General features: G+C 67.4%; 1 protein-coding gene across 5 annotated transcripts; it reads left to right on the top strand.

Moving 5' to 3' along the window:
• The first annotated feature begins 28,876 nt into the window (after positions 1-28,876).
• On the top strand, positions 28,877-56,145 carry LOC149524466 (cell surface glycoprotein CD200 receptor 5-like). 5 transcript variants are annotated; one of them, XM_089778801.1, is made up of 6 exons: positions 28,889-29,204; positions 33,811-34,140; positions 36,162-36,446; positions 36,944-37,042; positions 52,124-52,589; positions 52,791-56,145. In XM_089778801.1, the coding sequence occupies exons 1-6, from the start codon at positions 29,141-29,143 to the stop codon at positions 52,876-52,878; spliced, it is 1,332 nt and encodes a 443-aa protein (XP_089634927.1). In that variant the 5' UTR covers positions 28,889-29,140; the 3' UTR covers positions 52,879-56,145. The 5 variants fall into 5 exon arrangements, with proteins under 5 accessions (XP_089634928.1, XP_089634927.1, XP_089634931.1 ...); XM_089778805.1 differs by having other exon boundaries at positions 28,890-29,091; positions 33,945-34,140; XM_089778804.1 differs by having other exon boundaries at positions 28,890-29,204; positions 33,945-34,140.
• Positions 56,146-61,307: the final 5,162 nt, after the last annotated feature.

Raw genomic sequence — 61,307 nt, 5'->3', positions numbered from 1 at the left:
CTGCGCGCTGAGGGGCGATGCCCACGCTGTGCTGTGCTGGGCGCTGGGCGCGGGCTGTGACTGACCCCTACTGGCCCAGCGGGGAGGCTGCCTGCTCTGTGCCCGGGGTCCCTGCGCGCTGAGGGGCGATGCCCACGCTGTGCTGTGCTGGGCGCTGGGCGCGGGCTGTGACTGACCCCTACTGGCCCAGCGGGGGAGGCTGCCTGCTCTGTGCCCGGGGTCCCTGCGCGCTGAGGGGCGATGCCCACGCTGTGCTGTGCTGGGCGCTGGGCGCGGGCTGTGACTGACCCCTACTGGCCCAGCGGGGGGGGCTGCCTGCTCTGTGCCCGGGGTCCCTGCGCGCTGAGGGGCGATGCCCACGCTGTGCTGGGCGCTGGGCGCGGGCTGTGACTGACCCCTACTGGCCCAGCGGGGGGGGCTGCCTGCTCTGTGCCCGGGGTCCCTGCGCTGAGGGGCGATGCCCACGCTGTGCTGGGCGCTGGGCGCGGGCTGTGACTGACCCCTACTGGCCCAGCGGGGGGGGCTGCCTGCTCTGTGCCCGGGGTCCCTGCGCGCTGAGGGGCGATGCCCACGCTGTGCTGGGCGCTGGGCGCGGGCTGTGACTGACCCCTACTGGCCCAGCGGGGGGGGCTGCCTGCTCTGTGCCCGGGGTCCCTGCGCGCTGAGGGGCGATGCCCACGCTGTGCTGGGCGCTGGGCGTGGGCTGTGACTGACCCCTACTGGCCCAGCGGGGGGGGCTGCCTGCTCTGTGCCCAGGGTCCCTGCGCTGAGGGGCGATGCCCACGCTGTGCTGTGCTGGGCGCTGGGCGCGGGCTGTGACTGACCCCTACTGGCCCAGCGGGGGGGGCTGCCTGCTCTGTGCCCGGGGTCCCTGCGCGCTGAGGGGCGATGCCCACGCTGTGCTGGGCGCTGGGCGCTGGGCGCGGGCTGTGACTGACCCCTACTGGCCCAGCGGGGGGGCTGCCTGCTCTGTGCCCGGGGTCCCTGCGCGCTGAGGGGCGATGCCCACGCTGTGCTGGGCGCTGGGCGCGGGCTGTGACTGACCCCTACTGGCCCAGCGGGGGGGCTGCCTGCTCTGTGCCCGGGGTCCCTGCGCGCTGAGGGGCGATGCCCACGCTGTGCTGGGCGCTGGGCGCTGGGCGCGGGCTGTGACTGACCCCTACTGGCCCAGCGGGGGGGGCTGCCTGCTCTGTGCCCGGGGTCCCTGCGCGCTGAGGGGCGATGCCCACGCTGTGCTGGGCGCTGGGTGCGGGCTGTGACTGACCCCTACTGGCCCAGCGGGGGGGGCTGCCTGCTCTGTGCCCGGGGTCCCTGCACGCTGAGGGGCGATGCCCACGCTGTGCTGTGCTGGGCGCTGGGCGCGGGCTGTGACTGACCCCTACTGGCCCAGCGGGGGGGCTGCCTGCTCTGTGCCCGGGGTCCCTGCGCGCTGAGGGGCGATGCCCACGCTGTGCTGGGCGCTGGGCGCGGGCTGTGACTGACCCCTACTGGCCCAGCGGGGGGGGCTGCCTGCTCTGTGCCCGGGGTCCCTGCGCGCTGAGGGGCGATGCCCACGCTGTGCTGGGCGCTGGGCGCTGGGCGCGGGCTGTGACTGACCCCTACTGGCCCAGCGGGGGGGGCTGCCTGCTCTGTGCCCGGGGTCCCTGCGCGCTGAGGGGCGATGCCCACGCTGTGCTGGGCGCTGGGCGCGGGCTGTGACTGACCCCTACTGGCCCAGCGGGGGAGGCTGCCTGCTCTGTGCCCGGGGTCCCTGCGCGCTGAGGGGCGATGCCCACGCTGTGCTGTGCTGGGCGCTGGGCGCGGGCTGTGACTGACCCCTACTGGCCCAGCGGGGGGCGCTGCCTGCTCTGTGCCCGGGGTCCCTGCGCGCTGAGGGGCGATGCCCACGCTGTGCTGGGCGCTGGGCGCTGGGCGCGGGCTGTGACTGACCCCTACTGGCCCAGCGGGGGGCTGCCTGCTCTGTGCCCGGGGTCCCTGCGCGCTGAGGGGCGATGCCCACGCTGTGCTGGGCGCTGGGCGCGGGCTGTGACTGACCCCTACTGGCCCAGCGGGGGGGCTGCCTGCTCTGTGCCCGGGGTCCCTGCACGCTGAGGGGCGATGCCCACGCTGTGCTGTGCTGGGCGCTGGGCGCGGGCTGTGACTGACCCCTACTGGCCCAGCGGGGGGGCTGCCTGCTCTGTGCCCGGGGTCCCTGCGCGCTGAGGGGCGATGCCCACGCTGTGCTGGGCGCTGGGCGCGGGCTGTGACTGACCCCTACTGGCCCAGCGGGGGGGGCTGCCTGCTCTGTGCCCGGGGTCCCTGCGCGCTGAGGGGCGATGCCCACGCTGTGCTGGGCGCTGGGCGCTGGGCGCGGGCTGTGACTGACCCCTACTGGCCCAGCGGGGGGGGCTGCCTGCTCTGTGCCCGGGGTCCCTGCGCGCTGAGGGGCGATGCCCACGCTGTGCTGGGCGCTGGGCGCTGGGTGCGGGCTGTGACTGACCCCTACTGGCCCAGCGGGGGGGCTGCCTGCTCTGTGCCCGGGGTCCCTGCGCGCTGAGGGGCGATGCCCACGCTGTGCTGGGCGCTGGGCGCTGGGCGCTGGGCGCGGGCTGTGACTGACCCCTACTGGCCCAGCGGGGGGGGCTGCCTGCTCTGTGCCCGGGGTCCCTGCGCGCTGAGGGGCGATGCCCACGCTGTGCTGGGCGCTGGGCGCGGGCTGTGACTGACCCCTACTGGCCCAGCGGGGGGGGCTGCCTGCTCTGTGCCGGGGTCCCTGCGCGCTGAGGGGCGATGCCCACGCTGTGCTGTGCTGGGCGCGGGCTGTGACTGACCCCTACTGGCCCAGCGGGGGGGGCTGCCTGCTCTGTGCCCGGGGTCCCTGCGCGCTGAGGGGCGATGCCCACGCTGTGCTGGGCGCTGGGCGTGGGCTGTGACTGACCCCTACTGGCCCAGCGGGGGGGGCTGCCTGCTCTGTGCCCGGGGTCCCTGCGCGCTGAGGGGCGATGCCCACGCTGTGCTGGGCGCTGGGCGCTGGGTGCGGGCTGTGACTGACCCCTACTGGCCCAGCGGGGGGGGCTGCCTGCTCTGTGCCCGGGGTCCCTGCGCGCTGAGGGGCGATGCCCATGCTGTGCTGTGCTGGGCGCTGGGCGCGGGCTGTGACTGACCCCTACTGGCCCAGCGGGGGGGGCTGCCTGCTCTGTGCCCGGGGTCCCTGCGCGCTGAGGGGCGATGCCCACGCTGTGCTGTGCTGGGCGCTGGGCGCGGGCTGTGACTGACCCCTACTGGCCCAGCGGGGGGGCTGCCTGCTCTGTGCCCGGGGTCCCTGCGCGCTGAGGGGCGATGCCCACGCTGTGCTGTGCTGGGCGCTGGGCGCGGGCTGTGACTGACCCCTACTGGCCCAGCGGGGGGGGCTGCCTGCTCTGTGCCCGGGGTCCCTGCGCGCTGAGGGGCGATGCCCACGCTGTGCTGTGCTGGGCGCTGGGCGCGGGCTGTGACTGACCCCTACTGGCCCAGCGGGGGGGGCTGCCTGCTCTGTGCCCGGGGTCCCTGCGCGCTGAGGGGCGATGCCCACGCTGTGCTGGGCGCTGGGCGCGGGCTGTGACTGACCCCTACTGGCCCAGCGGGGGGGCTGCCTGCTCTGTGCCCGGGGTCCCTGCGCGCTGAGGGGCGATGCCCACGCTGTGCTGTGCTGGGCGCTGGGCGCGGGCTGTGACTGACCCCTACTGGCCCAGCGGGGGGGGCTGCCTGCTCTGTGCCCGGGGTCCCTGCGCGCTGAGGGGCGATGCCCACGCTGTGCTGTGCTGGGCGCTGGGCGCGGGCTGTGACTGACCCCTACTGGCCCAGCGGGGGGGGCTGCCTGCTCTGTGCCCGGGGTCCCTGCGCGCTGAGGGGCGATGCCCACGCTGTGCTGTGCTGGGCGCTGGGCGCGGGCTGTGACTGACCCCTACTGGCCCAGCGGGGGGGGCTGCCTGCTCTGTGCCCGGGGTCCCTGCACGCTGAGGGGCGATGCCCACGCTGTGCTGTGCTGGGCGCTGGGCGCGGGCTGTGACTGACCCCTACTGGCCCAGCGGGGGGGCTGCCTGCTCTGTGCCCGGGGTCCCTGTGCGCTGAGGGGCGATGCCCACGCTGTGCTGGGCGCTGGGCGCGGGCTGTGACTGACCCCTACTGGCCCAGCGGGGGGGGGCTGCCTGCTCTGTGCCCGGGGTCCCTGCGCGCTGAGGGGCGATGCCCACGCTGTGCTGGGCGCTGGGCGCTGGGCGCGGGCTGTGACTGACCCCTACTGGCCCAGCGGGGGGGGCTGCCTGCTCTGTGCCCGGGGTCCCTGCGCGCTGAGGGGCGATGCCCACGCTGTGCTGTGCTGGGCGCTGGGTGCGGGCTGTGACTGACCCCTACTGGCCCAGCGGGGGGGGCTGCCTGCTCTGTGCCCGGGGTCCCTGCGCGCTGAGGGGCGATGCCCACGCTGTGCTGTGCTGGGCGCTGGGCGCGGGCTGTGACTGACCCCTACTGGCCCAGCGGGGGGGGGCTGCCTGCTCTGTGCCCGGGGTCCCTGCGCGCTGAGGGGCGATGCCCACGCTGTGCTGGGCGCTGGGCGCGGGCTGTGACTGACCCCTACTGGCCCAGCGGGGGGCTGCCTAAAGCACCTAGACAGACCCGCCAGTCAGAGGAGTGGGGGCAGGGAGTGTGCGGGGGAGGGGCGGTCTGGGGCTCGCAGCATGACGGGGACAGACTGAGGAGGGGGCTGGAATCCAGGGGCCCAGGGACCCATCCCAAGGGGGCTGAGGCATCCTGGCCCCGACTCCTGGAGCCTCCTCCCGTCTGTGCTGGGCTGTGTCCTGGAGGGGCAATTACCCCCGTTCTACGCCTGGGGGAGTCTGTTCTTGCTGCTACGGGGGGGGGGTGCAGTGTCGGGGGAACCCCGACGCGCCGTCACACTGGTGTCAGGAGTGGGATGCCCTGCACCCCGCGGATGGAGCGTCCCGCAGCGAGTGCCAAGGTGCAGTAGAGGGAAGGGGCTTAGAGCCAGGCGTGCTGGAGGCAGAGCGAAGCGGTTCCTGGGAATCGTGGGGGGCTGCAGCACTAGACGGGTGAGTCTGCACCGAGGGGACCAGCGGGCAGATGGCCTACGCCCGACTCCTGAGGGCAGAGCTGGTGAGTCTGCACCCAGGGCCCAGCGGGCAGATGGCCTGCGCCCGACTCCTGAGGGCAGAGCTGGTGAGTCTGCACCCAGGGCCCAGCGGGCAGATGGCCTGCGCCCGACTCCTGAGGGCAGAGCTGGTGAGTCTGCACCCAGGGGCCCAGCGGGGCGATGGCCCACGCCCGACTCCTGAGGGCAGAGCTGGTGAGTCTGCACCGAGGGGCCCAGCGGGCAGATGGCCTGCGCCCGACTCCTGAAGGAAGAGCTGGTGAGTCTGCACCGAGGGGCCCAGCGGGGCGATGGCCTGCGCCCGACTCCTGAGGGCAGAGCTGGTGAGTCTGCACCGAGGGGCCCAGCGGGGCGATGGCCTGCGCCCGACTCCTGAGGGCAGAGCTGGTGAGTCTGCACCGAGGGGCCCAGCGGGGCGATGGCCTGCGCCCGACTCCTGAGGGCAGAGCTGGTGAGTCTGCACCGAGGGGCCCAGCGGGGCGATGGCCTGCGCCCGACTCCTGAGGGCAGAGCTGGTGAGTCTGCACCGAGGGGACCAGCGGGGCGATGGCCTGCGCCCGACTCCTGAGGGCAGAGCTGGTGAGTCTGCACCCAGGGGCCCAGCGGGCAGATGGCCTGCGCCCGACTCCTGAAGGAAGAGCTGGTGAGTCTGCACCGAGGGGCCCAGCGGGGCGATGGCCTGCGCCCGACTCCTGAGGGCAGAGCTGGTGAGTCTGCACCGAGGGGCCCAGCGGGGCGATGGCCTGCGCCCGACTCCTGAGGGCAGAGCTAGTGAGTCTGCACCCAGGGGCCCAGCGGGCCGATGGCCTGCGCCCGACTTCTGAGGGCAGAGCTGGTGAGTCTGCACCGAGGGGCCCAGCGGGGCGATGGCCTGCGCCCGACTCCTGAGGGCAGAGCTGGTGAGTCTGCACCCAGGGGCCCAGCGGGCAGATGGCCTGCGCCCGACTCCTGAGGGCAGAGCTGGTGAGTCTGCACCCAGGGCCCAGCGGGGCGATGGCCTGCGCCCGACTCCTGAAGGAAGAGCTAGTGAGTCTGCACCCAGGGGCCCAGCGGGGCGATGGCCTGCGCCCGACTCCTGAGGGCAGAGCTGGTGAGTCTGCACCGAGGGGCCCAGCGGGGCGATGGCCTGCGCCCGACTCCTGAGGGCAGAGCTGGTGAGTCTGCACCCAGGGCCCAGCGGGCAGATGGCCTGCGCCCGACTCCTGAAGGAAGAGCTGGTGAGTCTGCACCCAGGGCCCAGCGGGCAGATGGCCTGCGCCCGACTCCTGAAGGAAGAGCTGGTGAGTCTGCACCCAGGGGCCCAGCGGGGCGATGGCCTGTGCCCGACTCCTGAGGGCAGAGCTGGTGAGTCTGCACCCAGGGGCCCAGCGGGGCGATGGCCTGCGCCCGACTCCTGAGGGCAGAGCTGGTGAGTCTGCACCGAGGGGCCCAGCGGGGCGATGGCCTGCGCCCGACTCCTGAGGGCAGAGCTGGTGAGTCTGCACCCAGGGCCCAGCGGGGCGATGGCCTGCGCCCGACTCCTGAGGGCAGAGCTGGTGAGTCTGCACCCAGGGGCCCAGCGGGGCGATGGCCTGCGCCCGACTCCTGAAGGAAGAGCTGGTGAGTCTGCACCCAGGGCCCAGCGGGCCGATGGCCTGCGCCCGACTCCTGAAGGAAGAGCTGGTGAGTCTGCACCGAGGGGCCCAGCGGGGCGATGGCCTGCGCCCGACTCCTGAGGGCAGAGCTGGTGAGTCTGCACCCAGGGCCCAGCGGGCCGATGGCCTGCGCCCGACTCCTGAGGGCAGAGCTGGTGAGTCTGCACCGAGGGGCCCAGCGGGGCGATGGCCTGCGCCCGACTCCTGAGGGCAGAGCTGGTGAGTCTGCACCCAGGGGCCCAGCGGGCCGATGGCCTGCGCCCGACTCCTGAGGGCAGAGCTGGTGAGTCTGCACCGAGGGGCCCAGCGGGCAGATGGCCTGCGCCCGACTCCTGAGGGCAGAGCTGGTGAGTCTGCACCCAGGGGCCCAGGGGGGCGATGGCCTGCGCCCGACTCCTGAAGGCAGAGCTGGTGAGTCTGCACCCAGGGGCCCAGCGGGGCGATGGCCTGCGCCCGACTCCTGAAGGAAGAGCTGGTGAGTCTGCACCGAGGGGCCCAGCGGGCAGATGGCCTGCGTCCGACTCCTGAAGGAAGAGCTGGTGAGTCTGCACCCAGCGGCCCAGCGGGCAGATGGCCTGCGCCCGACTCCTGAGGGCAGAGCTGGTGAGTCTGCACCCAGGGGCCCAGCGGGGCGATGGCCTGCGCCCGACTCCTGAAGGCAGAGCTGGAGAGTCTGCACCCAGGGGCCCAGCGGGGCGATGGCCTGCGCCCGACTCCTGAGGGCAGAGCTGGTGAGTCTGCACCGAGGGGCCCAGCGGGGCGATGGCCTGAGCCCGACTCCTGAGGGCAGAGCTGGTGAGTCTGCACCCAGGGGCCCAGCGGGCAGATGGCCTGTGCCCGACTCCTGAAGGAAGAGCTGGTGAGTCTGCACCCAGGGGCCCAGCGGGGCGATGGCCTGCGCCCGACTCCTGAGGGCAGAGCTGGTGAGTCTGCACCCAGGGGCCCAGCGGGGCGATGGCCTGCGCCCGACTCCTGAGGGCAGAGCTGGTGAGTCTGCACCCAGGGGCCCAGCGGGGCGATGGCCTGAGCCCGACTCCTGAGGGCAGAGCTGGTGAGTCTGCACCGAGGGGCCCAGCGGGGCGATGGCCTGCGCCCGACTCCTGAGGGCAGAGCTGGTGAGTCTGCACCCAGGGGCCCAGCGGGCAGATGGCCTGCGCCCGACTCCTGAGGGCAGAGCTGGTGAGTCTGCACCCAGGGGCCCAGCGGGCAGATGGCCTGCGTCCGACTCCTGAAGGAAGAGCTGGTGAGTCTGCACCCAGGGGCCCAGCGGGGCGATGGCCTGCGCCCGACTCCTGAAGGAAGAGCTGGTGAGTCTGCACCCAGGGGCCCAGCGGGCAGATGGCCTGCGCCCGACTCCTGAGGGCAGAGCTGGTGAGTCTGCACCCAGGGCCCAGCGGGGCGATGGCCTGCGCCCGACTCCTGAGGGCAGAGCTGGTGAGTCTGCACCCAGGGGCCCAGCGGGCAGATGGCCTGCGCCCGACTCCTGAAGGAAGAGCTAGTGAGTCTGCACCCAGGGGCCCAGCGGGGCGATGGCCTGCGCCCGACTCCTGAAGGCAGAGCTGGTGAGTCTGCACCCAGGGGCCCAGCGGGGCGATGGCCTGCGCCCGACTCCTGAAGGCAGAGCTGGTGAGTCTGCACCGAGGGGCCCAGCGGGGCGATGGCCTGCGCCCGACTCCTGAAGGCAGAGCTGGTGAGTCTGCACCCAGGGGCCCAGCGGGGCGATGGCCTGCGCCCGACTCCTGAGGGCAGAGCTGGTGAGTCTGCACCCAGGGGCCCAGCGGGGCGATGGCCTGCGCCCGACTCCTGAAGGCAGAGCTAGTGAGTCTGCACCCAGGGGCCCAGCGGGGCGATGGCCTGCGCCCGACTCCTGAAGGCAGAGCTGGTGAGTCTGCACCCAGGGGCCCAGCGGGGCGATGGCCTGCGCCCGACTCCTGAGGGCAGAGCTGGTGAGTCTGCACCCAGGGGCCCAGCGGGGCGATGGCCTGCGCCCGACTCCTGAGGGCAGAGCTGGTGAGTCTGCACCCAGGGGCCCAGCGGGGCGATGGCCTGCGCCCGACTCCTGAGGGCAGAGCTGGTGAGTCTGCACCCAGGGGCCCAGCGGGGCGATGGCCTGCGCCCGACTCCTGAAGGCAGAGCTGGTGAGTCTGCACCCAGGGGCCCAGCGGGCAGATGGCCTGCGCCCGACTCCTGAAGGCAGAGCTGGTGAGTCTGCACCCAGGGGCCCAGCGGGGCGATGGCCTGCGCCCGACTCCTGAGGGCAGAGCTGGTGAGTCTGCACCCAGGTGCCCAGCGGGGCGATGGCCTGCGCCCGACTCCTGAGGGCAGAGCTGGTGAGTCTGCACCCAGGGCCCAGCGGGGCGATGGCCTGCGCCCGACTCCTGAGGGCAGAGCTGGTGAGTCTGCACCCAGGGGCCCAGCGGGGCGATGGCCTGCGCCCGACTCCTGAAGGAAGAGCTGGTGAGTCTGCACCCAGGGGCCCAGCGGGGCGATGGCCTGCGCCCGACTCCTGAGGGCAGAGCTGGTGAGTCTGCACCGAGGGGCCCAGCGGGCAGATGGCCTGCGCCCGACTCCTGAGGGCAGAGCTGGTGAGTCTGCACCGAGGGGCCCAGCGGGGCGATGGCCTGCGCCCGACTCCCGAGGGCAGAGCTGGTGAGTCTGCACCCAGGGGCCCAGCGGGGCGATGGCCTGCGCCCGACTCCTGAGGGCAGAGCTGGTGAGTCTGCACCGAGGGGCCCAGCGGGGCGATGGCCTGCGCCCGACTCCTGAGGGCAGAGCTGGTGAATCTGCACCCAGGGGCCCAGCGGGCAGATGGCCTGCGCCCGACTCCTGAGGGCAGAGCTGGTGAGTCTGCACCCAGGGGCCCAGCGGGGCGATGGCCTGCGCCCGACTCCTGAGGGCAGAGCTGGTGAGTCTGCACCGAGGGGCCCAGCGGGGCGATGGCCTGCGCCCGACTCCTGAGGGCAGAGCTGGTGAGTCTGCACCGAGGGGCCCAGCGGGGCGATGGCCTGCGCCCGACTCCTGAAGGAAGAGCTAGTGAGTCTGCACCCAGGGCCCAGCGGGGCGATGGCCTGCGCCCGACTCCTGAAGGAAGAGCTAGTGAGTCTGCACCCAGGGCCCAGCGGGGCGATGGCCTGCGCCCGACTCCTGAAGGCAGAGCTGGTGAGTCTGCACCCAGGGGCCCAGCGGGGCGATGGCCTGTGCCCGACTCCTGAGGGCAGAGCTGGTGAGTCTGCACCCAGGGGCCCAGCGGGGCGATGGCCTGCGCCCGACTCCTGAGGGCAGAGCTGGTGAGTCTGCACCCAGGGGCCCAGCGGGGCGATGGCCTGCGCCCGACTCCTGAGGGCAGAGCTGGTGAGTCTGCACCCAGGGCCCAGCGGGCAGATGGCCTGCGCCCGACTCCTGAGGGCAGAGCTGGTGAGTCTGCACCGAGGGGCCCAGCGGGGCGATGGCCTGCGCCCGACTCCTGAGGGCAGAGCTGGTGAGTCTGCACCCAGGGCCCAGCGGGGCGATGGCCTGCGCCCGACTCCTGAGGGCAGAGCTGGTGAGTCTGCACCCAGGGCCCAGCGGGCAGATGGCCTGCGCCCGACTCCTGAGGGCAGAGCTGGTGAGTCTGCACCCAGGGGCCCAGCGGGGCGATGGCCTGCGCCCGACTCCTGAAGGAAGAGCTGGTGAGTCTGCACCCAGGGCCCAGCGGGCCGATGGCCTGCGCCCGACTCCTGAGGGCAGAGCTGGTGAGTCTGCACCGAGGGGCCCAGCGGGGCGATGGCCTGCGCCCGACTCCTGAGGGCAGAGCTGGTGAGTCTGCACCCAGGGCCCAGCGGGCAGATGGCCTGCGCCCGACTCCTGAGGGCAGAGCTGGTGAGTCTGCACCCAGGGGCCCAGCGGGGCGATGGCCTGCGCCCGACTCCTGAAGGAAGAGCTGGTGAGTCTGCACCCAGGGCCCAGCGGGCCGATGGCCTGCGCCCGACTCCTGAGGGCAGAGCTGGTGAGTCTGCACCGAGGGGCCCAGCGGGGCGATGGCCTGCGCCCGACTCCTGAGGGCAGAGCTGGTGAGTCTGCACCCAGGGGCCCAGCGGGGCGATGGCCTGCGCCCGACTCCTGAGGGCAGAGCTGGTGAGTCTGCACCGAGGGGCCCAGCGGGGCGATGGCCTGCGCCCGACTCCTGAGGGCAGAGCTGGTGAGTCTGCACCCAGGGCCCAGCGGGCAGATGGCCTGCGCCCGACTCCTGAGGGCAGAGCTGGTGAGTCTGCACCCAGGGGCCCAGCGGGGCGATGGCCTGCGCCCGACTCCTGAAGGAAGAGCTGGTGAGTCTGCACCCAGGGCCCAGCGGGCCGATGGCCTGCGCCCGACTCCCGAGGGCAGAGCTGGTGAGTCTGCACCGAGGGGCCCAGCGGGGCGATGGCCTGCGCCCGACTCCTGAGGGCAGAGCTGGTGAGTCTGCACCGAGGGGCCCAGCGGGGCGATGGCCTGCGCCCGACTCCTGAGGGCAGAGCTGGTGAGTCTGCACCGAGGGGCCCAGCGGGGCGATGGCCTGCGCCCGACTCCTGAGGGCAGAGCTGGTGAGTCTGCACCGAGGGGCCCAGCGGGGCGATGGCCTGCGCCCGACTCCTGAGGGCAGAGCTGGTGAGTCTGCACCCAGGGGCCCAGCGGGCAGATGGCCTGCGCCCGACTCCTGAAGGAAGAGCTGGTGAGTCTGCACCCAGGGGCCCAGCGGGCCGATGGCCTGCGCCCGACTCCTGAGGGCAGAGCTGGTGAGTCTGCACCGAGGGGCCCAGCGGGGCGATGGCCTGCGCCCGACTCCTGAGGGCAGAGCTGGTGAGTCTGCACCCAGGGGCCCAGCGGGCCGATGGCCTGCGCCCGACTCCTGAGGGCAGAGCTGGTGAGTCTGCACCCAGGGGCCCAGCGGGGCGATGGCCTGCGCCCGACTCCTGAGGGCAGAGCTGGTGAGTCTGCACCGAGGGGCCCAGCGGGGCGATGGCCTGCGCCCGACTCCTGAGGGCAGAGCTGGTGAGTCTGCACCCAGGGCCCAGCGGGCCGATGGCCTGCGCCCGACTCCTGAGGGCAGAGCTGGTGAGTCTGCACCGAGGGGCCCAGCGGGGCGATGGCCTGCGCCCGACTCCTGAGGGCAGAGCTGGTGAGTCTGCACCCAGGGGCCCAGCGGGCAGATGGCCTGCGCCCGACTCCTGAGGGCAGAGCTGGTGAGTCTGCACCCAGGGCCCAGCGGGCAGATGGCCTGCGCCCGACTCCTGAGGGCAGAGCTGGTGAGTCTGCACCCAGGGGCCCAGCGGGGCGATGGCCTGCGCCCGACTCCTGAAGGCAGAGCTGGTGAGTCTGCACCCAGGGGCCCAGCGGGGCGATGGCCTGCGCCCGACTCCTGAAGGAAGAGCTGGTGAGTCTGCACCCAGCGGCCCAGCGGGCAGATGGCCTGCGCCCGACTCCTGAGGGCAGAGCTGGTGAGTCTGCACCCAGGGGCCCAGCGGGGCGATGGCCTGCGCCCGACTCCTGAAGGCAGAGCTGGTGAGTCTGCACCCAGGGGCCCAGCGGGGCGATGGCCTGCGCCCGACTCCTGAGGGCAGAGCTGGTGAGTCTGCACCGAGGGGCCCAGCGGGGCGATGGCCTTAGCCCGACTCCTGAGGGCAGAGCTGGTGAGTCTGCACCGAGGGGCCCAGCGGGGCGATGGCCTGCGCCCGACTCCTGAGGGCAGAGCTGGTGAGTCTGCACCCAGGGGCCCAGCGGGCAGATGGCCTGCGCCCGACTCCTGAGGGCAGAGCTGGTGAGTCTGCACCCAGGGGCCCAGCGGGCAGATGGCCTGCGCCCGACTCCTGAGGGCAGAGCTGGTGAGTCTGCACCCAGGGGCCCAGCGGGGCGATGGCCTGCGCCCGACTCCTGAAGGAAGAGCTGGTGAGTCTGCACCCAGGGGCCCAGCGGGCAGATGGCCTGCGCCCAACTCCTGAAGGAAGAGCTGGTGAGTCTGCACCCAGGGGCCCAGCGGGCAGATGGCCTGCGCCCGACTCCTGAGGGCAGAGCTGGTGAGTCTGCACCCAGGGCCCAGCGGGGCGATGGCCTGCGCCCGACTCCTGAGGGCAGAGCTGGTGAGTCTGCACCCAGGGGCCCAGCGGGCAGATGGCCTGCGCCCGACTCCTGAAGGAAAAGCTAGTGAGTCTGCACCCAGGGGCCCAGCGGGGCGATGGCCTGCGCCCGACTCCTGAAGGCAGAGCTGGTGAGTCTGCACCCAGGGGCCCAGCGGGGCGATGGCCTGCGCCCGACTCCTGAAGGAAGAGCTAGTGAGTCTGCACCCAGGGGCCCAGCGGGGCGATGGCCTGCGCCCGACTCCTGAAGGCAGAGCTGGTGAGTCTGCACCGAGGGGCCCAGCGGGCAGATGGCCTGCGCCCGACTCCTGAGGGCAGAGCTGGTGAGTCTGCACCCAGGGGCCCAGCGGGGCGATGGCCTGCGCCCGACTCCTGAGGGCAGAGCTGGTGAGTCTGCACCCAGGGGCCCAGCGGGGCGATGGCCTGCGCCCGACTCCTGAGGGCAGAGCTGGTGAGTCTGCACCCAGGGGCCCAGCGGGGCGATGGCCTGCGCCCGACTCCTGAAGGCAGAGCTGGTGAGTCTGCACCCAGGGGCCCAGCGGGCAGATGGCCTGCGCCCGACTCCTGAAGGCAGAGCTGGTGAGTCTGCACCCAGGGGCCCAGCGGGGCGATGGCCTGCGCCCGACTCCTGAGGGCAGAGCTGGTGAGTCTGCACCCAGGGGCCCAGCGGGGCGATGGCCTGCGCCCGACTCCTGAGGGCAGAGCTGGTGAGTCTGCACCCAGGGGCCCAGCGGGGCGATGGCCTGCGCCCGACTCCTGAGGGCAGAGCTGGTGAGTCTGCACCCAGGGCCCAGCGGGGCGATGGCCTGCGCCCGACTCCTGAAGGAAGAGCTGGTGAGTCTGCACCCAGGGGCCCAGCGGGGCGATGGCCTGCGCCCGACTCCTGAGGGCAGAGCTGGTGAGTCTGCACCGAGGGGCCCAGCGGGGCGATGGCCTGCGCCCGACTCCTGAGGGCAGAGCTGGTGAGTCTGCACCCAGGGGCCCAGCGGGGCGATGGCCTGCGCCCGACTCCTGAGGGCAGAGCTGGTGAGTCTGCACCCAGGGGCCCAGCGGGGCGATGGCCTGCGCCCGACTCCTGAGGGCAGAGCTGGTGAGTCTGCACCCAGGGGCCCAGCGGGGCGATGGCCTGCGCCCGACTCCTGAGGGCAGAGCTGGTGAGTCTGCACCCAGGGGCCCAGCGGGGCGATGGCATGCGCCCGACTCCTGAAGGCAGAGCTGGTGAGTCTGCACCCAGGGGCCCAGCGGGCAGATGGCCTGCGCCCGACTCCTGAGGGCAGAGCTGGTGAGTCTGCACCCAGGGCCCAGCGGGGCGATGGCCTGCGCCCGACTCCTGAAGGAAGAGCTGGTGAGTCTGCACCCAGGGGCCCAGCGGGGCGATGGCCTGCGCCCGACTCCTGAGGGCAGAGCTGGTGAGTCTGCACCGAGGGGCCCAGCGGGGCGATGGCCTGCGCCCGACTCCTGAGGGCAGAGCTGGTGAGTCTGCACCGAGGGGCCCAGCGGGGCGATGGCCTGCGCCCGACTCCTGAAGGAAGAGCTGGTGAGTCTGCACCCAGGGGCCCAGCGGGCAGATGGCCTGCGCCCGACTCCTGAAGGCAGAGCTGGTGAGTCTGCACCCAGGGGCCCAGCGGGCAGATGGCCTGCGCCCGACTCCTGAAGGCAGAGCTGGTGAGTCTGCACCGAGGGGCCCAGCGGGGCGATGGCCTGCGCCTGACTCCTGAGGGCAGAGCTGGTGAGTCTGCACCCAGGGCCCAGCGGGGCGATGGCCTGCGCCCGACTCCTGAGAGCAGAGCTGGTGAGTCTGCACCCAGGGCCCAGCGGGCAGATGGCCTGCGCCCGACTCCTGAGGGCAGAGCTGGTGAGTCTGCACCGAGGGGCCCAGCGGGGCGATGGCCTGCGCCCGACTCCTGAAGGAAGAGCTGGTGAGTCTGCACCCAGGGGCCCAGCGGGCAGATGGCCTGCGCCCGACTCCTGAGGGCAGAGCTGGTGAGTCTGCACCCAGGGGCCCAGCGGGCCGATGGCCTACGCCCGACTCCTGAGGGCAGAGCTGGTGAGTCTGCACCCAGGGGCCCAGCGGGGCGATGGCCTGCGCCCGACTCCTGAAGGAAGAGCTGGTGAGTCTGCACCCAGGGGCCCAGCGGGCCGATGGCCTGCGCCCGACTCTTGAAGGCAGAGCTGGTGAGTCTGCACCCAGGGGCCCAGCGGGCCGATGGCCTGCGCCCGACTCCTGAAGGAAGAGCTGGTGAGTCTGCACCCAGGGGCCCAGCGGGGCGATGGCCTGCGCCCGACTCCTGAGGGCAGAGCTGGTGAGTCTGCACCGAGGGGCCCAGCGGGGCGATGGCCTGCGCCCGACTCCTGAGGGCAGAGCTGGTGAGTCTGCACCCAGGGGCCCAGCGGGGCGATGGCCTGCGCCCGACTCCTGAAGGAAGAGCTGGTGAGTCTGCACCCAGGGGCCCAGCGGGCAGATGGCCTGCGCCCGACTCCTGAGGGCAGAGCTGGTGAGTCTGCACCCAGGGGCCCAGCGGGCAGATGGCCTGCGCCCGACTCCTGAGGGCAGAGCTGGTGAGTCTGCACCGAGGGGCCCAGCGGGCAGATGGCCTGCGCCCGACTCCTGAAGGAAGAGCTGGTGAGTCTGCACCCAGGGGCCCAGCGGGGCGATGGCCTGCGCCCGACTCCTGAAGGCAGAGCTGGTGAGTCTGCACCCAGGGGCCCAGCGGGGCGATGGCCTGCGCCCGACTCCTGAGGGCAGAGCTGGTGAGTCTGCACCCAGGGGCCCAGCGGGCAGATGGCCTGCGCCCGACTCCTGAAGGAAGAGCTGGTGAGTCTGCACCCAGGGGCCCAGCGGGCAGATGGCCCGCGCCCGACTCCTGAGGGCAGAGCTGGTGAGTCTGCACCCAGGGGCCCAGCGGGGCGATGGCCTGCGCCCGACTCCTGAAGGAAGAGCTGGTGAGTCTGCACCCAGGGGCCCAGCGGGCTGATGGCCTGCGCCCGACTCCTGAAGGCAGAGCTGGTGAGTCTGCACCCAGGGGCCCAGCGGGGCGATGGCCTGCGCCCGACTCCTGAGGGCAGAGCTGGTGAGTCTGCACCGAGGGGCCCAGCGGGGCGATGGCCTGCGCCCGACTCCTGAAGGAAGAGCTGGTGAGTCTGCACCCAGGGGCCCAGCGGGCAGATGGCCTGCGCCCGACTCCTGAAGGAAGAGCTGGTGAGTCTGCACCCAGGGGCCCAGCGGGGCGATGGCCTGCGCCCGACTCCTGAGGGCAGAGCTGGTGAGTCTGCACCCAGGGGCCCAGCGGGCAGATGGCCTGCGCCCGACTCCTGAGGGCAGAGCTGGTGAGTCTGCACCGAGGGGCCCAGCGGGGCGATGGCCTGCGCCCGACTCCTGAAGGAAGAGCTGGTGAGTCTGCACCCAGGGGCCCAGCGGGGCGATGGCCTGCGCCCGACTCCTGAGGGAAGAGCTGGTGAGTCTGCACCCAGGGGCCCAGCGGGGCGATGGCCTGCGCCCGACTCCTGAAGGAAGAGCTGGTGAGTCTGCACCCAGGGGCCCAGCGGGGCGATGGCCTGCGCCCGACTCCTGAAGGAAGAGCTAGTGAGTCTGCACCCAGGGCCCAGCGGGGCGATGGCCTGCACCCGACTCCTGAGGGCAGAGCTGGTGAGTCTGCACCCAGGGGCCCAGCGGGGCGATGGCCTGTGCCCGACTCCTGAGGGCAGAGCTGGTGAGTCTGCACCCAGGGGCCCAGCGGGGCGATGGCCTGCGCCCGACTCCTGAAGGAAGAGCTGGTGAGTCTGCACCCAGGGCCCAGCGGGGCGATGGCCTGCACCCGACTCCTGAGGGCAGAGCTGGTGAGTCTGCACCCAGGGGCCCAGCGGGGCGATGGCCTGTGCCCGACTCCTGAGGGCAGAGCTGGTGAGTCTGCACCCAGGGGCCCAGCGGGGCGATGGCCTGCGCCCGACTCCTGAGGGCAGAGCTGGTGAGTCTGCACCGAGGGGCCCAGCGGGGCGATGGCCTGTGCCCGACTCCTGAGGGCAGAGCTGGTGAGTCTGCACCCAGGGGCCCAGCGGGCAGATGGCCTGCGCCCGACTCCTGAGGGCAGAGCTGGTGAGTCTGCACCCAGGGGCCCAGCGGGGCGATGGCCTGCGCCCGACTCCTGAAGGCAGAGCTGGTGAGTCTGCACCCAGGGCCCAGCGGGGCGATGGCCTGCGCCCGACTCCTGAGGGCAGAGCTGGTGAGTCTGCACCCAGGGGCCCAGCGGGGCGATGGCCTGCGCCCGACTCCTGAGGGCAGAGCTGGTGAGTCTGCACCCAGGGGCCCAGCGGGCAGATGGCCTGCGCCCGACTCCTGAGGGCAGAGCTGGTGAGTCTGCACCCAGGGCCCAGCGGGCAGATGGCCTGCGCCCGACTCCTGAGGGCAGAGCTGGTGAGTCTGCACCCAGGGGCCCAGCGGGCAGATGGCCTGCGCCCGACTCCTGAGGGCAGAGCTGGTGGGTCTGCACCCAGGGGCCCAGCGGGGCGATGGCCTGCGCCCGACTCCTGAGGGCAGAGCTGGTGAGTCTGCACCGAGGGGCCCAGCGGGCAGATGGCCTGTGCCCGACTCCTGAAGGAAGAGCTGGTGAGTCTGCACCCAGGGGCCCAGCGGGCAGATGGCCTGCGCCCGACTCCTGAGGGCAGAGCTGGTGAGTCTGCACCCAGGGGCCCAGCGGGGCGATGGCCTGTGCCCGACTCCTGAGGGCAGAGCTGGTGAGTCTGCACCCAGGGGCCCAGCGGGGCGATGGCCTGCGCCCGACTCCTGAGGGCAGAGCTGGTGAGTCTGCACCCAGGGGCCCAGCGGGGCGATGGCCTGCGCCCGACTCCTGAGGGCAGAGCTGGTGAGTCTGCACCCAGGGGCCCAGCGGGGCGATGGCCTGCGCCCGACTCCTGAGGGCAGAGCTGGTGAGTCTGCACCGAGGGGCCCAGCGGGGCGATGGCCTGTGCCCGACTCCTGAGGGCAGAGCTGGTGAGTCTGCACCCAGGGGCCCAGCGGGCAGATGGCCTGCGCCCGACTCCTGAGGGCAGAGCTGGTGAGTCTGCACCCAGGGGCCCAGCGGGGCGATGGCCTGCGCCCGACTCCTGAAGGCAGAGCTGGTGAGTCTGCACCCAGGGCCCAGCGGGGCGATGGCCTGCGCCCGACTCCTGAGGGCAGAGCTGGTGAGTCTGCACCCAGGGGCCCAGCGGGGCGATGGCCTGCGCCCGACTCCTGAGGGCAGAGCTGGTGAGTCTGCACCGAGGGGCCCAGCGGGCAGATGGCCTGCGCCCGACTCCTGAGGGCAGAGCTGGTGAGTCTGCACCCAGGGGCCCAGCGGGCAGATGGCCTGCGCCCGACTCCTGAGGGCAGAGCTGGTGAGTCTGCACCCAGGGCCCAGCGGGCAGATGGCCTGCGCCCGACTCCTGAGGGCAGAGCTGGTGAGTCTGCACCCAGGGGCCCAGCGGGCAGATGGCCTGCGCCCGACTCCTGAGGGCAGAGCTGGTGGGTCTGCACCCAGGGGCCCAGCGGGGCGATGGCCTGCGCCCGACTCCTGAGGGCAGAGCTGGTGAGTCTGCACCCAGGGGCCCAGCGGGGCGATGGCCTGTGCCCGACTCCTGAGGGCAGAGCTGGTGAGTCTGCACCCAGGGGCCCAGCGGGGCGATGGCCTGCGCCCGACTCCTGAGGGCAGAGCTGGTGGGGCTGTGCAGAGGGAGGGGCCTGCCTGTGGGGAAAGCAGCCACGGCCCAGCTGATTGCCCGGCTGGAAGAGAATGACCCGTCCAGGGGCCTGGATCCTGTCCCAGCGGGGAGCAGCCAGGCCCCCCGGGATGAAGGGCAGGAGCCCGCCAGAGAGACGTAGTGCCCACCAGGCCAAGCCCTGCCAGCCATGGTTCGAGCGTCGGCAGAGCCGCGGCAGCTGGAGATGGAGCTGTGGCTAAAGGAACTAGAGGACCATAGGGAGGAGCGCCAGGACCGAGAGGCAGCGACAGCGTGAGGGGCCATGGCAGAGCGGGGCAGCTGAGAGGCTCCGGTGCGGGGGCCTGGGGGGGCCAGATGCTTGGAGAAGCTCGTGTTGGCCCAGTGTAAAGACGTGGGGGACATGGACGGCTCCTCAGCGCCTTTGAGCGGGCCTGTGAGCTGCACCGTCCCCCAGCTGAGCAGCTGCAGCAGCTCCCCCCGTGCTGGGTCAGGAGGCCACAGGGGGGCTCGCCAGCCGGGTGATTACGAACGGGTCAAGGAGGCCCTGCTGCACGAGTTCGGGCTGACCCCTGAGACGTTCTTCTTCGAGTGGTCCCCGTGGGTGTCCCGGCCCGGCGCCGCTGGTCGGAGATTTCCAGAGCCGTAGCCGGGCCGGACCGCGCATGCCTGAGAACAGCGCGCGGCGTTCGCGCCTTTGCAACGGTCCCCCCCCCGTCAGTTCCTCTCAACCGCCTGTGGTTGCTGGCGGAGCGCCATTTATCTCCTCAGAGAAAAGCCGTGCTGAAAAAAAAAAAAGAGAAAAGCTTGTTCTCCACAGTTGGTATTCTGGTGTAGTTAGCGGTTCAATTGTTAGTTACTTGTATATAGTTAAGTGGTTAACACCGTGCCCGGCTCACCCGGGTTTAAACGCTGTGCGCGATGTAAGGAAGCCACGCCGGCATCTGACGGGCACGCGACCTGGATCAGATGCCTACGAGAGTCGCATGTACCACAGAAATGCGCCCCTTGCGCGAAACTGACACCTAGAGCACCAGGGAGAGACATGCGATTGAAACGCCTGCTGTGCCATAAGGCTCTACAGCCTTCTAATGACCAGGTGTCAGAAACCCCGCAGGGCAGAGGAGATCGCGATCCCCGCGGCGATGGGGTCAAAGAGAAAGAGAGCGTCTCCGTCCAGGCACTTCATTGTCCCGGACCAGCCAGGGACACAAGCTGGGTACGTCTGGAGGGACAGGGCACACTGGGCACTGCTAATGATGCTGGAGCAGCTCTATGGAGCGTGTCCGCCCAGCCTGAGGCTGTGGCTCCAGGACCGGAGGCCAGAGGACCCAGGAGGCCGGGAGGCTGGCGGCCGAGTTCACGGAGAGCCGGTCCAGGTGTGAACGGGAGTCCCGGAGAGAGGGAACCGCGCAGAGACCGGATCTCGGCTGAGCGATGAGAGAGTCACCTCCGAGGCGAGCCCAAGAGACAAGGACCAGCCAGGGCCCGCAGGACCTAACCTGCCATCGCTGCGGGCAAAGAAGCCACAAGAGGGCTCAGTGCACCAGGCACCAGGCCAGGGCCCACGACCTGGGCCATTCCAGGGTTAACTGGCTGGGGCGGGAGGAAGGGCAGGCTGCCCCAGAGGCAGGGGCTGGCAGGCAAACCTCAGATCAGAGAGAGGGGAAGGATGCTCAGTGCACCTCCCCTGGGAGGTCTGACCCTCGGGAGGCAGATTTCTCCCTGTACCGGGTGGGGCCGGGCGGGCCCTGCAGAGCGAGAGTCTCGTACCCCTGGAGGTGGGTGGCAGGGTGGTGACGGGTTTCTGGGACACGGGCGGAGGTGACGCTGGCCCGGCCCGAGGTCGTAGCCCCAGACCACATGGTGCCCAGCACCCAGCTGACCCTGAGGGGCATGGACGGGACCCCTTTAAGGTGCCCGTAGCCGTGTCCTGTAGACACCTCCCATCTGTGCTGGGCTGTGTCCTGGAGAAACAATAACCCCTGTTCTACTGGCGGGCGGAGTCTGCTCTGGCAGCTACGGGGGTGCAGGGTCGGGGGACCGGCGCACCGGCACAGCAGGGTTCCCTTGAGCAGGCTGCTGCTGGCTGCCAGCGAGTGGGTCTCAGTGTGACGGCGCGTTGGGGGTTCCCCGTCTCCTGCACCCCGAAATGGCCCAAACAGACTGCACCAGCCAGTGCACTTGAGGGTGGTTTATTGCTCCTCCAGCACAGCGCAGCACAGATGTCATCTGGTTACAGGAACTGGGGGCTAAGAGGTCTCAATGCCCCCCTTGAGATAGGGGAGTCCCAGCCCCCTCCCCAGCTCCTTCTTCTCTGCCTTCCAGCCTGCAACTGACTAACCCTCTTCCAGCCCTGCCCCCCAGCCAGGGCAGCATCCACCTTCCTTTGTTCCTCTCCATGGGGGGTGTCTGGCCACTGGTTCAACAAGTTTGGCATTACCTTGGCCTAGTGAGGCTTTCCCTGCTGGGTCTTGCTCCAGACAGCAGGGGTCACCACAGCCCAGCAATTACCCCCACTACGTCACAGTTCTCCCCCCTCCGAGAGCGAACTGAGCAGGGTCACTCCGCTCATGACCTAGGGAAGTTCGGGTCCTCTGCGTGGGAACCCGCCCTGGGGACATGGGTGCTCCCCTTGACTCAGGCCGGCCGTGGCGAGGCCCCACATGAGCTGGCTTCCCTCTGTCCACTCGCCGCCCCGCTCCAGGGCGACTGGCGCAGGCCTGTCCTCGGGGGTCACACCCACCCTTCCACTGGCCTTGATCCCTGGCCAGGGTCTCTCGGGCCGGGGCCATGAGCCCAGTGAGCCTTCTCTGGACAGCCAGGGCGGCTTCCACCCCCGATGCTCCATCCAGGGGGGTCTTCCCCTCCCATAACTCTCTCAGCAAACCCAGAGGATCCTCTATCTGGGGTAGAGACCCCCAAGCCGCTTTCCTCCTGTCTTGGGCCTTCCCGCCCCTCTGGCAGGAGTCACAGGACCGGCAGTACCGCTGCACGGCTGTAAAGATTCCCGGCCAATAGAAGTGCTGGAGCAGCCTCAGCCGGGTGCTCCGGATCCCCCGGTGGCCCCCAACGGGGACATCGTGGGCCAAATACAGCAGCTTGAGGCGATACTTTCGGAGGACGACCAGCTGCCGCTGGACCCCCCATGCCCTCGCCTTCCTGGGGGGAGCCACTCACGGAACAGGAGCCCACGCTCCCGCAGGAATCTCTCCTGGCCACCTCTCCCCCGGGGCTGAGCTGCACGGAGGCCAGCCTGGTCCCTCAGCCTCTGCAAGGAGGGGTCTGCCTGCACCTCAGCCTGGAATTCAGCTGCTGAGGCAGGGATCGGGACCTGTTCCCCACCTTTACCTAGGTCCGGAGTCCCAGCCTGGCTGGACCCCGTGTCCACTGGGATGGGACCCTGAGGACGCTGCCAGGAGTCCTTCCCTGGACCCACGTTGTCAGCCCCCCACTGGCTCTGGGTGGTGACTAGAGCCCGCTGGGATTCATGGGGCCATTCCTCTAGGTCATTCCCCATCAGCACCTCGGTGGGTAAGTGCGGGTGCACCCCCACTTCCTTGAGACCGTCCTTTGCCCCCCATTTCAGGTGCACCCTGGCTACAGGCACCTTAAACGGGGACCCGTCTATGCCCTTCAGGGTCAGCTGCGTATGGGGTAGTATCCGCTCTGGGGCCACTATGTCGGATCGGGCCAGAGTCACCTCCGCCCCCGTGTCCCAGAAGCCCATCACCTTCCTACCATCCACCTCCAGAGGTATGAGGCACTCGCTCCGCAGGGGCCGTCCTGCCCCCACCCGGTACACGGAGAAATCCGCCTCCCGAGGGTCAGACCTCCCAGGGGAGGTGCATTGAGCATCCTTCCCCTCTCTCTGAGCTGAGGTTTGCCTGCCAGCCCTTGCCTCTGGGCCAGCCTGCCCTTCCTCCCGCCCCAGCCAGTTAACCCTGGAAAGTCCCCGGTCCTGGGACCTGGTGCACTGAGCCCTCTTGTGGCCTTTTTGCCCACAGCGATGGCAAGTTAGGCTTTGGGCTGTCTCTGTCCAGGCCCTGGCTGGTTCTCTGGGGCGCAGACGACCTGTTCCTTGGTCTCGCCCCATAGTTGACTCCCTCCGTCGCTCAGCCGAGATCCGGTCTCTGTGCGGTTCCCTTTCTCTCCGGGACTCCCGTTCACCCCCAGACCGGCTCTCCGTGAACTCGTCCGCCAGCCTCCCAGCCTCCTGGGGGTTCTCTGGTCTCCGGTCCTTGAGCCACAGCCTCAGTTTGGGTGGGCACGCTTCATAGAACTGCTCCATCACGACCAGCCTGAGCAGCTCCTCTGCGGTCTGGGCTCCGACTCCAGACACCCACTTGCGGCAGTATTGCGCCAGGCGGGAGGCCAGGTCCACATAGGTCTCCCGTGGCCCTTTCTGTACCCCCCGGAACTTCTTCCTGTACATCTCGGGGGTCAGCCCGAACTTGTGCAGCAGGGCCTCCTTGACTCGGTTGTAATCCCCTGGCTGTAGGTCCTCCAGCTGACTGAGCACTCCGGCCGCCTCCTGGTTCAGTGCGGGGATGAGCTCCTGCAGCCAGTCAGCTGGGGGGACCCGTTGCAGTCCACAGGCCCTCTCAAAGTAGCTGAGGAACCCGTCTATGTCACCCACGTCCTTCAACTGGGCCACCACGAGCCTCTCCAAGCGTCTGGCAGTCCTGGGCCCTTGGGGCCCATCGGCACTTGGCGCAGCCGGTGCCCCGCCGGTTCTCCGCTCTGCCATGGCCAGCTCATGCTGCCGCTGCCTCTCTCGATCTTGGCGTTCCTTCTCTCGATCTTGGCGCTCCCTCTCTCGGTCCTCTACTTCCAATTCCCTGATCCGCAGCTGGATCTCCAGCCGCCGCAGCTCCGCTGGGCTGGCCCCTGCCCTAGAGGGGCTACGGCTTGCAGGCCTCCCGGGAGACGCTGTCTCATCTCTCCGTTGGGTTCCAGCGCTCCTCCCCCTCTCTGAGCCTGACACACTCTCAGGGGGGGTCTGGCTGCTTCCCCTGGGGACAAGATCCTGGCCCCGTGGCTGGTCATTCTCTTCCACCTGGGCAATCAGCTGGGCCTTGGTTGCTTTCCGCACAGGCAAGCCCCTCTCTCTGCACAGCTCCACCAGCTCTGCCTTCAAGAGTCGGGCGTAGGCCATCTGCCCGCTGGGCCCCTCGGTGCAGACTCACCAGTCTAGTGCTGCAGCGCCCCACGATTCCCAGGAACCGCTTCGCTCTGTCTCCAGCACGCCTGGCTCCAGGGTGTGACGTAGTGGGGGTACCTGGCTGGTTTCTATGCTGCTGGCTCTGGGGGAACCCCCACTGGCTGCCGTGGGTACCACGACCCAGCAAAACAGGATGAGTCACTATGCAAACCAGTGGCCAGACACCCCCCATGGAGAGGAACAAAGGAAGGTGGAATGCTGCCTTGGCTGGGGGGCAGGGCTGGAAGTTGGGGAGTTGGTTGCTGGCTGTCGGAGGGCATGGAGGAGAGCCTAGGGGAAGGGGCTGGAGTTTAGGGGCCCAGTCTCCCCCATCTCAAGGGGGCCTGAGGCATCCTAGCCCAGTTCCTGTAACCAGATTACATCTGTGCTGCGCTGTGCTGGAGGAGCAATAAACCACCCTCAATTCCACTGGCTGGTACAGTCTGTTTGTGCCATTTCGGGGTGCAGGAGACGGGGAACCCCCAACGCGCCGTCACACTGGTGTCAGGAGCGGGATGCACTGCACCCCGTGGATGGAGCTTCCAGCGGCAAGCGACAAGGCGCAGTAGAAGCAAGAGCCCTGGAGCCAGGCGTGCTGGAGACAGAGCGAAGCGGTTCCTGGGAATCGTGGGGCGCTGCAGCACTAGACTGGTGAGTCTGCACCGAGGGGCCCAGCGGGCAGATGGCCTACGCCCGACTATTGAAGGCAGAGCTGGTGGGGCTGTGCAGAGAGAGGGGCTTGCCTGTGCAGAAAGCAACCAAGGCCCAGCTGATTGCTCAGCTAGAAGAGAACGACCAGCCACAGGGCCAGGATCTTGTCCCCAGGGGAAGCAGCCAGACCCCCCCTGAGAGTGTGTCAGGCTCAGAGAGGGGGAGGAGCGCTGGAATCCACAGGAGAGATGAGACAGCTTCCCCCAGGAGGCCTGCAAGCTGCAGCCCATCTAGGGCAGGGGCCAGCCAAGCGGAGCTGCGGCGGCTGGAGATCCAGCTGCGGATCAGGGAATTGGAAGTAGAGGACCGAGAAAGGGAGCGCCAAGATCGAGAGAGGCAGCGACAGCATGAGCTGGCCATGGCAGAGCGGAGAACCGGCGGGGCACCGGCTGCGCCAAGTGCGGATGAGCCCCAAGGTCCCAGGACTGCCAGACGCTTGGAGAGGCTCGTGGTGGCCCAATTGAAGGACATGGGTGACATAGACGGGTTCCTCAGTGCCTTTGAGAGGGCCTGTGGACTGCAACGGGTCCCCCCGGCTGACTGGCTGCAGGAGCTCGTCCCCGCACTGAACCAGGAGGCGGCCGGAGTGCTCAGTCAGCTGGAGGACCTACAGCCCGGGGATTACAACCGAGTCAAGGAGGCCCTGCTGCACAAGTTCGGGCTGACCCCCGAGATGTACAGGAAGAAGTTCCGGGGGGTACAGAAAGGGCCACGGGAGACCTATGTGGACCTGGCCTCCCGCCTGGCGCAATACTGCCGCAAGTGGGTGTCTGGAGTCGGAGCCCAGACCGCAGAGGAGCTGCTCAAGCTGGTCATGATGGAGCAGTTCTATGAAGCGTGCCCACCCAAACTGAGGCTGTGGCTCAAGGACCGGAGACCAGAGAACCCCCAGGAGGCCGGGAGACTGGCGGATGAGTTCACGGAGAGCCGGTCCGGGTGTGAACGGGAGTCCCGGAGAGAAAGGGAATCGCGCAGAGACCGGATCTCGGCTGAGCGACGGAGGGAGTCAACTACGGGGCGAGACCAAGGAACAGGTCGTCTGCGCCCCAGAGAACCAGCCAGGGCCTGGACAGAGACAGCCCAAAGCCTAACTTGCCATCGCTGTGGGCAAAAAGGCCACAAGAGGGCTCAGTGCACCAGGTCCCAGGACCGGGGACTTTCCAGGGTTAACTGGCTGGGGCGGGAGGAAGGGCAGGCTGCCCCAGAGGCAGGGGCTGGCAGGCAAACCTCAGCTCAGAGAGAGGGGAAGGATGCTCAGTGCACCTCCCCTGGGAGGTCTGATTCTCAGGAGGCGGATTTCTCCGTGTACCGGGTGGGGGCAGGACGGCCCCTGCGGAGCGAGTGCCTCATACCCCTGGAGGTGGATGGTAGGAAGGTGACGGGCTTCTGGGACACGGGGGCGGAGGTGACTCTGGCCCGATCCGACATAGTGGCCCCGGAGCGGATACTACCCCACGCGCAGCTGACCCTGAAGGGCATAGATGGGTCCCCGTTTAAGGTGCCTGTAGCCCGGGTGCATCTGAAATGGGGGGCGAAGGAAGGCCTCAAGGAAGTGGGGGTGCACCCGCACTTGCCCACCGAGGTGCTGATGGGGAATGACCTAGAGGAGTGGCCCCATGAATCCCAGCGGGCTCTAGTCACTACCTGGAGCCAGAGCCAGCGGGGGGCTGACAACGTGGGTCCAGGGAAGGACTCCTGGCAGCATCCTCAGGGTCCCATCCCAGTGGACACGGGGTCCAGCCAGGCTGGGACTCCGGACCTAGGCAGAGGTGGGGGACAGGTCCCGATCCCTGCCTCAGCAGCTGAATTCCAGGCTGAGGTGCAGGCAGACCCCTCCTTGCAGAGGCTGAGGGACCAGGCTGGCCTCCATGCAGCTCAGCCCCGGGGGAGAGGTGGCCAGGAGAGATTCCTGCGTGAGCGTGGGCTCCTGTTCCGTGAGTGGCTCCCCCCAGGAAGGCGAGGGCATGGAGGGTAGAGCGGCAGCTGGTCGTCCCCCGAAAGTATCGCCTCAAGCTGCTGTATTTGGCCCACGATGTCCCCGTTGGGGGCCACCGGGGGATCCGGAGCACCCGGCTGAAGCTGCTCCAGCACTTCTATTGGCCGGGAATCTTTACAGCCGTGCAGCGGTACTGCCGGTCCTGTGACTCCTGCCAGAGGGGCGGGAAGGCCCAAGACAGGAGGAAAGCGGCTTGGGGGTCTCTACCCCAGATAGAGGATCCTCTGGGCTTGCTGAGAGAGTTATGGGAGGGGAAGTCCTCCCTGGATGGAGCATCGGGGGTGGAAGCCGCCCTGGCTGTCCAGAGAAGGCTCACTGGGCTCATGGCCCCGGCCCGAGAGACCCTGGCCAGAGATCAAGGCCAGTGGAAGGGTGGGTGTGACCCCCGAGGACAGGCCTGCGCCAGTCGCCCTGGAGCGGGGCGGCGAGTGGACAGAGGGAAGCCAATTCATGTGGGGCCTCGCCACGGCCGGCCCGAGTCAAGGGGAGCACCCATGTCCCCGGGGCGGGTTCCCACGCAGAGGACCCGAACTTCCCTAGGTCACGAGCGGAGTGACCCTGCTCAGTTCGCTCTCGGAGGGGGGAGAACTGTGACGTAGTGGGGGTACCTGGCTGGTTTCTATGCTGCTGGCTCTGGGGGAACCCCCACTGGCTGCCGTGGGTACCACGACCCAGCAAAACAGGATGAGTCACTATGCAAACCAGTGGCCAGACACCCCCCATGGAGAGGAACAAAGGAAGGTGGAATGCTGCCTTGGCTGGGGGGCAGGGCTGGAAGTTGGGGAGTTGGTTGCTGGCTGTCGGAGGGCATGGAGGAGAGCCTAGGGGAAGGGGCTGGAGTTTAGGGGCCCAGTCTCCCCCATCTCAAGGGGGCCTGAGGCATCCTAGCCCAGTTCCTGTAACCAGATTACATCTGTGCTGCGCTGTGCTGGAGGAGCAATAAACCACCCTCAATTCCACTGGCTGGTGCAGTCTGTTTGTGCCATTTCGGGGTGCAGGAGACGGGGAACCCCCAACGCGCCGTCACACAGGGCTCTTGCTTCTACGGCGCCTTGTCGCTCGCTGCTGGAAGCTCCATCCACGGGGTGCAGTGCATCCCGCTCCTGACACCAGTGTGACGGCGCGTTGGGGGTTCCCCGTCTCCTGCACCCTGAAATGGCACAAACAGACTGCACCAGCCAGTGGACTTGAGGGTGGTTTATTGCTCCTCCAGCACAGCGCAGCACAGATGTAATCTGGTTACAGGAACTGGGGGCTAAGAGGTCTCAATGCCCCCCTTGAGATGGGGGAATCCCAGCCCCCTCCCCAGTTCCTTCTCCCCTTGCCTTCCAGCCAGCAACTCACTAACCCTCTTCCAGCCCTGCCCCCCAGCCAGGGCAGCATCCACCTTCCTTTGTTCCTCTCCATGGGGGGTGTCTGGCCACTGGTTCAACAAGTTTGGCACTACCTTGGCCCAGTGAGGTTTTCCCTGCTGGGTCTTGCTCCAGACAGCAGGGGTCACCACAGCCCAGCAAGTACCCCCACTACGTCACATGGGGGTAGCGCTGCGAGGGGCAGGCTTGGGGAGCGGGGGGCGCAGGGGAGGGGCAGGCTGGGGGGGGCACAGGCTGGAGGGCGGGGGGCGCAGGGGAGGGGCACGCTGGGGGGCGGGGGTAGCGCTGCGAGGGGCAGGCTGGGGGGCGGGGGGCGCAGGGGAGGGGCACGCTGGGGGGCGGGGGTAGCGCTGCGAGGGGCAGGCTGGGGGGCGGGGGGCGCAGGGGAGGGGCACGCTGGGGGGCGGGGGTAGCGCTGCGAGGGGCAGGCTGGGAGCCGGGGGCGCACGGGAGGGGCAGGCTGGGGGGGCGCAGGCTGGGGGGCGGGGGGCGCAAGGGAGGGGCAGGCTGGGGGGCGGGGGTAGCGCTGCGAGGGGCAGGCTGGGGGGCGGGGGGCGCAGGGGAGGGGCACGCTGGGGGGCGGGGGTAGCGCTGCGAGGGGCAGGCTGGGGGAGCCGGGGGTGCACGGGAGGGGCAGGCTGGGGGAGCGGGGGGCACAGGGGAGGGGCAGGCTGGGGGGGCGCAGGCTGGGGGGCGGGGGGCGCAAGGGAGGGGCAGGCTGGGGGGCGGGGGTAGCGCTGCGAGGGGCAGGCTGGGGGGCGGGGGGCGCAGGGGAGGGGCAGGCTGGGGGGCGGGGGTAGCGCTGCGAGGGGCAGGCTGGGGGGCGGGGGGGCGCAGGGGAGGGGCAGGCTGGGGGGCGGGGGTAGCGCTGCGAGGGGCAGGCTGGGGGAGCGGGGGGCGCAGGGGAGGGGCAGGCTGGGGGGGCGCAGGCTGGGGGGCGGGGGGCGCAAGGGAGGGGCAGGCTGGGGGGCGGGGGTAGCGCTGCGAGGGGAAGGCTGGGGGGCGGGGGGCGCAGGGGAGGGGCAGGCTGGGGGGCGGGGGTAGCGCTGCGAGGGGCGGGCTGGGGGGGGGGCGCAGGGGAGGGGCGGGCTGGGGAGCGGGGGGCACAGGGGAGGGGCAGGCTGGGCGCCCCTTTTGCAGGAAAGCCGGTTGCCCTGAAGCCCCCCCGGCGCGGATCAAGCCCCCCCGCCGGACTCGGAGCCTGGTCGCCCCGGGCTGCGCGGGGGACAAGCCCGCCGGGGCCCGTGTGCGCGCCGGGAAGCGAAAGCGAAGGTAGAAGCAGAAGCAGAAGCGGAAGCGCAGCCCGCGGGTCCGAGCCGCGATGCTCCCGGGCAGGGCGATGGGGCCGCGGGCGGGGTTCTTCGCTCTGCTCCTGGGGGGCGCCTGTGAGTATCGGCCCGGCCCCCGGCCCCCGGCCCCCGGTGCGCCCCGTCGGGCCGCCTCCTGCCCGCCCCTTCCAGCTGCGCCCGAGCGTCCCGGGCCGGCCCCCTGCGGCCCCCCGGGTGCGGCCCGCCCCCCAGCCCCCCTCCGGCCCCCCGGGTGCGGCCCGCCCCCCAGGCCCCCTCCGGCCCCCTGCGGCCCCCCGGGTGCGGCCCGCCCCCCAGCCCCCCTCCGGCCCCCCGGGTGCGGCCCGCCCCCCAGCCCCCCTCCGGCCCCCTGCGGCCCCGGCCCCCCGGGTGCGGCCCGCCCCCCAGCCCCCCTCCGGCCCCCTGCGGCCCCCCGGGTGCGGCCCGCCCCCCAGACCCCCTGCAGCCCCCCGGGTGAGGCCCGCCCCCAGACCTCCCTGCGGCCCCCCGGGTGCGGCCCGCCCCCCAGCCCTCCTCCGGCCCCCTGCGGCCCCCCGGGTGCGGCCCGCCCCCCAGGCCTCCTCCGGCCCCCTGCGGCCCCCCGGGTGCGGCCCGCCCCCCAGCCCCCCTCCGGCCCCCTGCGGCCCCCCGGGTGCGGCCCGCCCCCCAGCCCCCCTCCGGCCCCCTGCGGCCCCCCGGGTGCGGCCCGCCCCCCAGCCCCCCTCCGGCCCCCCGGGTGCGGCCCGCCCCCCAGTCCCCCCCTCCGGCCCCCTGCGGCCCCCCGGGTGCGGCCCGCCCCCCAGCCCCCCTCCGGCCCCCTGCGGCCCCCCGGGTGCGGCCCGCCCCCCAGCCCCCCTCCGGCCCCCTGCGGCCCCCCGGGTGCGGCCCGCCCCCCAGCCCCCCTCCGGCCCCCCGGGTGCGGCCCGCCCCCCAGACCTCCCTGCGGCCCCCCGGGTGCGGCCCGCCCCCCAGCCCCCCTCCGGCCCCCTGCGGCCCCCCGGGTGCGGCCCGCCCCCCAGCCCCCCTCCGGCCCCCCGGGTGCGGCCCGCCCCCCACCCGGCCCCCTGCGGCCCCCCGGGTGCGGCCCGCCCCCCAGCCCCCCTCCGGCCCCCTGCGGCCCCCCGGGTGCGGCCCGCCCCCCAGCCCCCCCTCCCGCCCCCTGCGGCCCCCCGGGTGCGGCCCGCCCCCCAGCCCCCTCCGGCCCCCCGGGTGCGGCCCGCCCCCCAGGCCGCCCCCCGGCCCCCTGCGGCCCCCCGGGTGCGGCCCGCCCCCCAGCCCCCCTCCGGCCCCCTGCGGCCCCCCGGGTGCGGCCCGCCCCCCAGACCTCCCTGCGGCCCCCCGGGTGCGGCCCGCCCCCCAGCCCTCCCTCCGGCCCCCCGGGTGCGGCCCGCCCCCCAGCCCTCCCCCGGCCCCCCGGGCTGCGGCCCCCCCCGCCCCCCAGCGCCCCCCTCCGGCCCCCTGCGGCCCCCCGGGTGCGGCCCGCCCCCCAGCCCCCCTCCGGCCCCCTGCCCCCCCCGCCCCTCCCCCAGCGCCCCCAGGAGTGCTCCCCAGAGACCCCGGCCCCCCCCGGGCCCTCCCTCCTGCCCCCCTGCGGCCCCCCCCGGGCCCTCCCCCGCGCCCGCCCCCCGGGCCCCCCCCCCTCCGGCCCCCCGGGTGCGGCCCGCCCCCCAGCCCTCCCCCAGCCCCCCCTCCGGCCCCCTGCGGCCCCCCGGGTGCGGCCCGCCCCCCAGACCTCCCTGCGGCCCCCCGGGTGCGGCCCGCCCCCCAGACCCGCCTCCCCCAGCCCCTGCGGCCCCCCGGGTGCGGCCCGCCCCCCCCCCCCCCTCCCCCGGCGCCCCCAGGAGTGCTCCCCAGAGACCCCGGCCCCCCCTGGGCCCTCCCCCGGCGCCCCCAGGAGTGCTCCCCAGAGACCCCGGCCCCCCCGGGCCCTCCCCCGGCGCCCCCAGGAGTGCTCCCCAGAGACCCCGGCCCCCCCCGGGCCCTCCCCCGGCGCCCCCAGGAGTGCTCCCCAGAGACCCCGGCCCCCCCCGGGGCCCTCCCCCAGCGCCCCCAGGAGTGCTCCCCAGAGACCCCGGCCCCCCCCGGGCCCTCCCCCAGCGCCCCCAGGAGTGCTCCCCAGAGACCCCGGCCCCCCCGGGCCCTCCCCCAGCGCCCCCAGGAGTGCTCCCCAGAGACCCCGGCCCCCCCCGGGCCCTCCCCCGGCGCCCCCAGGAGTGCTCCCCAGAGACCCCGGCCCCCCCCGGGCCCTCCCCCGGCACCCCCAGGAGTGCTCCCCAGAGACCCCGGCCCCCCCGGGCCCTCCCCCAGCGCCCCCAGGAGTGCTCCCCAGAGACCCCGGCCCCCCCTGGGCCCTCCCCCAGAGCCCCCAGGAGTGCTCCCCAGAGACCCCGGCCCCCCCCGGGCCCTCCCCCGGCACCCCCAGGAGTGCTCCCCAGAGACCCCGGCCTGGGCCCTCCCCCAGCACCCCCAGGAGTGCTCCCCAGAGACCCCGGCCCCCCCTGGGCCCTTCCCCGGCGCCCCCAGGAGTGCTCCCCAGAGACCCCGGCCCCCCCTGGGCCCTCCCCCGGCGCCCCCAGGAGTGCGCCCCAGAGACCCCGGCCCCCCCCGGGCCCTCCCCCGGCGCCCCCAGGAGTGCTCCCCAGAGACCCCGGCCCCCCCGGGCCCTCCCCCAGCGCCCCCAGGAGTGCTCCCCAGAGACCCCGGCCCCCCCGGGCCCTCCCCCGGCGCCCCCAGGAGTGCTCCCCAGAGACCCCGGCCCCCCCCGGGCCCTCCCCCAGCGCCCCCAGGAGTGCTCGCCAGAGACCCCGGCCCCCCCTGGGCCCTCCCCCGGCGCCCCCAGGAGTGCTCCCCAGAGACCCCGGCCCCCCCCGGGCCCTCCCCCGGCGCTCCCAGGAGTGCTCCCCAGAGACCCCGGCCCCCCCTGGGCCCTCCCCCAGCGCCCCCAGGAGTGCTCCCCAGAGACCCCGGCCCCCCCCGGGCCCTCCCCCGGCGCCCCCAGGAGTGCTCCCCAGAGACCCCGGCCCCCCTGGGCCCTCCCCCGGCGCCCCCAGGAGTGCTCCCCAGAGACCCCGGCCCCCCCTGGGCCCTCCCCCAGCGCCCCCAGGAGTGCTCCCCAGAGACCCCGGCCCCCCCGGCCCTCCCCCCCCCCCCTCCCCCGGGCCCTCCCCCAGCGCCCCCAGGAGTGCTCCCCAGAGACCCCGGCCCCCCCGGGCCCTCCCCCGGCACCCCCAGGAGTGCTCCCCAGAGACCCCGGCCCCCCCTGGGCCCTCCCCCAGCGCCCCCAGGAGTGCTCCCCAGAGACCCCAGCCTGGGCCCTCCCCCAGCACCCCCAGGAGTGCTCCCCAGAGACCCCGGCCCCCCTGGGCCCTCCCCCAGCGCCCCCAGGAGTGCTCCCCAGAGACCCCGTCCCCCCTGGGCCCTCCCCCGGCGCCCCCAGGAGTGCTCCCCAGAGACCCCGGCCCCCCCCGGGCCCTCCCCCAGCGCCCCCAGGAGTGCTCCCCAGAGACCCCGGCCCCCCCGGGCCCTCCCCCAGCGCCCCCAGGAGTGCTCCCCAGAGACCCCGGCCCCCCCTGGGGCCTTCCCCAGCGCCCCCAGGAGTGCTCCCCAGAGACCCCGGCCCCCCCGGGCCCTCCCCCGGCGCCCCCAGGAGTGCTCCCCAGAGACCCCGGCCCCCCCGGGCCCTCCCCCGGCGCCCCCAGGAGTGCTCCCCAGAGACCCCGGCCCCCCCCGGCCCTCCCCCGGCGCCCCCAGGAGTGCTCCCCAGAGACCCCGGCCCCCCCGGGCCCTCCCCCGGCGCCCCCAGGAGTGCTCCCCAGAGACCCCAGCCTGGGCCCTCCCCCAGCACCCCCAGGAGTGCTCCCCAGAGACCCCGTCCCCCCTGGGCCCTCCCCCGGCGCCCCCAGGAGTGCTCCCCAGAGACCCCAGTCTGGGCCCTCCCCCAGCGCCCCCAGGAGTGCTCCCCAGAGACCCCGGCCCCCCCCGGGCCCCCCCCCCCTCCCCCGGCGCCCCCAGGAGTGCTCCCCAGAGACCCCGGCCCCCCCGGGCCCTCCCCCGGCGCCCCCAGGAGTGCTCCCCAGAGACCCCAGCCTGGGCCCTCCCCCAGCACCCCCAGGAGTGCTCCCCAGAGACCCCGCCCCCCCTGGGCCCTCCCCCGGCGCCCCCAGGAGTGCTCCCCAGAGACCCCAGTCTGGGCCCTCCCCCAGCGCCCCCAGGAGTGCTCCCCAGAGACCCCAGCCTGGGCCCTCCCCCAGCACCCCCAGGAGTGCTCCCCAGAGACCCCGTCCCCCCTGGGCCCTCCCCCGGCGCCCCCAGGAGTGCTCCCCAGAGACCCCAGTCTGGGCCCTCCCCCGGCGCCCCCAGGAGTGCTCCCCAGAGACCCCAGCCTGGGCCCTCCCCCAGCGCCCCCAGGAGTGCTCGCCAGAGACCCCGGCCCCCCTGGGCCCTCACAGTCGTGGGGCAGCCCCTGGAGCCGTCTGGCTGCTCCCTGCTGGGCGGGGGGGCGTTCAAGCCGGGCTTTGCAGGGCCACCCGGAGGGAAACGCGCCCCTGGATCCCAGTGGGGCCGGCGAGCCAGGCACGTCCCCTCCCGTCGCCCAGGAGCGCAGCAGGTGGCCCCGCACGCGCTCTGGCCCGGGGCGTTTACTGGCACAGCAGCTGCTCAGCGCCCGCGCTCAGGGTCTCGGGCCTCACCGGCTCCCTCCTCGCAGGCGCCCAGCTGCAGGTGACGGTGGAGCCCAGGGTGGCGGCTCGGCTCGGCTCCCAGGCTCTCCTGTCCTGCATGTTCTCCGTGGGCGGTGGGCCCGTCAGCACGGACTTCCTGGCCGTCTCCTGGTATTTCCAGGGCAAGGAGCTGGCCTCCTTCGACCAGTCCCTCTCCACGGCCCGGGAGGGGGCCTCCATGGACGAGGCGCAGCTGGTGAAGGGGAACGCCTCCCTGGCACTGCGCAACGTCACCGTGCAGGACCAGGGAACCTACCAGTGTGTGGTCATCCACACCCCGGAGCGGGCAGCGCAGAGCCTGGAGCTGGCTGTACTGGGTGAGCGCTGGCAGGGGACCCGGCCGTGGGGCCGGGCAGGGGGCTGGGTGAGCGCTGGTGGGGGACCCGGCCGTGGGGCCGGGCAGGGCGCTGGGTGAGCGCTGGTGGGGGACCCGGCCGTGGGGCCGGGCAGGGCGCTGGGTGAGCGCTGGCGGGGGACCCGGCCGTGGGGCCGGGCAGGGCGCTGGGTGAGCGCTGGCGGGGGACCCGGCCGTGGGGCCGGGCAGGGCGCTGGGTGAGCGCTGGCGAGGGACCCGGCCGTGGGGCCAGGCAGGGGGCTGGGTGAGCGCTGGTGGGGGACCCGGCCGTGGGGCCAGGCAGGGCGCTGGGTGAGCGCTGGCGAGGGACCCGGCCGTGGGGCCGGGCAGGGCGCTGGGTGAGCGCTGGCGGGGGACCCGGCCGGGGGGCCGGGTAGAGGGCTGGGTGAGCGCTGGCGGGGGACCCGGCTGTGGGGCCAGGCAGGGGGCTGGGTGAGCGCTGGCGGGGGACCCGGCTGTGGGGCCAGGCAGGGGGCTGGGTGAGCGCTGGCGGGGGACCCGGCCGTGGGGCCAGGCAGGGGGCTGGGTGAGCGCTGGCGGGGGACCCGGCTGTGGGGCCAGGCAGGGGGCTGGGTGAGCGCTGGTGGGGGACCCGGCCGTGGGGCCGGGCAGGGCGCTGGGTGAGCGCTGGCGAGGGACCCGGCCGTGGGGCCGGGCAGGGCGCTGGGTGAGCGCTGGCGGGGGACCCGGCCGGGGGGCCGGGTAGAGGGCTGGGTGAGCGCTGGCGGGGGACCCGGCTGTGGGGCCAGGCAGGGGGCTGGGTGAGCGCTGGCGAGGGACCCGGCCGTGGGGCCGGGCAGGGGGCTGGGTGAGCGCTGGCGGGGGACCCGGCCGGGGGGCCGGGTAGAGGGCTGGGTGAGCGCTGGCGGGGGACCCGGCTGTGGGGCCGGGCAGGGCGCTGGGTGAGCGCTGGTGGGGGACCCGGCCGTGGGGCCGGGTAGAGGGCTGGGTGAGCGCTGGCGGGGGACCCGGCCGTGGGGCCGGGCAGGGGGCTGGGTGAGCGCTGGTGGGGGACCCGGCCGTGGGGCCGGGCAGGGCGCTGGGTGAGCGCTGGCGGGGGACCCGGCCGTGGGGCCGGGTAGAGGGCTGGGTGAGCGCTGGCGGGGGACCCGGCCGTGGGGCCAGGCAGGGGGCTGGGTGAGCGCTGGCGGGGGACCCGGCTGTGGGGCCAGGCAGGGGGCTGGGTGAGCGCTGGCGAGGGACCCGGCTGTGGGGCCGGGCAGGGCGCTGGGTGAGCGCTGGTGAGGGACCCGGCCGTGGGGCCGGGCAGGGCGCTGGGTGAGCGCTGGCGGGGGACCCGGCCGTGGGGCCGGGTAGAGGGCTGGGTGAGCGCTGGCGGGGGACCCGGCTGTGGGGCCGGGCAGGGGGCTGGGTGAGCGCTGGTGGGGGACCCGGCCGTGGGGCCGGGCAGGGCGCTGGGTGAGCGCTGGCGGGGGACCCGGCCGGGGGGCCGGGTAGAGGGCTGGGTGAGCGCTGGCGGGGGACCCGGCCGTGGGGCCAGGCAGGGGGCTGGGTGAGCGCTGGCGGGGGACCCGGCTGTGGGGCCGGGCAGGGCGCTGGGTGAGCGCTGGCGGGTGATGGGCTGCCCCATGGGGGAGGCATGTCTGACTGGCTGCCCTGGGGTGGGGGGGGACTGCTCTGGGGGGGGAATGCGGGTGACGGGCTGCCCCATGGGGGGGGCAGGTCTGACTGGCTGCCCTGGGGTGGGGGGGGACTGCTCTGGGGGGGGAATGCGGGTGACGGGCTGCCCCATGGGGGGGGCAGGTCTGACTGGCTGCCCTGGGGCTGCTCCGTAGCTCTGCCCCGGCCTCTCTGTGTGATCCAAGGCCAGTCACAGATCCCGGGCTCCGGTGCACGGAGCTCTCCTCGCCCCGTGGTGCCGCGTGGGGGGGACACCCTGCCCTACTGGCCTGGCGGGGTGCCCCAGGGCGCTGCTGCCCGTCTCTGAGCTGCTCTGTAACGCCTCGCCCCTCCCCTCTGCAGCCTCCCCCGTGGTGCAGGTCCGCGCCCCCACATTTGTGCAAGGCAAGGCCCAGGTGCTGACGTGCGACGTGAGGGGCTTTTACCCAGAAGCCATTGCTGTTCACTGGCTCGTGGATGGCGTGCGGACAGGGGACCCCCAGGTGGGCCTCAATGGCACCTTCAGCCTGGAGTCGTTCTACCGGTTCGAGCCGACGGCGGGGTCAGAGGGCACCGAGATCAGCTGCGAAGTGCAGCACGAAACGCTGAGCCGGCCCCTTGTGCACAGCGTGTGGGTGCAGCTGGAAAGTGAGTGAGGGGCAGGAGAGCCGCGTGGGATGTGGGCGCCTGCCAGCTGCCAGAGAGGCCGGGGGCTCCTGTTCCAGAGCCGACTCCCCTCCCCTGGAGGGCTTCACGTGTCTGGGGGGGCTCGCTGGCTCGGGGTGATGCTGGCCCATCCCCACTAGGGGGCGCTGTCTCTGGCTCGGCCCCAGGGCTGGGACTGGCTCTCTTGGGGCGATGCTGGCACATCCCCACTAGGGGGCGCTGTCTCTGGCTCGGCCCCAGGGCCGGGACTGGCTCTCTTGGGGCGATGCTGGCACATCCCCATTAGGGGGCGCTGTCTCTGGCTCGGCCCCAGGGCCGGGGCCAGCTCTCTCGGGGCGATGGGGGCCGTCCCCACTAGGGGGCGCTGTCTCTGGCTCGGCCCAGGGCCGGGGCTGTCTCTCTCGGGGCGATGGGGGCCGTCCCCACTAGGGGGCGCTCTCTCTGGCCCCGGGTTCAAGCCGCGCTCCCTGTCCCGGCAGGAGAGAGGACCCAGGTGAGCACTGATGTGCTGGTGGTCGTGCTGCTGTCAGCGCTGGCGGTGGGCGGAGTCGTGGGCGGCGTGGTCTGGGCACTCAGAGGTAAGGCTCGGCTCGTGTGGGCCCGTGGCCCCTCACCCTCCCGCCCACCCTGCCTCCGTGCCCGCGTGATGTGGCCCAGCTGCCTGGAGCCCCGCGCGCAGAGGGGGCAGAGCTGCTGGCCCTCGCCCCGGCCGGGCTGGCTGCCAGGACTCCGGTTTGCGCCCTCTGGCCGGCCGAAACATCCAGACGATACCGGACACGTGCCACGTGCCGTGTGCAATGTCGGTATTTTGGGAATTCCCGGCGGGGGAGCGACTGGGGGGCGGAGCGCGATTGGCTGTGGGAGCCCTGGGACTCCCAGCCCTCCGCCCGGCTTCTGCACGGGACCAGAGGCTCCCAGCCCCGCCCTCGCCCCCACCCGGCTTCTGCTGGCAAGTAAAGGGAGCACCTGCCGGGGGCACGGCCAGCAGGACTCCGGCTGCAGCCAGTGGCTGCACACTCCCCCCTCCCGCCAGGTCTGCTTCCTGCCCCCCTTCCTCTGTCCCCCCCCATCCTCCCCTCCAGCCCCATGGCCCCCAATTCCCCCCCAGCTCTGCTTCCCGCCCCCTCTTCCTGCCGGCCAGCCTGGCGGCCCCTGGACACCCCCCCACCAAGCCTGCTTCCTGCCCCCCTTCCTCTGTCCCCCCCATCCTCCCCTCCAGCCCCATGGCCCCCAATCCCCCCCAGCTCTGCTTCCCGCCCCCTCTTCCTGCCGGCCAGCCTGGCGGCCCCGGACACCCCCCCACCAACCCTGCTTCCTGCCCCCCATCCTCTGTCCCCCCCATCCTCCCCTCCAGCCCCATGGCCCCCAATCCCCCCCCAGCTCTGCTTCCCACCCCCTCTTCCTGCCGGCCAGCCTGGCGGCCCCGGACACCCCCACCAAGCCTGCTTCCTGCCCCCCATCCTCTGTCCCCCCCATCCTCCCCTCCAGCCCCATGGCCCCCAATCCCCCCCAGCTCTGCTTCCCGCCCCCTCTTCCTGCCGGCCAGCCTGGCGGCCCCTGGACACCCCCCCACCAACCCTGCTTCCTGCCCCCCATCCTCTGTCCCCCCATCCTCCCCTCCAGCCCCACGGCCCCCGATTCCCCCCCAGCTCTGCTTCCCGCCCCCTCTTCCTCTGTCCCCCCCATCCTCCCCTCCAGACCCACGGCCCCGATTCCCCCGCCGGACAAGCGTGTCTGGTTTTGTAGCGGGGTCTACCTGGCAGCCCTATGGTCGGGGGGTTGTCCTTCCCAAGCCGGGCCGGGGCAGGCAGGCGGGGTGCCTGCTGGCTGGCGTGGCCCTTGGAACGTTTGCCCTGCACGGGGCTGCCGACGGGCGCCCGGCGCCTGTGAGGGAGGGACACAGGGCAGGGGCGCTTGGGATCGCCCCATTCAGGGGCTGAAACTTGGGGGGGCATGGGGGCCGAGTGTCCCCCAAGTGCTCCCCCGAGTCACCTCTGGGGCCTGCGACTGGGCTTCCCAAATAGCTGCAAACACCAGGGAGCAGCACCTCCGCCCGCTCTGCCTGGCCACTGGGGACGCCCCTGCCCTCGTGCTGGGCTTCGGGCCCCGTGTCCTGCTCCAGGCCCTGCCTTTCCCTGGCTCTCCCCTTGCGTCTGTCTGTGTGTGTCTGTCTGTCTCTGTCTGTGTGTCTGTGTGTCTGTGTCTGTCTGTCTGTCTGTGTCTCTGTGTGTCTGACTGTGTCTCTGTGTGTCTCTGTGTGTGTCTGTCTGTCTGTCTCTGTCTGTGTCTGTCTGTGTGTGTCTGTCTGTCTCTGTCTGTGTGTCTGTGTGTGTCTGTCTGTCTGTCTCTGTGTGTCTCTGTGTCTCTGTGTGTCTGTGTCTGTCTGTCTGTCTCTGTGTGTCTGACTGTGTCTCTGTGTGTCTCTGTCTGTCTGTCTGTCTGTCTCTGTGTGTCTGTGTGTGTCTGTGTGTGTCTGTCTGTGTGTGTGTCTGTGTCTCTGTGTCTCTGTCTGTCTGTCTGTCTCTGTGTGTCTGACTGTGTCTCTGTGTGTCTCTGTCTGTCTGTGTCTCTGTGTGAGTCTGTGTCTGTCTGTGTGTGTCTGACTGTGTCTCTGTGTGTCTGTGTCTGTCTCTGTGTGTCTCTGTGTGAGTCTGTGTGTCTCTGTGTCTCTGTCTCTGTGTGTCTGTATGTGTCTGACTGTGTCTCTGTGTGTCTGTCTGTGTGTGTCTGTGTCTGTCTGTGTCTGTGTCTGTCTGTCTCCGTGTGTGTCTGTGTCTCTGTGTGTCTGACTGTGTCTCTGTGGGTATGTCTACACTACCCCGCTAGTTCGAACTAGCGGGGTAATGTATGCATACCGCACTTGCTAATGAAGCCCGGGATTTGAATTTCCCGGGCTTCATTAGCATAAGCGGGGAGCCGCCATTTTTAAATCCCCGCTGCTTCGAACCCCGTGTAGCGCGGCTACACGGGGCTCGAACTAGGGTGCCTATTCCGAACTACCGGTACATCTCGTTTCACGAGGAGTAACGGTAGTTCGGAATAGGACCCTAGTCCGAACTACCTAGTTCGAGCCCCGTGTAGCCGCACTGCATGGGGTTCGAAGCAGCGGGGATTTAAAAATGGCGGCTCCCCGCTTATGCTAATGAAGCCCGGGAAATTCAAATCCCGGGCTTCATTAGCAAGTGCGGTATGCATACATTACCCCCCTACTTCGAACTAGCGGGGTAGTGTAGACATACCCCCTTAGAGCCCCGACCAGGGTTGTTCTATTACCCAAGATCCACAAACCTGGAAATCCCGGACGCCCCATCATCTCAGGCATTGGCACTCCCACTGCAGGACTGTCTGGCTATGTGGACTCTCTGCTCAGACCCTACGCCACCTGCACTCCCAGTTACCTTCGTGACACTACGGATTTCCTGAGAAAACTACAATGCATAGGTGATCTTCCAGAAAACACCACCCCAGCCACCGTGGATGTAGAGGCTCTCTACACAAACATCCCACATGCAGATGGAGTACAAGCTGTCAGGAACAGTATTCCTGATGATGCCACAGCACAACTGGTGGCTGAACTCTGTGAATTTATCCTCACACACAACTATTTCAGATTTGGTGACAACATATACCTCCAGACCAGTGGCACTGCTATGGGCACCCGCATGGCCCCACAATACGCCAACATTTTTATGGCTGACCTGGAACAACGGTGTGACGGCGCGTTGGGGGTTCCCCGTCTCCTGCACCCCGAAATGGCACAAACAGACTGCACCAGCCAGTGGAATTGAGGGTGGTTTATTGCTCCTCCAGCTCAGCGCAGCACCGATGTAGTCTGGTCACAGGAACTGGGCTAGGATGCCTCAGGCCCCCTTGGGATGGGGGAGACTGGGCCCCTAAACTCCAGCCCCTTCTCCTAGGCTCTCCTCCATGCCCTCCGACAGCCAGCAACCAACTCCCTCACTTCCAGCCCTGCCCCCCAGCCAAGGCAGCATTCCACCTTCCTTTGTTCCTCTCCATGGGGGGTGTCTGGCCACTGGTTTGCATAGTGACTCATCCTGTTTTGCTGGGTCGTGGTACCCACGGCAGCCAGTGGGGGATCCCCCAGAGCCAGCAGCATAGAAACCAGCCAGGTACCCCCACTACGTCACAGTTCTCCCCCCTCCGAGAGCGAACTGAGCAGGGTCACTCCGCTCGTGACCTAGGGAAGTTCGGGTCCTCTGCGTGGGAACCCGCCCCGGGGACATGGGTGCTCCCCTTGACTCAGGCCGGCCGTGGCGAGGCCCCACATGAGCTGGCTTCCCTCTGTCCACTCGCCGCCCCGCTCCAGGGCGACTGGCGCAGGCCTGTCCTCGGGGGTCACACCCACCCTTCCACTGGCCTTGATCTCTGGCCAGGGTCTCTCGGGCCGGGGCCATGAGCCCAGCGAGCCTTCTCTGGACAGCCAGGGCGGCTTCCACCCCCGATGCTCCATCCAGGGAGGACTTCCCCTCCCATAACTCTCTCAGCAAGCCCAGAGGGTCTATCTGGGGTAGAGACCCCCAAGCCGCTTTCCTCCTGTCTTGGGCCTTCCCGCCCCTCTGGCAGGAGTCACAGGACCGGCAGTACCGCTGCACGGCTGTAAAGATTCCCGGCCAATAGAAGTGCTGGAGCAGCCTCAGCCGGGTGCTCCGGATCCCCCGGTGGCCCCCAACGGGGGAATCGTGGGCCAAATACAGCAGCTTGAGGCGATACTTTCGGGGGACGACCAGCTGCCGCTCTACCCTCCATGCCCTCGCCTTCCTGGGGGGGAGCCACTCACGGAACAGGAGCCCACGCTCCCGCAGGAATCTCTCCTGGCCACCTCTCCCCCGGGGCCGAGCTGCACGGAGGCCAGCCTGGTCCCTCAGCCTCTGCAAGGAGGGGTCTGCCTGCACCTCAGCCTGGAATTCAGCTGCTGAGGCAGGGATCGGGACCTGTCCCCCACCTCTGCCTAGGTCCGGAGTCCCAGCCTGGCTGGACCCCGTGTCCACTGGGATGGGACCCTGAGGACGCTGCCAGGAGTCCTTCCCTGGACCCACGTTGTCAGCCCCCCGCTGGCTCTGGCTCCGGGTAGTGACTAGAGCCCGCTGGGATTCATGGGGCCACTCCTCTAGGTCATTCCCCATCAGCACCTCGGTGGGCAAGTGCGGGTGCACCCCCACTTCCTTGAGGCCGTCCTTCGCCCCCCATTTCAGATGCACCCGGGCTACAGGCACCTTAAACGGGGACCCATCTATGCCCTTCAGGGTCAGCTGCGCGTGGGGTAGTATCCGCTCCGGGGCCACTATGTCGGATCGGGCCAGAGTCACCTCCGCCCCCGTGTCCCAGAAGCCCGTCACCTTCCTACCATCCACCTCCAGGGGTATGAGGCACTCGCTCCGCAGGGGCCGTCCTGCCCCCACCCGGTACACGGAGAAATCCGCCTCCTGAGAATCAGACCTCCCAGGGGAGGTGCACTGAGCATCCTTCCCCTCTCTCTGAGCTGAGGTTTGCCTGCCAGCCCCTGCCTCTGGGGCAGCCTGCCCTTCCTCCCGCCCCAGCCAGTTAACCCTGGAAAGTCCCCGGTCCTGGGACCTGGTGCACTGAGCCCTCTTGTGGCCTTTTTGCCCACAGCGATGGCAAGTTAGGCTTTGGGCTGTCTCTGTCCAGGCCCTGGCTGGTTCTCTGGGGCGCAGACGACCTGTTCCTTGGTCTCGCCCCGTAGTTGACTCCCTCCGTCGCTCAGCCGAGATCCGGTCTCTGCGCGGTTCCCTCTCTCTCCGGGACTCCCGTTCACACCCGGACCGGCTCTCCGTGAACTCATCCGCCAGTCTCCCGTGGCCCTTTCTGTACCCCCCGGAACTTCTTCCTGTACATCTCGGGGGTCAGCCCGAACTTGTGCAGCAGGGCCTCCTTGACTCGGTTGTAATCCCCTGGCTGTAGGTCCTCCAGCTGACTGAGCACTCCGGCCTTCTCCTGGTTCAGTGCGGGGATGAGCTCCTGCAGCCAGTCAGCTGGGGGAACCCGTTGCAGTCCACAGGCCCTCTCAAAGGAGCTGAGGAACCCGTCTATGTCGCCCATGTCCTTCAATTGGGCCACCACGAGCCTCTCCAAGCGTCTGGCAGTCCTGGGACCCTGGGGCCCATCCGCACTTGGCGCAGCCGGTGCCCCGCCGGTTCTCCGCTCTGCCATGGCCAGCTCATGCTGCCGCTGCCTCTCTCGGTCCTGGCGGTCCTTCTCTCGGTCCTCTACTTCCAATTCCCTGATCCGCAGCTGGATCTCCAGCCGCCGCAGCTCCGCTGGGCTGGCCCCTGCCCTAGATGGGCTACGGCTTGCAGGCCTCCCGGGAGACGCTGTCTCATCTCTCCGGTGGGTTCCAGCGCTCCTCCCCCTCTCTGAGCCTGACACACTCTCAGGGGGGGTCTGGCTGCTTCCCCTGGGGACAAGATCCTGGCCCTGTGGCTGGTCATTATCTTCCAGCTGGGCAATCAGCTGGGCCTTGGTTGCTTTCTGCACAGGCAAGCCCCTCTCTCTGCACAGCCCCACCAGCTCTGCCTTCAAGAGTCGGGCGTAGGCCATCTGCCCGCTGGGCCCCTTGGTGCAGACTCACCAGTCTAGTGCTGCAGCGCCCCACGATTCCCAGGAACCGCTTCGCTCTGTCTCCAGCACGCCTGGCTCCAGGGCTCTTGCTTCTACTGCGCCTTGTCGCTTGCCGCTGGAAGCTCCATCCACGGGGTGCAGTGCATCCCACCCCTGACACCAGTGTGACGGCGCGTTGGGGGTTCCCCGTCTCCTGCACCCCGAAATGGCACAAACAGACTGCACCAGCCAGTGGAATTGAGGGTGGTTTATTGCTCCTCCAGCTCAGCGCAGCACCGATGTAGTCTGGTCACAGGAACTGGGCTAGGATGCCTCAGGCCCCCTTGGGATGGGGGAGACTGGGCCCCTAAACTCCAGCCCCTTCTCCTAGGCTCCCCTCCATGCCCTCCGACAGCCAGCAACCAACTCCCTCACTTCCAGCCCTGCCCCCCAGCCAAGGCAGCATTCCACCTTCCTTTGTTCCTCTCCATGGGGGGTGTCTGGCCACTGGTTTGCATAGTGACTCATCCTGTTTTGCTGGGTCGTGGTACCCACGGCAGCCAGTGGGGGATCCCCCAGAGCCAGCAGCATAGAAACCAGCCAGGTACCCCCACTACGTCACAAACGGTTCCTCAGCTCTCGTCCACTTACACCCCTTCTCTACCTACGCTACATCGATGATATCTTCATCATCTGGACCCAGGGGAAGGAGACTCTGGAAGAATTTCACCATGATTTCAACAGCTTTCACCCCACCATCAACCTCAGCATGGATCAATCTACACGGGAGGTCCATTTCCTGGACACCACGATACAAATAAGTGACGGTCACATCAATACCATCCTATATCGAAAGCCTACCGACCGCCATGCTTACCTGCATGCCTCCAACTTCCATCCCGGACACACCACACGATCCATTGTTTACAGCCAAGCACTGAGGTACAACCGCATATGCTCCAACCCCTCAGACAGAGACCAACACCTACAAGACCTTCAACAAGCATTCTGTAAACTGCGATACCCACACGAGGAAGTGAGGAGACAGATTGACAGAGCCAGACGTGTACCCAGAAGCCTCCTGCTACGGGACAAGCCCAAGAAAGAAACCAACAGAACACCACTGGCCATCACCTACAGTCCCCAGCTAAAACCTCTCCAACGCATCCTTAGCGATCTACAACCCATCCTGGACAATGATCCCTCGCTTTCACAGGCCTTGGGAGGTAGGCCGGTCCTTGCCCACAGACAACCCGCCAACCTGAAGCATATTCTCACCAGCAACTACACACCGCACCATAATAACTCGAACTCAGGAACCAATCCTTGCAACAAACCTCGGTGCCAACTCTGCCCACATATATACACCAGCAACACCATCACAGGACCTAACCAGATCAGCCATACTGTCACTGGTACATTCTCCTGCACATCCACCAATGTAATATATGCCATGATGTGCCAACAATGCCCCACTGCTATATACATCGGCCAAACAGGACAGTCCCTACGTAAAAGAATCAATGGACACAAATCTGATATTAGGAATGGCAACATACAAAAACCTGTAGGGGAACATTCAATCTTCCTGGACACACAATTGCAGATCTAAAAGTAGCCATCCTGCAGCAAAAAAACTTCAGGAGCAGACTTCAAAGAGAAACTGCTGAGCTCCAGTTCATCTTCAAGTTTGACACAATCAACTCTGGATTAAACAAAGACTGTGAATGGCTCGCTAACTACAAAAGCAGCTTCTGCTCTCTTGGAATTCACACCTCCAGATCAGCTGCTAGAAGTGGGCCTCATCCTCCTTGATTGGATCCACCTCCTCATCTCCAGCCTGACTCTGGCCTGCATATTTATACCTGCCTCTGGAAATTTCCACTACATGCATGTGACGAAGTGGGTCTTTGCCCCACGAAAGCTTATGCTCCAACACTTCAGTTAGTCTCTTGGGGTATGTCTACACTACCCCACTAGTTCGAACTAGGAGGGTAATGTAGGCATACTGCACTTGCAAATGAAGCCCGGGATTTGAATTTCCCGGGCTTCATTTGAATAAGCGGGGAGACGCCATTTTTAAAACCCCGCTGGTTCGAACCCCGTGCAGCGCGGCTACACGGGGCTCGAACTAGGTAGTTCGGACTAGGCTTCCTATTCCGAACTACCGGTACATCTCGTTCCACGTTCGAACTAGGAGGGTAGTGTAGACATACCCTAAGGTGCCACAGGACTCCTTGCCGCTTTTGCAGATTCAGACTAACACGGCTACCCCTCTGATACTGTCTCTGTCTGTGTCTCTCTGTGTCTGTCTGTGTGTCTCTGTGTCTGTGTGTCTGTGTGTCTGTGTCTCCGTGTCTGTGTCTCCGTGTGTGTCTGTCTGTGTGTCTCTGTGTCTGTCTGTGTGTCTCTGTGTGTCCATGTGTGTCTGTCTCTGTGTGTTTGTGTGTCTGTCTGTCTCTGTGTGTCTGTCTCTGTGTGTTTGTGTCTGTCTGTCTCTGTGTGTCTGTCTGTCTCTGTGTGTCTGTGTGTCTCTGTGTGTCTCTCTGTCTCTGTGTGTTTGTGTGTCTGTCTGTCTCTGTGTGTGTCTGTGTTTGTCTGTGTGTCTCTGTGTCTCTGTGTGTCTGTGTGTTTGTGTCTGTCTGTCTCTGTTTGTCTCTGTGTATGTCTGTGTCTGTCTGGGTATGTCTACACTACCCCGCTAGTTCAAACTAGCGGGGTAATGTATGCATACCGCACTTGCTAATGAAGCCCGGGATTTGAATTTCCCGGGCTTCATTAGCATAAGCGGGGAGCCGCCATTTTTAAATCCCCGCTGCTTCGAACCCCGTGTAGCGCGGCTACACGGGGCTCGAACTAGGTAGTTCGGACTAGGGTCCTATTCCGAACTACCGTTACTCCTCGTGAAACGAGATGTACCGGTAGTTCGGAATAGGCACCCTAGTCCGAACTACCTAGTTCGAGCCCCGTGTAGCCGCGCTGCACGGGGTTCGAAGCAGCGGGGATTTAAAAATGGCGGCTCCCCGCTTATGCTAATGAAGCCCGGGAAATTCAAATCCGAGGCTTCATTAGCAAGTGCGGTATGCATACATTACCCTCCTAGTTCGAACTAGGAGGGTAGTGTAGACATACCCTCTGTCTGTCTCTGTGTCTGTGTGTCTCTGTGTGTCTGTCTCTGTGTCTGTCTGTGTCTCCGTGTGTGTCTGTCTGTCTGTCTGTCTCTGTGTGTTTGTGTGTCTGTCTGTCTCGGCATGTCTGCACTACAGAGTTTTGTTTTTCTGACAAAACTGGAGGAACGTGCACACCGCAGTTGTGTTCTGCAAGAAATGGAAAGAGCAGAGCGGTTTTCCGGCGTTGGTAACCCTCATGCTACGAGGAAGAAGGGATTTTCTGAAAGAGCTTTCTCCAGAAGGCATGCGGGCGGGGGGGGGGAGCTCATTCTCTGGAAGGTGGATGGGGGGGAGCTCGTTCTCTGGAAGGCGGACGGGGGGGGGGGGGGAGCTCGTTCTCCGGAAGGCGGACGGGAGGGGGGGGAGCTCGTTCTCCGGAAGGCGTGCGGGAGGGGGGGGGGAGCTCGTTCTCCGGAAGGCGGGCGGGAGGGGGGGGAGCTCGTTCTCCGGAAGGCGTGCGGGAGGGGGGGGGAGCTCGTTCTCCGGAAGGCAGGCGGGAAGGGGGGGAGCTCATTCTCCGGAAGGCGGGCGGGAGGAGGGAGAGCTCGTTCTCCGGAAGGCGTGCGGATGGGGGAGGGGAGCTCGTTCTCCGAAAGGCGGGCGGGAGGGGGGGGAGCTCGTTCTCCGAAAGGCGGGCGGGAGGGGGGGAGCTCGTTCTCCGGAAGGTGGGCGGGGGGGGGGGCTTGTTCTCCGGAAGGCGGGCGGGAGGGGGGGGAGCTCGTTCTCTGAAAGGCGGGCGGGAGGGGGGGGAGCTCGTTCTCCGGAAGGCGGGCGGGGGGGGGGAGCTCGTTCTCCGAAAGGCGTGCGGGGGGGGGGGAGCTCGTACTCCGGAAGGCAGGCGGGAGGGGGGGAGCTCGTTCTCCGAAAGGCATGCGGGGGGGGAGGGAGCTCGTTCTCTGAAAGGCGTGCGGGGGGGGGAGCTCGTTCTCCGGAAGGCGTGCGGGGGGGGAGCTCGTTCTCCGAAAGGTGTGCGGGGGGGGGGGGAGCTCGTTCCGAAGAAGAGGAAAGAGGAAAAGCCCAGGTGCCCTGGAGGCCCCTCCGCCCGCAGCAATCACAGCTCACAAGCGAGAGCCTCCATGCAGAGTGGACGCTCCCTTTGGAAAAGGCCGATCGCTTTTCGGATGTGCTGGCCGTGTGGAGGCTCTGTCGGAAGACGTTTTTTCAGAAGATCTCTTCTGAAAGAAGCCTGCGGTCTAGGTGTAGCCTGTGTGTATCTGTGTGTGTGTGTCTGTGTGTGTGTGTGTGTGTCTGCCTGTGTGTATCTGTGTGTGTGTGTGTGTGTGTGTGTGTCTGCCTGTGTGTATCTGTGTCTGTGTATCTGTGTGTCTGCCTGTGTGTATCTGTGTGTGTGTGTGTCTGCCTGTGTGTATCTGTGTGTCTGTGTGTCTGCCTGTGTGTGTCTGCCTGTGTGTATCTGTGTGTCTGTGTGTCTGCCTGTGTGTGTCTGCCTGTGTGTATCTGTGTGTCTGTGTGTCTGCCTGTGTGTATCTGTGTGTCTGTGTGTCTGCCTGTGTGTGTCTGCCTGTGTGTATCTGTGTGTCTGTGTGTCTGCCTGTGTGTGTCTGCCTGTGTGTATCTGTGTGTCTGTGTGTCTGCCTGTGTGTATCTGTGTGTCTCTCTGTCTCTGTGTGTCTGTGTGTCTGTCTGTCTCTGTGTGTGTCTGTGTCTGTCTGTCTCTGTGTCTCTGTCTGTCTGTGTGTTTGTGTCTGTCTGTCTCTGTTTGTCTCTGTGTATGTCTGTGTCTGTCTGTCTCTGTGTCTGTGTGTCTCTGTGTGTCTGTCTCTGTGTCTGTCTGTGTCTCCGTGTGTGTCTGTGTCTCCGTGTGTGTCTGTCTGTCTGTCTGTCTCTGTGTGTTTGTGTGTCTGTCTGTCTCGGCATGTCTGCACTACAGAGTTTTGTTTTTCTGACAAAACTGGAGGAACGTGCACACCGCAGTTGTGTTCTGCAAGAAATGGAAAGAGCAGAGCGGTTTTCCGGCGTTGGTAACCCTCATGCTACGAGGAAGAAGGGATTTTCTGAAAGAGCTTTCTCCAGAAGGCATGCGGGCGGGGGGGGGGGGGAGCTCGTTCTCTGGAAGGCGGATGGGGGGGAGCTCGTTCTCTGGAAGGCGTGCGGATGGGGGGAGCTCGTACTCTGGAAGGTGGATGGGGGGGAGCTCGTTCTCCGGAAGGCGTGCGGGGGGGGAGCTCGTTCTCCAGAAGGCGGGCGGGAGGGGGGAGCTCGTTCTCCGGAAGGCGTGCGGGGGGGGGGAGCTCGTTCTCCAGAAGGCGGGCGGGGGGGGGGAGCTCGTTCTCCGGAAGGCGTGCGGGGGGGGGAGCTCGTTCTCCGGAAGTCGTGCAGGAGGGGGGGAGCTCGTTCTCCGGAAGGCGGGCGGGAGGGGGGGGAGCTCATTCTCCGGAAGGCGGGCGGGAGGAGGGAGAGCTCGTTCTCCGGAAGGCGGGCGGGGGGGGGAGCTCGTTCTCCGGAAGGCGGGCGGGAGGGGAGGGAGCTCGTTCTCCGAAAGGCGGGCGGGGGGGGGGAGCTCATTCTCCGGAAGGCGGGTGGATGGGGGAGGGGAGCTCGTTCTCCGAAAGGCGGGCGGGAGGGGGGGGAGCTCGTTCTCTGAAAGGCGGGTGGGAGGGGGGGGAGCTCGTTCTCCGAAAGGCGGGCGGGGGGGGGGGGAGCTCGTTCTCTGAAAGGCGTGCGGGGGGGGGAGCTCGTTCTCCGGAAGGTGTGCGGGGGGGGGGGGGGGGGGGGGGGGGGGAGCTCGTTCTCCGAAAGGTGTGCGGGGGGGGAGGGAGCTCGTTCTCTGAAAGGCGTGCGGGGGGGGGAGCTCGTTCTCCGGAAGGTGTGCGGGGGGGGGAGCTCGTTCTCCGAAAGGTGTGCGGGGGGGGGGGAGCTCGTTCTCCGGAAGGCGGGCGGGGGGGGGAGCTCGTTCTCTGAAAGGCGGGCGGGAGGGGGGGGGGGAGCTCGTTCTCCGAAAGGCGTGCGGGGGGGGAGGGAGCTCGTTCTCTGAAAGGCGTGCGGGGGGGGGGGGAGCTCGTTCTCTGAAAGGCGGGCGGGAGGGGGGGGAGCTCGTTCTCCGAAAGGCGTGCGGGGGGGGAGGGAGCTCGTTCTCTGAAAGGCGTGCGGGGGGGGAGGGAGCTCGTTCTCTGAAAGGCGTGCGGGGGGGGAGGGAGCTCGTTCTCTGAAAGGCGTGCGGGGGGGGAGGGAGCTCGTTCTCTGAAAGGCGGGCGGGAGGGGGGGGAGCTCGTTCTCCGGAAGGCGGGCGGGGGGGGGAGCTCGTTCTCTGAAAGGCGGGCGGGAGGGGGGGGAGCTCGTTCTCCGAAAGGCGTGCGGGGGGGGGAGGGAGCTCGTTCTCTGAAAGGCGTGCGGGGGGGGGGAGCTCGTTCTCCGAAAGGCGGGCGGGAGGGGGGGAGCTCGTTCTCTGAAAGGCGTGCGGGGGGGGGGGAAGCTCGTTCTCCGAAAGGCGTGCGGGGGGGGAGGGAGCTCGTTCTCCGGAAGGTGTGCGGGGGGGGGGAGCTCGTTCCGAAGAAGAGGAAAGAGGAAAAGCCCAGGTGCCCTGGAGGCCCCTCCGCCCGCAGCAATCACAGCTCACAAGCGAGAGCCTCCATTCAGAGTGGACGCTCCCTTTGGAAAAGGCCGATCGCTTGTCGGATGTGCTGGCCGTGTGGAGGCTCTGTCGGAAGACGTTTTTTCAGAAGATCTCTTCCGAAAGAAGCCTGCGGTCTAGGTGTAGCCTGTGTGTATCTGTGTGTGTGTGTCTGTGTGTGTGTGTGTGTGTCTGCCTGTGTGTATCTGTGTGTGTGTGTGTGTGTCTGCCTGTGTGTATCTGTGTCTGTGTATCTGTGTGTCTGCCTGTGTGTATCTGTGTGTCTGCCTGTGTGTATCTGTGTGTGTGTGTGTCTGTGTGTCTGCCTGTGTGTATCTGTGTGGGTATGTCTACACTAGAAAGTTAGTTCGAACTAACGGACGTTAGTTCGAACTAACTTTCCTATGCGCTACACTAGCGCTCCGCTAGTTCGAATTTGAATCGAACTAGCGGAGCGCTTAGTTCGAACTAGGTAAACCTCATTTTACGAGGACTAACGCCTAGTTCGAACTAGCTAGTTCGAACTAAGGGCTGTGTAGCCCTTTAGTTCGAACTAGTGGGAGGCTAGCCCTCCCCAGGTTTCCCTGGTGGCCACTCTGGCCAACACCAGGGAAACTCTATGCCCCCCTCCCGGCCCCGGACCCCTTAAAGGGGCACGGGCTGGCTACGGTGCCCGTGCCAGGTGCAAGCCTGCCAGCACCCAGCTAGCAGACCCTGCACCTGGCACGGCACAGAGCCACCCACCCGATGCCCCCCAGCCCACCCCCTCTTGCCGGGACCAGGCTGGCGGCTCCCGGGAGCTTGCCCTGGACCGCAAGAGGCGGGCACCTTCCTGGGCTAGTGCGGACATCGTGGACCTTGTCCACGATCTCCGCACTAGGCACAGGAAAGTGGCCGTCTAGGGCAGGAGAGCTGCCAGCCTGGCCACCCAGGACCAGGTGTGCATGAAAATCAAGGGGGTCCACTGAGACCCCCGACACTGAGCCCTGAGCTTACAATGGCCGTCCTGGGTCAGACCAAAGGTCCATCTAGCCCAGTAGCCTGTCTGCCCACAGCGGCCAACCCTAGGGACCCTGGAGGGGATGGACCGAAGACAATGACCAAGCCATTTGTCTCGTGCCATCCCTCTCCAGCCTTCCACAAACTTTGGGCAGGGACACCACTCCTACCCCCTGGCTAAGACCACTCCATGGACCCAACCTCCATGACTTGATCTCACTTCCCTTTAAACTCTGTTCTAGTTGTAGCCTTCACAGCCTCCTGCAGCAAGGAGTTCCACAGGTTAACTATTTGCTTTGTCAAGAACAACTTTCTCTTACTAGTTTCAAGCCTGCTACCCATTCCTTTCCTTTGGTGTCCTCTAGTCCTTCTTTATGGGATCTCAGGAAGAACTTTTCTGAATGCACCCTCTCCACCCAACCCCTGCTTTTACAGACTTCTATCCTGTCCCCCCTCCGTCTCCTCTTTTCTAAGCTGAACAGTCCCAGTCTCTGTAGCCTCTCTTCATCTGGGACCTGTTCCCAACCCCTGATCATGTTAGTTGCCCTCCCCTCTCCCAGCCTTTCTCTTCCCCTCTCCCACCTCCTTTTCCCAGTCTCCCCCAGTTTTTTTCAATAAAGACAGAGTCAATGTTGGAAGAAACGTTATCTTTATTTTGTACATCAAGAAGAAGGGGGGCTAGGGAAGGGCAAGTGGAAGGAGGTGAGGGAGGAATGGGGTACGAGCCCCCGATGGGGAGGACTGGGCTGGCTCTGCGGGCTTCTGGGGGTGGAAGCTCTCCTGCAGCCCCCCAATTACTCCCTCTCCCCAGATGGCAGCCTGCGGCAAGTGCAGCCGGGCTGATGGCCGAGTGGTGTGATGTGCCCAGTGTGGGCACTCAGGGCACTCCAAGCCAGAACTTCTTTGCAAGCGGGGCACCCCTTAGAACTGTGTGTCCGGGGTGGGGGTCGGGACCCTTTAAGCGCAGCCCTCGGCTAGCCTGAGACAGTATCTCCATGCTCTAAGTCCTCCTTTTATGCCCTGCCGGCACTGCTTCCGGCCATCCTTAAGCCCTGTTCAGAGTCCACTCAATGTGGACTTACTAGTTCGAATTAGCAAAACGCTAGTTCGAACTAGTTTTTAGTTCTAGATGCGTTAGTTCGAACTAGCTTAGTTCGAATTAACTAATTCGAACTAAGTTAGTTCGAACTAGCGCTGTAGTGTAGACGTACCCTGTGTGTGTGTGTGTGTGTGCGTCCCCCCTTCCCTGCCCTGGTGGGCTCTGTGGGGTGGGGTGGCCGGGCAGCGTGGCTCTGAGCCCCGGGGGGACGGTAAATCGCAGCGCTGCCCTGCTGTCCCTGCAGAGTCGCTGCGGCCGTTCCTAGCCAGCGAGGTCATGGGGCCGAAGGTCTGGGTGGCAGGGGAGAGCGTGGCCCTCGCCTGCGTGGCGTCCAAGAGCCGGGCAGGCATGTGGGCCCGCTGGAGCAGGTGCCAAAATGGTGACGAAACGGTTGTCTGCGGGGACAAGCCAGCCGGGTGCCGCGGGGAGGCGCAGCCGCTGATGGCCCCCCGGGCGCTGTACACAGTCCAGGAGGTGCCGCTGCCCTGGGGCGGCCTCGCCACCATGCTCACGTTCCAGGCCAGGATCCCGGAGGACGAGGGAGCCGGGTACCGGTGCAGCTTCATCAGCAAGGACGGGAGGATGCTGGGCAGCCGGGAGTTCACAGGCTTCACCCTGCACCGTGAGTCTGGCTGCAGCCGGTGGTGGCGAGGGGCAGCAGGTCTCCTGGGTTTCCTCCCAGCTCCTCAGCGGTTCGCAGTTTGGCTTTGGTGGGTCACTTCTCCCGCTGGCCGCGGGCCCTGGGGCGGGGGCTCGGCAGGGCGGGGCAGGGGGAACCCTGCAAACGCCGCTCCCAGCTGGGAAGGGAGAGCTGCCGCAGGGGAGCCAGGAAGGAGCATTGACGGGCCCCGTGGTGGTGTGACGGGCGGGCGGAAGGGCTGGTGCTCAGCCCCCCATTGCTGTCTTTGCAGCCCCTCGCACCCGATGCTGAAGACTCGCGACGCAGCCCCTGCGGCCTGGCCTGCAGGGATCCGGGCAGAGCAGCCCCCAGGGCCCTGAGCCCAGTGCTTCCTGCTGGCCGCGGCTCGGGGCTCCCTGCAAGGTCGGCGGCGCTGTGTTCCGAGAGTGCACCGGAGCCCAGCCCGCGAGCCCCACACGTCCGTGGATGCTGCGCCCGTGCTGGGGGGCCCAGCCAGGACCGGTCCCCAGCTGCCCTGAGCAGGCTTTCCTCCGTCTGCAGCCAGGGCTCTGCCTGGGAGCTGCCTCCTGTGCCATGGCCGAGCGGGCGCCAGGCTGAGGCGCTTGAGCCCCTGCGCTGGGCTCCGCCGGAGGGTGTCAGTACAGAGGCTGGGGGCGGGTCCGTCCAGCCCGGGCCAGGCGGCACCCAGGGCTCTGTGTGGAATCATTCCACGAGGAGTAACGGTAGTTCGGAATAGGAACCTAGTCCGAACTACCTAGTCCGTGCCGTGTGTAGCCGCGCGGCACGGGGTTCAAACTAGCCGGGATTTAAAAATGGCGGCGCCCGGCTTATGCAAATGAAGCCCGGGAAATTCAAATCCCGGGCTTCATTTGCAAGTGCGGTATGCCTACATTACCCTCCTAGTTCGAACTAGCGGGGTAGTGTAGACATACCCATAGAATCATAGGACTGAAAGGGACCTCGAGAGGTCATCGAGTCCAGCCCCCCGCCCTCAAGGCAGGACCAAGCTCCGTCTACACCATCCCTGACAGATGTCTATCTAACCTGTTCTTAAATATCTCCAGAGAGGGAGATTCCACCACCTCCCTTGGCAATTTATTCCAATATTTGACCACCCTGACAGTTAGGAATTTTTTCCTAATGTCCAATCTAAACCTCCCCTGCTGCACTTTAAGCCCATTACTCCTTGTCCTGTCCTCAGAAACCAAGAGGAGCAAATTTTCTCCTTCCTCCTTGTGACACCCTTTTAGATATTTGAAAACCGCTATCATGTCCCCCCTTAATCTTCTTTTTTCCAAACTAAACAAGCCCAGTTCATGAAGCCTGGCTTCATAGGTCGTGTTCTCTAGACCTTTAATCATTCTTGTCTCATGCACGACGGTGCAATGTCAAACAAGCTCAGTAATTACTGAAAGACACAGCTTAGTTGGTGATGCAGGCAAGGGGTACAGCTGAACTTGTAATGCTCCCAGGGAGCAAGGCCTCCTAGTAACATTATCTAGTCCTGAGCGGCACAAAGCGAGACATAGAAGCTACAGAACGTATACGCAAGTCATTATACACGCCAGTGTTCTATCTCATCGGGAGGAAGTGGGGTTCAAAGCGGGGGCTGCACGCAGGGGAGCGCTCAGTGTCCGGAAGTTACTGACTCAATGTGACAAAGGGGGGAGTTTGGAGTTTCAGAGAACAGCCCAGAACTGGAGCCCAGCGACTGGTGCCTGGTGCCCAGCCCCGCGCAGAGGACACGGCCGGTTCTGGTCAGACACCAGACAGGGGGCTGCAGAGGGGACCCCAGCGACCGGCCCAGCTGGCCCCAGGAGGGGGGAACATTGGACGGAGGAGAAGAGGGGCCCAGGCGCCCCTGTTACCTGGGGAGAGACAATGGACGGGGGGCTGTTGCGGGGGTACTGGAGGCTCTGCTGGGAGACGGGGGCTGTTTTGGGGGGACAGAGCGGAGCAGGCAGGACTCCGCTGGCTGCAGGGGAGGCTGACGTGGGGGCTGAGGGATCCGTTACTGTTCAAAGGTCAATAGCCCCTCCTGTTGGGTGCTGGCTGGGGTCGCTCTGGGCTGGAGAACAGGGCTGCACTAGTCCCTCTGGGAGGGGAGGCCCTAGGGGTCTAGAAGGAGGGGTCCCCCCGAGGGGCCTCATGGCGAAGGCAGGGGGCTGGAGGCCCTGAGAGGTGCTGTCCCAGAGGCGGAGGGGTGGACCCCCCATGGGAGAGGGCCCCCCCAAGATAGGGTCACCGCACTGGAGTGGACTCCCCGAGAAGGGGCCATCTCGCTGCCGCTGGGCTGGAGGGGGCTTCCCAAGAAGGGGCTGCCGCACTGGAGGGGGGGGTTCTACCCAGGAGCCGAAGGGCCAAGTGTGTGCACGAGCCGTGACACCCATACCTAGTCTTATAGCCAATACTAACTAATACCAAAACAGACACTTTTCTACACATGGCCCTTGGGGTGATGGAACCTTGGGGTCGGGAAGGTTCCGTGGCCCTTGGGGTGATGGAACATTGGGGTCGGGAAGGTTCCGTGGCCCTTGGGGTGATGGAACCTTGGGGCCGGGAAGGTTCCATGGCCCTTGGGGTGATGGAACCTTGGGGCCGGGAAGGTTCCGTGGCCCTTGGGGTGATGGAACCTTGGGGCCGGGAAGGTTCCGTGGCCCTTGGGGTGATGGAACCTTGGGGCCGGGAAGGTTCCGTGGCTCTTGGGGTGATGGAACCTTGGGGCCGGGAAGGTTCCGTGGCCCTTGGGGTGATAGAACCTTGGGGCCGGGAAGGTTCCGTGGCCCTTGGGGTGATGGAACCTTGGGGCCGGGAAGGTTCCGTGGCCCTTGGGGTGATAGAATGTTGGGCGGTTCCAAGACCCTTGGGGATCTTTGTAGTGTTTGGCATGACTAATGTGTGTGTGCCTCAGTTTCCCTGTGTGCTGTATGTATTATAGGTGAGTGTCATGTTATTGGATTGTGAGGGGAGCAGCTGGGTCACTGTTGCACCCATGGGGGGGGTGTTCGCCCCAAAAGTGATACAAAGGGGGCCATGTGATGGGTCAAACAAAAGCTTACTTTCTTCTGATTCTGTATCTGCTCTTCATATATCTGTATAATGTCTGTGTGTGGAGTTAGGAATCTGTAATCTGTATGGAGACTGGAAGTCTCTCTGAATGTGCTTGAGAATTGGGCAAAGCTTGGCCTATGGACATGCTAATTAACGAGGCCCTGTGGGACAATGGCACTCAATAGGCCAAGGACACACCTAAAGAATGAGGGCTGAGACCTAAGAGCTACCAGCAGGGAACACAGAGATTGGCCGCTGGCCAGGTGACCTGCTGCAGCCAAGAAGAGGCCAGGAAGGAGGGATAAAGAGGCCATCTGATCGACTCCATCTTGGTTCTCAGCTCAGCACTTCATCCCAGAGGCAGCAGTGCAGGGATCGAAGAGCCCGGAAGACCTGTGAACCCATCCTGATGCTAGGATGTGCAACAAGAACTTTTAAACCAGCAGCTGTAACATCTCTGCTAGAGCCTGCACTGAGGACTGGGAGATTCGATGCATGTAACGTACGATCCTTTAACAACCTCACTCTCAGGCTTTTCTTTCTTGTAGCAATAAACCTTTAGTTGTTAGATGCTACAGGATTGGCCCAGCGTGATTTGTGGGTAAGGTCCAGAGGGTAAATTGACCAGGGATCTGTGGCTGGTTTCTTGGAACCGGACAGAACTTGTTTGGGGTAGGTGGGATTGGGTGCTAGGACCCCCCACCTGTGTATGAGGCCCGGGGCCATCGAGGGCACGGATATTGCTGGGGTGTCGGAGGGGGTTTGCTCGGGAGGCTTCAGGCAGGCTGCTGAAGCGCTCTGTGGGACTGGTTTGTGGCCTGTTTGGAGAGGTCTCCAGTCTGGGGGCTGTAAGGAGCCCTGGATTTGAGCAATTCGCCCTGAGCAGACGCCCTCGGCTGTGCCCAGATCCAGCCCAGTGAGGGAGAGGGTTTGTTGAGGGTCTGTTGTTGCAGAGCACCAGGTGTGCCCTTGTCTAACAGCTGGGACCTGGACAACAGCCTGGAGATATGGGGGACCCTAGGGTATGTCTACACTAGAAAGTTAGTTCGAACTAACGGACGTTAGTTCGAACTAACTTTCCTATGCGCTACACTAGCGCTCCGCTAGTTCGAATTTGAATCGAACTAGCGGAGCGCTTAGTTCGAACTAGGAAAACCTCATTTTACGAGGACTAACGCCTAGTTCGAACTAGCTAGTTCGAACTAAGGGCTGTGTAGCCCTTTAGTTCGAACTAGTGGGAGGCTAGCCCTCCCCAGGTTTCCCTGGTGGCCACTCTGGCCAACACCAGGGAAACTCTATGCCCCCCTCCCGGCCCCGGACCCCTTAAAGGGGCACGGGCTGGCCTCGGTGCCCGTGCCAGGTGCAAGCCTGCCAGCACCCAGCTAGCAGACCCTGCACCTGGCACGGCACAGAGCCACCCACCCGATGCCTCCCAGCCCACCCCCTCTTGCCGGGACCAGGCTGGCGGCTCCCGGGAGCTTGCCCTGGACCGCAAGAGGCGGGCACCTTCCTGGGCTAGTGCGGACATCGTGGACCTCGTCCACGATCTCCGCACTAGGCACAGGAAAGTGGCCGGCTAGGGCAGGAGAGCTGCCAGCCTGGCCACCCAGGAGCAGGTGTGCATGAAAATCAAGGGGGTCCACTGAGACCCCCGACACTGAGCCCTGAGCTTACAATGGCCGTACTGGGTCAGACCAAAGGTCCATCTAGCCCAGTAGCCTGTCTGCCGACAGCGGCCAACCCTAGGGACCCTGGAGGGGATGGACCGAAGACAATGACCAAGCCATTTGTCTCGTGCCATCCCTCTCCAGCCTTCCACAAACTTTGGGCAGGGACACCACTCCTACCCTCTGGCTAATAGGACTCCATGGACCCAACCTCCATCACTTGATCTCACTTCCCTTTAAACTCTGTTCTAGTTGTAGCCTTCACAGCCTCCTGCAGCAAGGAGTTCCACAGGTTAACTATTTGCTTTGGGAAGAAGAACAACTTTCTCTTACTAGTTTCAAGCCTGCTACCCATTCCTTTCCTTTGGTGTCCTCTAGTCCTTCTTTATGGGAACTCATGAAGAACTTTTCTGAATGCACCCTCTCCACCCAACCCCTGCTTTTAGAGACCTCTATCCTGTCCCCCCTCCGTCTCCTCTTTTCTAAGCTGAACAGTCCCAGTCTCTGTAGCCTCTCTTCATCTGGGACCTGTTCCCAACCCCTGATCATGTTAGTTGCCCTCCCCTCTCCCAGCCTTTCTCTTCCCCTCTCCCACCTCCTTTTCCCAGTCTCCCCCAGTTTTTTTCAATAAAGACAGAGTCAATGTTGGAAGAAACGTTATCTTTATTTTGTACATCAATAAGAAGGGGGGCTAGGGAAGGGCAAGTGGAAGAAGGTGAGGGAGGAATGGGGCACGAGCCCCCGATGGGGAGGACTGGGCTGGCTCTGCGGGCTTCTGGGGGTGGAAGCTCTCCTGCAGCCCCCCAATTACTCCCTCTCCCCAGATGGCAGCCTGCGGCAAGTGCAGCCGGGCTGATGGCCGAGTGGTGTGATGTGCCCAGTGTGGGCACTCAGGGCACTCCAAGCCAGAACTTCTTTGCAAGCGGGGCACCCCTTAGAACTGTGTGTCCGGGGTGGGGGTCGGGACCCTTTAAGCGCAGCCCTCGGCTAGCCTGAGACAGTATCTCCACGCTCTAAGTCCTCCTCTGATGCCCTGCCGGCACTGCTTCCGGCCATCATTAAGCCCTGTTCAGAGTCCACTCAATGTGGACTTACTAGTTCGAACTAGCAAAACGCTAGTTCGAACTAGTTTTTAGTTCTAGATGCGTTAGTTCGAACTAGCTTAGTTCGAATTAACTAATTCGAACTAAGTTAGTTCGAACTAGCGCTGTAGTGTAGACGTACCCCTAGTGACCAGGGACCTGGAGACCAAGCGCTTCCATTCAGAAGGAGGCCAATGGGCTGTGAAAAGAGCCCTCCCCCTTCCCCCCCCCCCCCCCCCGCTGGTGCCCTGCCCAGTAGGTCCAGCCAGGGGGGAAAAAGGAGGGGGTGGGGAGGGGAGGAGGGGGGCTCAGGCGACCCTGGTTACTGGACAGAAGACACTGGGCGGGGAGGGGCTGCGGATCTGGGCAGGGGGCAGAGCAGGCAGAGCCCCCCGGCTGCAGGGCAGACTCACTCTGCGGGGCTGGGGGCCAGGCCCACAGGCCGGGAGACCTGGGCTGGGTTCCCAGCCCCATAGCCCCTCCTGTGGGTGCTGCGGGGGGTCACTGTGGGCTGGGGAACAGGCCCACAGGCCGGGAGACCTGGGCTGGGTTCCCAGCCCCATAGCCCCTCCTGTGGGTGCTGCGGGGGGTCGCTGTGGGCTGGGGGCCAGGCCCACAGGCCGGGAGACCTGGGCGGGGTTCCCAGCCCCATAGCCCCTCCTGTGGGTGCTGCGGGGGGTCGCTCTGGGCTGGGGAACAGGCCCACAGGCCGAGAGACCTGGGCTGGGTTCCCAGCCCCATAGCCCCTCCTGTGGGTGCTGCGGGGGGTCGCTCTGGGCTGGGGGCCAGGCCCACAGGCCGGGAGACCTGGGCTGGGTTCCCAGCCCCATAGCCCCTCCTGTGGGTGCTGCGGGGGGTCGCTGTGGGCTGGGGAACAGGCTGCACTAGTCCCCGTGGGTACGTCTACACGACAGCACTAATTGGAACTAACTTAATTTGAATTAGTTAATTCGAACTAAGCTAATTCGATCTAGTGCATCTAGACCTAAAAACTAATTCAAATGAGCGTTTTGCTAATTCGAACTAACATGTCCACATCGAGTGGACCCTGAACCGAGGTTAAGGCTGGCCGGAACAGGTGCCAGCAGGGCATCAGGTTAGGACTTAGAGCGTGGAGCTGCTGTCTCAGGCTAGCCGAGGGCTGTGGTTAAAGGGACCCGACCCCCACCCCGGACACACAGTTCTAAGGGGTGCCCCGCTTGCAAAGCAGTCCTGTCCTGGAGTGCCCTGAGTGCCCACACTGGGCACATCACAGCACTCGGCCATCAGCCCGGCTGAACTTGCCGCAGGCTGCCATCTGGGGGGGTCAATCGGGGCTGTCAGGATCCAGGAGACCCTGCAAAAGAGCTTCCACCCCGAGGAGCCCGCAGAGCCACCCCAGTCCTCCCCATCGGGGGCTCGTACCCAATTCCTCCCTCACCTCCTTCCACTTACCCCTCCCTACCCCCCTTCCTGATGTACAAAATAAAGGACACGTGTGTTCAAAAATAGAAACTCTCTTTAGTGAACAAAACTGGGAGGGGGGAGGGATTAACTTCTGGGGAGACTGGGAAAAGGAGGGGAAGAGAGAGGGTGGGAGAGGGGAGGGGGAAACCTGGGAGGTGAGAGCTGGAAGGGGGAAGCCAGGGGAAGAAGGAGGAGAGGAAGTATAAAACTATGGTATTCCATATCTTCAGTACTGTGTACAGACGTGGTCTCCTCACCTCAAAAAAGATATTTTGGCCTTGGAAAGGGTTCAGAAAAGGGCAACTACAATGATTAGGGGTTTGGAGCAGGTCCCATATGAGGAGAGGCTAAAGAGACTGGGACTTTTCAGCTTAGAAAAGAGGAGACTGAGGGGGGACAGGATAGAGGTCTATAAAATCATGAGTGGTGTGGAGAGGGTGAATAAAGAAAAGTTCTTTGTTAGTTCCCATAATAGAAGGACTAGAGGACACCAAATGAAATGAATGGGTAGCAGGCTTCAAACTAATAAAAGAAAGTTCTTCTTCACACAGCACATAGTCAACCTGTGGAACTCCTTGCCACAGGAGGCTGTGAAGGCTAGAACTATAACAGAGTTTAAAGAGAAGTTAGATAAATTCATGGAGGTTGGGTCCATGGAGTGCTATTAGCCAGGGGGTAGGAACGGTGTCCCTGGCCTCTGTTTGTGGAAGGTTGGAGATGGATGGCACCAGACAAATTTCTTGGTCATTGTCTTCAGTCCACTCTCTCTGGGGCACCTGGTGCTGGCCGCTGTCGGCAGACAGGTACTGGGCTAGATGGACCTTTGGTCTGACCCAGTACGGCCGTTCTTATGTTCTTATGTTCTAAGCTCAGGGCTCAGGGTCGGGGGTCTCACTGGACCACCTTGATTTTCATGCAGACCTGCTCCTGGGTTCTCATGTGGCCTTTGGTGGCCAGGCTGGCAGCTATACTCCTAGACGGCCATTTTCCTGTGCCTAGTGCGGAGGTCGTGGAGGTCGTGCGGAGGCCTCCCCCCAAACCTGGATGAGGTCCACGATCTCCGCACTAGACCAGGCGGGTGCCCACCTCTTGCGGCCCCAGGCAGGCTCCTGGGAGCCGCCAGCCTGGTCCCGGGAAGAGGGGGAGGGCTGGGTGGCAGCAGGTGGCTGGCTTGTGCCGTGCCAGGTGCAGGGTCTGCTGGCTGGGTGCTGGCAGGCTTGCACCTGGCACGGGCACCGTAGCCAGACCGAGCCCCTTTAAGGGGTCCGGGGCAGGGAGGGGGCAGACGAGTTTCCCTGGTTTGGCCAGAGTGGCCACCAGGGCAAGCTGGGAGGGACTAGCCTCCCACTAGTTCGAATTAAGCGGCTACACAGCCCTTAACTGGAACTAGGCGTTAGTCCTCGAGGAGCGAGGTTCCCTAGTTGGAATGAAGCGCTCCGCTAGTGCGATTTGATTGGACCTAGCGGTTTGCCTGTGTAGCGCCTATGACAGTGACTTGGAAGCGGCAGCTGAGAGCTCCAATTCACCTGGTCGTGCAGACTC

This window comes from Pelodiscus sinensis, chromosome 5 (assembly GCF_052426305.1).
Source record: "Pelodiscus sinensis isolate ZL-2025 chromosome 5, ASM5242630v1, whole genome shotgun sequence".
NCBI lineage: Eukaryota > Metazoa > Chordata > Testudines > Trionychidae > Pelodiscus > Pelodiscus sinensis.
Note: the sequence above shows the minus strand (reverse complement) of the source record. Positions and strands in the feature narration are given on the sequence as shown.

Excerpts from the sequence above, each read along its gene's own strand:
- LOC149524466 (XM_089778801.1), top strand. The coding sequence starts at position 29,141 with ATGCTCCCGGGCAGGGCGATGGGGCCGCGGGCGGGGTTCTTCGCTCTG. Across the intron at positions 36,447-36,943 it reads CGTGTGGGTGCAGCTGGAAA|GAGAGAGGACCCAGGTGAGC; the intron begins GTGAGTGAGGGG and ends CTGTCCCGGCAG. Across the intron at positions 52,590-52,790 it reads CGGTTCGCAGTTTGGCTTTG|CCCCTCGCACCCGATGCTGA; the intron begins GTGGGTCACTTC and ends CTGTCTTTGCAG.